This window comes from Lipophrys pholis (assembly GCF_963383615.2).
Source record: "Lipophrys pholis genome assembly, chromosome: 9".
NCBI lineage: Eukaryota > Metazoa > Chordata > Actinopteri > Blenniiformes > Blenniidae > Lipophrys > Lipophrys pholis.
Window position 1 is genome coordinate 3,377,959 of NC_137639.1, and position 55,986 is coordinate 3,433,944.

Here is a 55,986-nt window from a genome sequence, read left to right on the forward strand (position 1 = left end):
ATTAGTTCTCCGACAGAAAATTTCTTCACCAAATGGACCGTCTTCAGCAGCCTCACAGTGCCGCGCTCTGGGAGGTGATGGAGGCCAGGGGTGTAGCTCAGGAAGTTACGGTGCAGGTTGTATTGACTTTCGAAGTAAACCGGCGTACCGGAAGAAAACCGCACACACGGAGAGAGAACATAAAAAACTCCACACAGAAAGGCTGCCGGGATTTGCACTAGGACCCTTTTTTTGTTTTTTAACTGGGACCTTCTGGCTGTGAGGCGAGTGGCAGTGGACTAATTTACACGGACGTCGTGCCTACATCGTGCCTACATCGTGCCTACATCGTCCTCAAATTCTATCAAATTGCTGTAGGGGTCAACCCCACCGCACTCCTATATCTTACCGTGGTACCTCGCTTTATCTGGAATGTTCAATCCTTGATAAATTTGCGAAAAATCTCATGAATCCGATACGAAGATATGTTCTTATGCAGCTGTATACATAAAAGAGGGCGGGCCCAAGCGAATCGGAGAGGATCATGGGAAATCTGACGTCAGTTGCAAACGATCTATAGACGTTGATATTGTTGTATTTTGAAGGCGAGCTTAAGCCAGGGAATAGATAGCATTTTCCAGCTCATCTATGTCCCAAGTTCATGTTATATGAACTAAACACAACAACAAAAAATATGTTTTTCCTACCTGTGGAAGGTAATCCCTTCACGCAGTCGATTGTCCTTATTATGTCTGTTTGTACAACCAAAAGCAGAACAGTGATGCAGAGACACACTGACGTCTGTTCCTGAGGGGTCTAGTGTATATGTCTATGGGCCCGACTCTCTTCATGACGTCACCCTCAGTTCTTCTTCTTCTTCTTCTTCTTCTTCTTCTTCTTCTTCTTCTTCTTCTTTTTGGTTTAACAGCAGTTTGCATCCATGTTTGTTGCATTACCGCTGTGTGCTGGTTCTACCTCTCTATGTCATTCTCTATGTCATCGTGTGATCAGGTATCGACTCGTCACCCTGAACAGAAAGACCCGTCCACAGCCCTTGCTGATTTGCATTGTATTGCTTTTGTCTTTTCCAGATGGCTTGACTCAACGAGTAATTGCAATGACAAAAAGCAAATGGAAAAGACAAAACAGGAGAAGCATTGACAAAATGGAATAAACAAATACAAGATAGAAAAAGAATATGACTACCTTTGTATATTTTTTGTATTATTGATTCTCTTTGTATTTCTACATTTATTTCCGTTTCATTTGGGCACTCCTGTGATTCCATAGAACAACTCATGTTGTAGTACACCCCTGTACCGCAGGAGGGCGGTGTCCGCCTGATTGTAGTTTGGACTCCGCCGATGAGGCGTGAGAAGAAGAAGGAGGAGGTCAGCCTGAGACTGGGGTAGCAACATTAGCTTCAAGTAAGTGTTTTAATCTGCTATGTTCCGACCTAAATAACAATGTTTAAGGGTTCCCTCGATTATTTCGCAATCACATTGAAATAATTTCACTGGGGAGGAATGAAGGCGGCCGTTATATAGATGATAACCACCGTTAGCTAGCTTCAACTACAGCCTGCGCGTGGAGCTCGTATTAAACTGTGATTGGCAAGATGAGATATGTTTTGATAACATCAGCAAGAGGATTTCTTTCCAGTACAGCGCACAAAGCGTGCTCATGCGTCAATTACTGCAACAATTGGGGACCTTCATAGACTGCAGTGTGAACCACCGGTGTTTTCGTCTTATCAACGTCCGTGTTAACTGAAGACTCTTCAGTTCAAATAAACTTTATTTATATAGCGCCGAATACAACAGTCATTTCAGGCCACTGTTACAGAGATAACCCCTCTATCTCTCGCGCTCTCTCTGTACGTGAATTGTTAAAACAGGTCACTGGGTTATTAACAACATTCTGGTCATCTTGGTGATTTCACAACATCATTCTGATTTGAAGCTTTTCTGTTTATTTCAGTAACACTGCACACATGATCCCCTGTCAGGTGTGATAGGTTCATTGAAAGTGAACCGTTACAGATTTACAGTTGCAGTGTTTTATTTTCTGTAAAAACTTGCAGATACATGAAGCTGTTCTCACCGCAAAGACATTTTTGTCTCAGCTTCACTGTAACTTCTTCTATTCACACATCTGATCGCAATTTCAAACCTCATTAAATATGAAGGCAATTCTTTATTCCAAGGAGGAAACAAATCATTGTTCATCTAAAAATGAACAGATCAGGCTTAATCCCATTGTATTTATTCTTCCAAATCTCAAAGATATTATTGCAATTAATACATGTAATAAAATGGAGTGTTCTGAATCAATTAGTTTGACTTCAGCTAAAGGTGTTGTCTGTATCGTCACCTCGAGGTCTTTCTAGTCTTCCTGAGGGTGAGACACATTTTGGTTGCCTGATAACCTTGTTTTTCCTTTGTAACTTCATATGGAAACATTTTGGTTGCCTGTAGTGTTGTCACGATACCAACACTTTGGTATCGATACCGATACCACCATGTAGTTTGATACTTTAGATACTTTCCCAAATATAAAGAGAACACAAATAATGTCATTAGATCCAGCCTGTCTTCAGTAGGACCAATGTCTTTAAATAGTATGTTACTATGGAGTAATCTTTAGAACATTAAATGGCTAAAATAAAATGTTTTCATGTTATAGTCTTTTATATTACTTATTATATCATATTTATAATACTAATATTTATAATAGCTTACATTTTTTCCAAGAGCTATTTTTTTATAGGTATATAAGTTATTAGCTGTGGTTCTTTGAACTCCTTATGCAGGTATGGGTGTTTGTCCTTCAGGTGTTTAGCAGGTTAGCAGGTTAGTAGTGTAGCAGGTTAGTAGTGTAGCAGGTTAGTAGTGTAGCAGGTTAGTAGTGTAGCAGGTTAGTAGTGTTTCCAGCCTTGGCCAGACATGTTCTTAAACACTGTTTACACAGTGGAGCTTCAGTGTTGATGGAGACACTGTGCTCATTTGTTTTGAAGCCAAAGTACTTCATATAGTACTTCATATAGTACTTCTAGTACCTGTTTTTTCTACAAGTGGCAGCCTTGTGAATCTCTCTCTCTCTCTCTCTCTCTCTCTCTCTCTCTCTCTCTCTCTCTCTCTCTCTCTCTGATCAAACTAATTTGTATCCGACTCATTAAATGCATCAGTGTCTTTATTGTGATGTGTAACTCATGAAACTCTTTGTTTTGCTGGATTTAATGAAATGATTTTGTCTCACAGCATGGCGTTAAAGTCAGGAGAGGAGCGTCTCAAAGAGATGGAGGCGGAAATGGCTCTGTAAGTACAACTGGTGATGTATTTTCTGACAAGCTGTGAATTCTTCTCACATTTGAAGACCACTATTTACATTGTCTACTCATGAAAAAGTGTTTTTATTGAAATATACTTCCCATATGTATCTCCTGCCTGATGGATGGAGAGAGAGCACTAAACAGAGCAGTGAAGGAGACCCTGGATTACTGAGATTTTTCGAGCTAACTTGAATTTGTCTGAGGACAACGACACAATGCTATAAAATAATAACGGGAAAAGATTGACCGGAATATTTCCCATAAAATTTACTGCTGTATTTATTATCCACTGGGATTTTAGTTGTTTTAGTAAGAATAGCAGGCGTAACACAACCCTGACACCCAGATACCCTCCTCATGGAGCAGCCAGACTACTTTAGGCTGAAGGCTGCAAAATGCTGCTTCTGCAAGACCTGGTCACTCTCTATTGCGTGACGCAGAATAATCCAAAATTTGATATTATATTGAATAATATTCTTTATTTTCTCTTTAAAATGCATAAAACTTTGTATAAACACGTCATTGATTATAAACTTTTCATAATGTTTTCATGCATCTTTGCACTAAAACAAAGGTAACTATTTAGAGTAATCCCAAAAGGTTATATAAACCTGAAACACTGAAGCAAAACTCTTGTTTAGAGGACAAGAGACCTCCAGAAACATTTACATGCATTTAGCTGAAAATCTCAGCTGTCAAACTAAAGTCTTGGCAGAGCTTGAATTTCATGTTACACTATGTTACACTTCACAACTATCGGTCTTGTAGTGTCCCATTCATGCTGGAGATCAACAGATCACTGACATTTCTCCTTTCTCTCTCAGCTGCATCAGTGGCTCCCTCTTCTCCCCGTGCTCTAGTCTTTCTCATATCATCTTCTTCCATGGTCTAGTCTTTCCCTCTCTTGTCTCCTCCGCTTCACTTCTTTCCAGCTGTGTGTGTGTGTGTGTGTGTGTGTGTGTGTGTGTGTGTGTGTGTGTGTGTGTGTGTGTGTGTGTGTGTGTGTGTGTGTGTGTGTGTGTGTGTGTGTGTGTGTGTGTGTGTGTGTGTGTGTGTGTGTGTGTGTGTTAGGGACGTCCCGATCACACTTTTTGCCCCCGATACCGATCTGATTTTTCAAAATTGAGTATCGGCCGATACTTTCCCGATCCAATACTCACATTGCTATTGCAAATATACTCAATAGTCTATTTTTGGAGCAACTAAGACGTCTGAAGCTAAAAGCACTATTGGCAGAAACTTTGTTTCGCTAGAAATTATTGTAAAACTCATTTATTGAATCAAAATTCTTCTCAGAACGACTTAAGAACTTATTTAAACTTTATTCAGTCAGAACAACAAAACCCCAGTTACACTCTGCAGTCTTGTTTCTCTTTTTTATGTTAACTTAAACTACTTCACCTGGATTTTGTGGCAAATAAAAAACAATTAAAAATGAAAACCAGTGAATCAGTTTGACTAACATATAAAGTATAAAAACTACAACATAAACAGTATTCAGTAAAACCAATCAGAAGAACCCAATTCCACTTCAAAGTGTCTTTGGTTGGTTGGGTTGAAAATAAGTCCTAAAAAAGTGCAAATACAATAATATAAATAAATAAATAAATCTTAAACATAAAAGCTCTCAGGCTCCAATGTAACTTCTTTGTGTATTAAATCGACCGGAGCTTGTACGCCGTGGTGGGGGGGAAGAGGGGTGCGATTACGTCATCTTTTTTCCGCGGATGATCGTCTTTGCCGACTTTGCCGTCCACACCCCGGGGTTTTAGATAACAACTCTTGCTTCTCCAAAATTTCCCCGAAAAGTGATATTTGTCTTCCTGACCTCGTCTTGCTACTGTAGTACGCTACCCTGAGTGATGCGTTCAGGTGCATCACGTAACTTGGACCCACTGCGCTCTCTTTCTCCTCACGCTCGCTCGCCCATCTGACGCACCACCACGAAAGCCGTGTTTAAAACTCGTTTTTTCTTATATAAAAAAAAGGAAATCCGACCACACCCACAGGTGTGGTCAGATCTGCAACTAAATGTGGCGTTATTGACGGTTTTATACAGCGTTTACAGGGTGAACTCATGGGAAGCGCTTTTCTGCCCTGAAAAATGTTATTTTCTGTTTTTGTCGTTTTATTTTTTGCCCTGGTTTTAGTTGTGATTCTATTTGTATTGGTAATTACATATGCTTATGGATTTTTTGACTGATCTATAAGTATCATGTAATAGATGTATTACTTTCTGGACCCTATGAAGAATTGTTTTCACTACTGTGGCAACTAATGGGGTTCCTGAAACAATAAACCAGTTCTGCTTGTGTATACCATTACTCTGAAAGAGACATTTTAGTTTGAACCCGTATCCAGTATGTTTGATTTCAGAATGAAAATGCACACATCAGGAGACCTTTTCAGAGGTTTTTAATTCAGATTTAGTCTCTGATCCATAAGAGAATCAGCTAGTTAAGACAAGTTAATAACCACTTGAAATATCTGACTTTCTGTAGTTTTGAGCAAGAAGTTCTTGGTGGTCCAATATCGGTAGCAGGAAGCCAACCTGTCATGGAGGCGGTGCCTGTGGCTCTGGCAGTCCCGGTGGTGCGCCCCATTATAGGCACCAACACTTACAGACAGGTTTGTATAAAGAATGTGTTGTTTTTCTTGTGTTCTCGGTCTAAGCCATCTTTTGAGTTGTTGTTGTTGTTGTTGTTGTTGTTGTTGTTGTTGCCCCTTTTCCATCCTTTTTCTTCTTTCTTTAGGTTCAGCAGACATTAGAAGCAAGAGCTGCCAGTTTTGTTGGTCCTCCACCACCAGCTTTCGTAGGACCAGGTGAACCTAAACTCTTACCTGTGATCTGGAGATAAATAGTTAAAAACGTTGTTTGTCAAGGCTGTGTGTTGTTGACTTGAGGTAGAGTTGGTCGTTATCCACATTTTGATACCCGTAAACCTTCCCAACGTTTTCCCAGGGTATACAGTATTACCACCACTAATTTAAAATCACTTATGTCAACACCGTTTCCTCATTCAAACACAAGTCTCTCAGTACAACAATATGTCATCACATTATAAAGTGAAGCGTTTGTTATATGTTCCTATATAATAGGTAGGGGGCTGAAATTTATGATTTCTCCCACTTAAAAGGGTAGTTTGCTTCAGAAGACTGGAATTCACTCAATGACTTTGTTTCTTTTCTTTTGATAGTTGAACCGACCAAACAGGTGAAAAACCTCTAAATAAACACAAATAGAGACTTAAATGTAACTCAAGAATCAAATACTTAATTTTTTTTGACTAATAAAAATTAACCTTTAAATTAAAAAAATGGGTAATAAGTACACATTTTCCATACTTCAAATACCCCAAGTAAATGAAATACATTTTAAATCACTGCTCAATATTGATTTTAACTTTTAGCAGATTTTAACTCCTATTAACCACTCCTATGTTAAACTGCTTTTAACTTTCCTCTTTGAAGATCCACATTTTTTAAATGTTCTTCCCACCAACATGTTAACGTATAACATATTAATAAACACTTGACTAAAAACAGCTCATGGCAACCCAAATGCAAGAAACACACATCATGACCAAATCTCACCGACTCCTTCTTGTTTTTAATGCAAGCTGTTTCTGTCACAGTCTCCCTTCCCTCTTGATTTTGGAGTCCAGACTACCCGCTCACTGCCTTCTGAGTGAAAGCCTCCAAACTCTTTTGATTAGCAGATCACCTCCACCTGATGTGATGGAGCTGCTGCCTTCAGCCTGGAAGCCACACCCACCGATACCCTGATACAGTCAGGCAGAGAGGGGGCACTGCAGCTCAGCAATCACACATGCACAGTCACACACACTCATCTTCTGCACAACAATCACTTCTGTTATCACCATTCAGTCACTGCAAAGCTTGAAAAAATAGCCTCTTGCGGTCTTTCTATTCATTGTCCAGGTGAGGTGTGATCGCAGCAGGAGCAGCTGACGCTTTATTGTGCTCTCAGCTTGGTGAAAAACCAGTTGGTAAATGTTCACCAATCGCTGCTGCTCTCGTATAAAATGTGTTTTAAAATGTGTTCTAACTAGTAACTTCTACCAGTTACAAGCTATCAAGTGCTGGCCTCTAATTTGCGCAAACCTATAAAAAATATGAAAACCCTTTATTGATAGCATCATGTGAGTCCTCTTCAGTCCAGTCTGGTCCTAAAAGGATCTTTGTTTTCCCATCTGTGAACGATTGCATTGCTTTCTGTATAATAATGTATAAGTGGGCAACACCTGTTTAGTTTCTGACCCACTGACTGTGACTTATTGTTTCCAGTTCCTCCGGTACGTCCCCCGCCCCCGATGATGAGACCGGCCTTCATCCCTCATATCCTACAAAGACCCGGTGAGTCTCTGGCTCAGTTGGTTGTGGGACTGACTGGTGTGTCCAACCTGTCTCACTCGATGTTACTGAATGTTTTCCAGCTGTGGAGTGTGACGGCAGTATCAAAGCTCCACAGAGATCTAGTAACCATAGAACTTCAGTATTAGCTTTCAGTTTAGTGGAAATTAACCGAACAATAAGATTTATTGAAATCATTATTCCATGAAGCCGCCTGCATCCAGCTCCAAGTGTCTGCTGAGGAGTCCTGTGTGAATGTCCACTCTGCTACTGCAACGCCGCAATTTGTCATGTGTGGCACTAAAAGGTTTATCTAATCTAAATAGCCTTTATTAAACAATGTGTGTGTGTGTGTGTGTGTGAGGCCGTGGTCACAGTGTGGGGACAGTCGGTAACTAAAATCCTACCAGATTTCTCTCTAAGAGAAGTGGATCCAGTGGCCTTCAGCTAACAGCAAGGCAATGTGGGCCCAGTTAGACACCGAAATATTTTTCAACATTTGGACATTCCATAGTGAATTTCTGCTGCTTTCACTTTATTTCTGGACGTGTCTGAATCAAAAGCTTCAACATGGAGGAATGGAGGTGTAGAATGATAGAACGCTGCTCTACAGCCGTTTCCATGGCAACCTACGTAAACATACGCTGATCAACAACAAAAGTTCTCTTTCACATGAAGCCATTAAAAAGCTCATTTTATGGCTGAAAAATCCAAGATTTCATTTACAGTAGTTTGTAGTTTGTTTAGTAGTTACTGATGCAAAAGTCTGGCTTCATTATAAAGAAGTTCTGTGGGTAGAAAATAGTGGGGTGTCTCATAGCGGAGTGAAGTGTTTCCTAAAGGACACTGCTGCTCTGGTGGAAATAGTAGAAACGTCCTTTGGAGTTGTTGGGAGTCACAGCTCATCTCTCCAGCTGCTCTGTTCAGTCACATCAACTGTGTGTGTGCGTGTGTGTGTGTGTGTGTGTGATTTAGGCGGTCAGAGGCTGCCGATGATGCGGGGTCCTCCTATAGCACCTCCTCTGCCCCGACCTCCTCCTCCACCCCCGATGATGCTTCCTCCTTCCCTGCAGGGCCAGATGCCTCAGGGCCCTTCTCAGCCTATCCAACACATGTCTGCAGCTCCTCAGGTCAGAGCTCAGTGAAGCCTCACTCTGCGTTTTCATTCACACGGTGGTCATGTTGGCTGGTCTGGCGCTGCTTCGGCTTCACGTCAGCTCTTGCTGCTCTTGATTCTGCTCGGCCTGCTTGATGTTCCCCGTCTCTGCGTCTCGCTCAGATTGGTGAAATGGCCTCCATGATGCCACCACAGCCTACAAGACAGGGGCCCCTCCCTCCCATGAAATCTACCCCCTCAGTCATCCAGGCAGCACCCACTGTGTATTCTGCTCCTCCTGCTCCGGCTGCACCCAAGAAAAACGATGTTCGAGCTCAGCGACAAGCCAGAATGGTGAGTGACCAACATATGAAAAGGCAGACAGGCAGAATCTGGAGTCCATTTGGACCTCACTTATAAAAAGAAGAGCTTACTGCTTTCAGCAGGCTCAGAGCAAGGAGCTCCACAATAAAGTAATCCCATCACTATATAGTAATTGATCCATCACAATACAGTACATCTACACAGTCTCTCTCTCTCTCTCTCTCTCCTCTCTCCTCTCTCGCTCTCTCTCTCTCTCTCTCTCTCTCTCTCTCTCTCTCTCTCCTCTCTCCTCTCTCTCTCTCTCTCTCTCTCTCACCCCCCCCCCCCCCCCCCCCCCCCCGCTAACTTGAGATCTCTCCTGACCGTCTTCTGTTTCAGGAGGAGCTGGCAGCTCGGGTGGCCCAGCAGCAGGCTACAGTCATGGCTGCAGGTCTTCTTGATAAGAAGGAGAGTGAAGACAACAGCGTGGTCATTGGACCCAATATGCCCGAGTCTGAGCCGGCTCATGCTGAGGTACAACGTGCTCCACGCTTTCTTATTTACTGCCCCGGGTACAAACAGGTTGGACCCATGTTGGTAAAACCAAGAATGGATTTCTTTCTTTAGAAAAGAAACATTATAAAATATTTCAAAGGAAGACTGTTTCCTGTTCCACGACAAGTACCAGCATGTCTTCTAACAAACCTGCAGCGTGGGTCCCTGAGAAAGGAGAGAAACGTAGGGTCGCAGTTAAAGGTAGTGAAATGAAGCTTCATGAACCACCACGAGATGGCGCTGTCTGTTCAACGAACATGTGAAAGCACACTTTATAGCCAGTCTTTTCTTTCTAGTCTTCTAGCCTCTATCTTACAAACTAAGAGTGCCATCTGGTGGAGTCTGAATGAAAAAAGTGCTTCATGAGACTGATTTAGTGGTGAAGCCCATGTAGAAGACAAAGCCCCTCCAAATCTCCATTTCAACTTGTTGAATATCCTGGATCCTTCGCTGTCTGGGGCAGGTAGAAGGAAAGTAGAAACAGTTTCTGTCGAACCTCGATGGTACCAGACGTGTAAAAAGCACAAAGGATACATGAAACAACTATAAGTTCTGGACGACTGTCAGAGGGGGATTTTTGATGGATGGTTCAACAGATTGACCGATGACCCAGAATGCAAAGCTTTTCCATTCATGAAAGACACACAGACTGTCCCCCTCCCATTGGTGGTCCAGCACAGTTAAGGAGACGAAAAGCACATAGAAGGTGAAGCTTTCACTGCTGCTCCAGCCTGGATCTGTGGCGAGAGCTTCAACAGGGTCAGAAATATGGCTCACAGGCCAGACCCGGTCCAGACCGGCCTGCCAGACCCGGTCCAGACTCGCCCACGGTCCAGAAGAAATTAAGATGGGAGGTCTGGCTGATGGTGTCTGTGTCTGTGTCTGTGTCTGTCCCTGTCCCTGTCTCTGTCCCTGTCTCTGTCCCTGTCTCTGTCCCTGTCCCTGTCCCCCCCTAGCCTGTGGAAAGTGTCACGGAGGACAAGAAGAAGTCTAGGATTGAAAAGGTGAAGAAGTGTATCCGCACCGCAGCAGGGACAAGCTGGGAGGACGCCAGTCTGCTGGAATGGGAGTCAGGTAACTACACACAGCGAGATCATGGGATCGGAAGCTTCTCAGTATGAGGAACTGTTTTCTTTATGAAGTTTACAGGGTTTACATGTTCTTTTCCTGCTTCCATGACTTGTTTGCAGATACTCTGGTTTTGTGCCGTTTGCGTCATTTTATTTACCTTGAATTACAATGCAAAGTGCATTATAGTGAATGTATCACTATAATGCACTTTGCTGCCGTTTGACCCAAAATTTGCACTGGTGACTAAAGTAGTTCCAATCTTCTGAAACAATCCGCCATCCACGGTGTAATTTCGCAGCTGCGCTCTTTTTCAGGAGACTCAGACCTTCATTAAAAAAAATGTAGAGGATTCAAGCAAAATGTAAAACTTTTACTTTAGGAACTTCTTGAATGGACGGAAACGTTTGACTCTTTCTCACCGGGTTTTTTCTCCTCGTCACAGATGACTTCCGTATATTCTGTGGGGATCTTGGTAATGAGGTCAATGATGACATACTGGCCCGGGCCTTCAGCAGATACCCATCTTTTCTCAAAGCTAAGGTAGGTTGAGTTCAAAGAGAGAAGCAGCGGTTTTACCGCCGTCAACCTTTCTTTTGTTATTTCAGTTGCTGTTTCAGAAAGTACTCACAGCGCTTCACTTTTTGATATGTTACTTTAGTCTTTTTCCAAAATAGATACATTTTTTCCTCAACATTCTACACATATTTGCCATAATGACAACATGAAGAGTTTTTCTTAAAATGTTCGTAAATTTATTTCAAGTATTAAGTCAGAGGTTCCAGGGACTTAAGTTTTCACGGCTCTAAATTGACCTCAGGTTCTTCCTGTTTCCACTGATCCTCTTTGAGATGTTTCGACAGCTTCACTGGAGTCCACCTCTGGTCCACCTGGACAGACATACGGTGGTGTCAAAAAGTGTTTCCCCCTCATGAGTTCTTACTTTTTTTACATGTTTTACACACTTAAATATTTCAGATCATCAAACATGTAAACATTAGTCAAAGAAAACACAAGTAACCAGAAAATGCAGTTTTTAAATGAAGGGTTCTATTAATGAGGAAGCAGCTTCATGACCCAGTGTGAAGAAGAGTTTGCCCCCTAAAGCTAATAACTGGTTGAGCCACCCTGAGCAGAAACTACTGCAATCAGGTGTTTGGAATAACTTGCAATGAGTCTTTTCCGACGCTGTGGAGGAATTCTAGACACTCAACTTTGCAGAATTGTTGTAATTCAGCCACATTGGAGGTTCTGGAGCGTGAACCTTGTTTTTAAGGTCCTGCCACAGCATCTCAGTAGGATGGAGGGCAGGACCTTCACTCGGCCACTCCAAAGTCTTCATTTAGTTTTTCTTCAGCCATACAGAGGTGGACTGGCTGCTGTGTTCTGGATCATTGTTCTGCTGTAGAACCCAGGTTCTCCTCAGCCGGAGGTCAGGAACAGATGGATCTCCTTCAGGGTGTTTTGGTAGACGGCAGAATTCATGCTTCCATTGATCAGGGCAAGTCTTCCAGGTCCTGAAGCAGCAGAACAGCCCCAGACCACCCCACTGCCACCACCAGGTTTTACTGTTGCTCTGATGTTCTTTCTCTGAAATGTGCCGTTACTTTTACTCCAGATGAGACACAGAACTTCCAAAAAGTTCAACTTTTGTCTCTTCAGTCCACAGAACATTTTCCCTAAAGTCTTGGGGATCGTCAAGATGTTTTCTGGTAAAAATGAGACGAGCCTTAATGTTCATTTTACTGAGCAGTGGTTTTCATCTGGGAGCTCTGCATTCAGGCCACGTTTGCCCCGTCTCTTTCTCATGGTGGAGTCATGAACTCTGACCTTAACTGAGGCAAGTGATGCCTGCAGTTCTTTAGATGTTGTTGTGGCTCTTTTGTCGCCTCTTGGATGAGTCGTCGCTGCGCTCTGAGGGTCATTTTGGTCGGCAAAAAAGTAAGAAATCAGGAAGGCGGCAAACACTTTTTCCCACCAATGTACAGCATCGACACAAGGTCCCATAGTGGACGGTGCAGAGACGAACCAAAGGAAGTGTCTGTCGAGCTCGGAGACAGGATTGTCTTCAGGCACAAAGCTGGAGAAAGTCCAGAAAAGAAGTTCTGAACCGGCAGGACTCTTCTTGAGCTAAACTGACCTTCTCACGTTGTCATTATGTGTGTAGAGGTTTGATGTCAACAAACCAGTTGAATCCATAAAGCCGTAACATGGCAAAATATGAAATGCTGTGAACACCTTCTGGATGAACTGTGTTGCTTTGAATGCTGAATCAGTCTTTGTCGTCAGGTCGTCCGAGATAAACGGACAGGAAAAACTAAAGGCTACGGCTTTGTCAGCTTCAAAGATCCAAACGACTACGTCCGAGCCATGAGGGAGATGAACGGTCAGTCTTCCCCAAATATCTACACTCTTATTTTCTGTCGATGGAACGTTTCGTACTACTTTAGTTTTTACATCTGGGTTGGTCGCTGATACTGAGATGGACGATGTTTAGTTTGATTTGTTGCTTTCATGTGAATCTGAGCTAACGGCAGCTTTTCTTTTTGTTATCCAGGAAAGTATGTTGGCAGCCGTCCCATCAAGCTGAGGAAGAGCATGTGGAAGGACCGAAACATGGAAGTGGTTCGCAAAAAACAGAAAGAGAAGAAGAAGCTGGGCCTCAGATAGTAAATAGTTGTGATTACTTGTACTATTGTGTTTCGCTGGAGACTTTTTCCATCTCCTGTTGACTTTTTTCTTCAATAAAACCTTTTTTTTTTTTTAAGTTGTTGATATTGTCTCAATTTAGCGACTTGTGTTGGCTCCAGAATCAGAACATCGATTCTTTTCCTTTTGAAGATTCACAAAGTACAATTGTTCATTTAGATTGTCTAGTGATGAGAGGAAACAAAATATGAGTTATCAATGTTCAGAAATGTGTTTTTAAGGTTCTTTCCTGACAAAACCCACTGATTCCTACTTTCTGTCCAACTTCAGCTGTTTATCAGTCTGCTCTGTATGGTCGGGATGTCCCGATCCGATCGGTAGATATCGGATCGGGGCCGATATTGATTTGTGACTGATCGGGAATCTGCAAATCCAGCCGATCACTCCGCCGATGTAAAAAAAAAAAAGTTTTCCCGTCAGCTGCCGTAAAGCGAGCCCCGTTTGCGACCTGCTGTAAACTGCCGTTAGCAGCCTAAAGCCACTGAGAGGATCAACCAGCAGTCTGGAGGTATTTTAAGGTCGACAACCAAACCAGTCCAGCGGCCAGTTGTACTATTTGCTTCACCACAGTCCCGAGAGGTGGAGCACCAGAGCTTCACCACAGTCCCGAGAGGTGGAGCACCAGAGCTTCACCACAGTCCCGAGAGGTGGAGCACCAGAGCTTCGTTTAACACAACTAACTTGATAAGACATCTAAAAAGTAAACATGCGGCGGAGTACGCTCAGTTTACAACAACTAAAGAAAAAGCCGCAACGAAGCAGGAAACTCTCCACTTTAAAATAAAGGATTTTAAAATAAAGGATAAGTACCACAGGGGAGCGATATGGTGAAAACAAGAACCCAGAAGGTTACACTAGTTTGAAGGGAGACTGAGATATTCTCAATAAGTTTTTGAGAGAACTATGTTCAGAGTACTTTTGTCAAACAGGTTTTACCACTTTGAAGTGGAATTAAGTTTTTATAATTCACTTTGAAATGTAAATGTTTAGTGATAATTCAGGTCAAACCTCTCATACTGCTTTAAGGTAAACTGACATTTAATACACAAAGAAGTTACTTTGGAGCCTGAGAACATTTATGTTTAAGATTTATTTATTTTTATTATTGTATTTCCACTTTATTAGGACTTATTTTCAACCCAACCAGCCAAAGACACTTTGAAGTGGAATTGGGTTCTTCTGATTGGTTTGACTGAATACTGTTTATGTTGTAGTTTTTTATACTTTATATGTTAGTCAAACTGATTCACTGGGTTTCATTTTTAATTTATTTTTTTTTTGCCACAAAATCCAGGTGAAGTTGTTTAAGTTAACATAAAAAAGAGAAACAAGACTGCAGAGTGTAACTGGGTTTTTGTTGTTCTGACTGAATAAAGTTTAAATAAGTTCTTAAGTCGTTCTGAGAGGAATTTTGATTCAATAAATGAGTTTTACAATAATTTCTAGGTAAACAAAGCTTCTGCCAATAGTGCTTTTAGCTTCAGACATCTTAGTTGCTCCAAAAATACATTGCTATATATACTCAATAGTGTAAGTATCGAATCGGGAAAGTATCGGTATCGGCCGATACTCAATTCTGAAAACTCAGATCGGTATCGGGACCAAAAAGTGCGACCGGGACATCCCTAGTTTTTGGCGAATGACTAAAGTGAGGGTGGAAACAGCCTACGGTCACAATGAAGCTCTACTGTTCGTGGATGGAGAGAAAGGTGTTTTCCTGTAAATATTATAAAGCACTTCACCAGCAACACCATGACGATGCTGGTGAGCCGGCAGTCCTGCTCCTCTTCAGGTGGAAATAAAACCATATTCACTCTTCCAGAGACTTTCAACAACCCGATTCGTCAGATTGCCTTTCACTCGGGTCGTTAGAGCTGGAATGAAAGTTTGTGTTTGAATCTGAAGGTTTCACTGTGTTCAGTCCGCAGTGATTGGTGTGATATGTATATTGTGAGTAAAAGACACTAACCTCCCACAATCAAAGCCAACTCAAGATGTCAAAATCACAATTTTTTTTTTTTACAAATTTATTTCCTGCAGCGACCCAATGCAGCAGGATGTTGACTGCAGACACAAACAGTGCGATGATATGCTTCAGCTGAAGGACTGATCGTATGAGTGACGGCAGGCCAACTGAAACGAGAAAAACTGCAATCAGTCAGTGTAAAAGTGATTTCTTCACAGCACAATGTGGACCCTTCCAAAGCACATACATCAGGTTCATGTGGTTCCAAACTGCTGTGCAGTTCTTCGTGCACTGAAGACCACGTCGTTCACCGACACTCCGTCGTAGGACGAGCCGGTCAGAGAGAGACGGAGGTTATTTGTCCTGATGAACTCACGCATGGCCTCTGGAGAGGGAGACAAACGCCACATGTCAAAGTGCTGCGTTCTCAGGTGGGGGGTGCAGCGACAGGCAGAAAATACTCACCCACTTTCCCAAAGTGTCCCAGATAATACTGCGGTATACAGTCCTGGTGGAAACAACAAAACAACACTTTAGTTCACCGTTTCTGACCACAAAATGTGCTCCTGATGTGGGGCTGTCTGTGCTCTCCATGTGTTTGAGTCATCTGTGTGTTCAGCTAATGAAGTGAGACTTTTAACCAACTTCAAGAGAGAAATGATCCATTAGATTCCCTCCAGAACTTCAACTTTTTCCAACTAAACCTTATTTAAAAAATTACATGATGTACATTCTTTTTTACCTTCGCCAATGAGGGTTGGGGTAAGGTTATGTTTTTGTCTGTGTGTATTTATTGGTTTGTATGTATGTATGTAAGTATTTTACCAACTTTTCACAAAAACGACTGACCCGTTAACTCAATTCATCAGATTTTGTGACGTTAACGACTCACCGTCTCCGAATGAATCCCAGAAAACTGCGAAAAAAAAAGTCCCATACAAAGTGGATGGGAGAGGCACCTCATGGAAGAGATCAAAGGAGGGCAGCGTCTGTTGCCATGGAGACGCTCCAGAACTCACAGATACTATCTTGGTTCGGCAAGTATCCAGAAACACCAGTATGAGGGCACCGACCTGGGTGGTGGTTTGTCTGTGTGCCCCACTGAGTGATGCTGCGGCCTGCCAGGCTAGTTAGCATCGATGTGAGCTAACGGCTGGCATGCTAGCAATGCTAACTTGGTTCCGCAAACAAAATGTGTTGACCTGTGATTGGCTGTCCCCTCCAGTCCCCGGTGTGTTAACAAGTCCACACTATGTGATGAGAAGCACACCAACAGCGTGACGCACCTCCTGCAGAGAAACGTGGCTCCAGCTGGGCTCCGCCGCGACTCCCAGGTGACAACGCACCGCCTCCACGGCTCTGCTCAGAAGATGCTCCTCTGATACGGTTTCTGGGGCCCCGAGCACCTCGTGGAACCAGGCCCCTCCCATCATGACCTGGAGAAGAAAGATGTGGGAGTTGAAGCTTTCACTCTCTGGACCACAGAAGCTGTGGGCTGCTAAATATATTAATATTAATATTAATATTAACAGTTACAACAATTTAATCTCTTGTTAGTTGCTGAGTCAGATCTGCGTCAGCGTGCAGAGGAGAGATGATGTCTTACTGATTTTCATTTACTTCCTGTTTTACGGTTTATAAATTACAACCTGTCTGAGAAGTCCACCAGCAACCGGTGTGTGTGTGTGTGTGTGTGTGTGTGTGTGTGTGTGTGTATTGTACTGTTAGTCTGGTGGTCAGTCCATCGGGTCTGTTGTGTTGAGGAAAGGGAACAGAATCATAGACCACTCCGAGCAGAGCGAGGTCCTCTGATGAAGGGACGAGGTGACCAAAACCCTGAAGGAAGGAAGGAACACACACACACACACACACACACACACACACACACACACACACACACACACACACACACACACACACACACACACACACACACACACACACACACACACACACACACACACACACACACACACACACACACACACACACACACACACACACACACACAGTTAAAACATTAACTGCTCCAATGTTAGAATTAATATCAATAATAATAACGTGTGGTTTCAGGAGGTCCTGTGGACTGAACGTTTATTTAGTGACTAATGTTTTGTACAATTTGATATAGTTTTGTATTAATTATTATTATTATCATTGAAGAATTCAAACTAAAATTTGCTTCTGTCTCAAGGAATGATGTGCAAGTTCACAGTCTGTTTCAAGGATGTGCTGTGTCAGCACTTTTAGAACCCCTGTGCCACTTTTTGTAACCTTCCACGTCTGGAGTGCAGGAAGCACTAGGATAATTTTCAAAACATTTCAGCCTTGAGGCACTCCTCGGACTTCATTGTTTGGCAAATCTAGTGGGCACCGGTACATACAAGCTCAGTGGTACTGTGATATTGTCTCTCCTGGCAAGAATATTATAATAACATTCTCTTAAAATCAATCCTCACAACCTCTAATTGTTAACTGAAAACAAAAACAAGATTCCCATAACATGTAACATCAGAATGACTGAGAGGTTGGGAAGGGGAAGAGGAGGAGGAGGAGGAGGAGGAGGAGGAACAGCAGCTCCAGATCTCCAAATAATCATTCTACTACCATTTCCAGTTTTCTGTAGTAAAGTTACTTTGAATGGAGTAAATAATGTTTTAAAGGAAGTTGAGGTTTGTGGCTCTAAAATAACCAAGAATAGCATTAAATGGGTTTATTGTATTTCCCACCTGTACAGGGAGGATGGATCCATCATACTCCAGGTTCACCACGGCGACTGTGACACTGGTGATGTCCTGGAGCTGCTGGACCAGAGGCTGGCAGGACGAGGGCAGAGCTGAAGCGAGAGCTGGAGAAACAAACATGTGTTACTGCTCTGCTGGAACAGAGGAACAGAGGTGGTGTTCCATAAGTTCAGACCCTGTGATTTAGGATTAATACAGATTTTTAAAAACCTAAGATACATGTCACAACCTAATGTTGGGTTGGACGGCCTGTAGCTTGGATTACAGCGGATATTCGCTGTGGCATTGTTTTAATTAGCTTTTACGACGTCAGTGTCAAATTTATTTCCATCCAAACTAATTTCTCACAACAATCTGGTAGTGATGATGGCAGAGTCGGACCACTGCACCAAGCCTCTCCAGCACATCCCAGAGATTCTCAGTGAGGACACAGTCTGGACTCTGGTGGCCGTCCAGGTGTGGAAATCAAGCCTCCTGCTTCAACCACTCTGGTACAATTTGAACGATTGAGTCCTGGCGTTGTCATCTTGGAATAGTCCATTGAAAATTTAAAAAAAAATCATTGATGGAACTTCTTATCTGTAAATAATGATTAACCTGGTTCTTTCTTTTTAAATCATCACACTGGAACTATAAACCGAGGAGCTCCTGAACCGAACCCTGGACCTGAATCTCGATCCTCTGGAGGGATCATATGACCCTCAACGGTGTCGACTCCCCCCGGAGCAAACATGATGTTCCTGTGTGGATTTAAAGGAACAGTTCAGCATCGTGGTGAACCTCCTCCTGTCTGTTGGTGGAGTTCTTCAGGGAGCCGCTCTGAGTCTCCTGACTTCACAGACATGGAAAGGAACCTTTTGCTGGTTATACTGTATGTTAATCTAGTTTAAGGTCAACAGCTCAACACCACAAACTGACACGTTAAGAGGACTTTTACTAAATTCACTTTAAGTAAATATTGAGTTATGTGGTTTCCGCAAAATGAAATATTGAAGTTAAAATTGTTTGCAAAAACAACGACATTGTTATTCAGAGAAACTCAAAGCAAGTGTCACCAAGTTCTGATATGCTAATGAGCTCATGTTTCTAGTGCAATGGTTTCCATGACGATGGTTTCCATGACGATGGTTTCCACGACGATGGTTTCCATGATGATTGTTTTCATGATGATTGTTTCCATGATGATTGTTTCCATGACAACAGTTTTTTACGATTTCTGTGTTGATGTTTTCTCTGACAGTGGTTTGTATGTTAGTGGACCACAGGGCGAGGATTGGGGCTCATTGTGTTCTTCCAGTGTGGTCTTTGGAGTCACACAAAGTCATGAGGGTTACACAGGAAGTCATTTGCTGAATATTTTTGACAGAAAAAATAAAACAATCTTGTAATTGGATGAGAGATTGTGGTGTAATTTTCTGTAATGCAACTGTTGTAATTTTCTGTGAGATGCACCCAACCTGAACAAACAAGAAAATCCAGAGACGGTGTTAAAAGAATAGATTAGAATAGAATAGAATAGAATCGCAGAGGGAAACTATTTTAAAACGTTGATCCATGCAGAATAGAACACACAGAATAAATAGAAAAGAAAATACAATGGATAATAAATTGAATAAGTCTCCAAAGTTTCATTCATTTTTATGTGTAACAGGGTCAATTATATGTATGTATGTATGTAATGTTTTTACATGAGTTTTTGTTATATTTACACAAAATCTGTGTACCTTAAGTTTATTTTATTTTTGTTTATTTCAGTTAATACCTGAGAAGTTGGGCCTCGGAGTCAGTATGTGGAACTTTACCTTGAGTTTGTACCCCTACGTTCATTATACTGCGACACTGCCCCTCCATGCTCTTAACCCCCCCCCCCCCCCCCCCCTTGTGTTACTGATCTCCGTGTGAGAGGTAATCTGATTTTAGAAAGCAGCACAGCACGGTTACAGCCACTTTAAAAGTTTTAAATTATTTGATTTATGCATTGGATGTCAAGAAATAATGTACTGCACTTAATAATTGACCTTTCAAAGACTTTTGACACTGTGGATCACTCTCTTCTAGTTAAAACTGTAACTAGGATTGGCGTCTCTATGCAAGCTGTCAGCTGGTTTGTCGACTACCTGTCAAATAAATACCAGTCCATTCAAATGGGCGGCTCAAATTCTTTACCAAATGGTGCCACAGGGCTCGGTCCTCAGACCATTTCATTTTCCATTTATGTGAATGACCTGTGCAATATTCTACCAAATGCATCGTACCACTATCATTTACTGTTGTTCTTAATCCCTGGTTCAGGTGTTCGGGTTTTTACAGTCTGCTTTCAATCTCGCCCGATCTCGCCTGCACAGTGTGAAGCTCGTCTTCACTGCAGAGGAAACAGAAGTTACGGTCTTTACTCACTGGAAATGACCAGACAGCCTTCCAGGAATCACCACTCAGGGTAAACAAGTAGAATGTGTCAGCAGCTACAAGTATCTTGGTTTTGTTCTTGTTCCAGAGCTTCCTTTAAAGAGCACATGGTGTATATGCGGATCCGTGTAAATGAAGATTTTTTTTTAAAGGTAGAGGGGGAAAGATCAGTTTTTGTAAAAACCCAGGTCCGTGTAAAACGTGGCCTGAGTGGTGCTGTGAGCAACGCAGGTGTGGTGTCATTGTCATTGTCTGCGTGACTCACGTACAGACCTACTGGAGGTACCACATCTGTCCAGGGTGGGGCTTGGGCCTGCGCCTGAGCTGCCACATCTGTCCGGGGCGGGACTTGGGCCTGCGCCTTCCGATGCCATAGCACATTATGATTGGCTGTGATGACGGTTCGGATTATTACTTGGCTGCAAGTTTCTCCCGTCACAGTGTGAATAAGTTAGGAAGCTAACGTTAGCTTTCCCAGTTAGCATTGTGGAAAGCTAATGTGGCTGTGTGACGTGAACAGGACGTGGTCTTATGTCCGTCAATGTCCCAAAGTGGCAGTCCTCAGTCTGGTGGAACTTCAGGGAAGTTCAACACGCCGGCCGTCACAACCATGGAGCCTGTTTTTGCTCCCAGCAGTGAGCTCTGGTGCTGCCCTCCATGATGTCACTCTCCTCTGACCTACATGATGTCACTCTCCTCTGACCTCCATGATGTCACTCTCCTCTGACCTCCATGATGTCACCCTCCTCTGACCTCCATGATGTCACTCTCCTCTGACCTCCATGATGTCACTCTCCTCTGGTCTCCATGATGTCACCCTCCTCTGGCCTCCATGATGTCACTCTCCTCTGACCTCCATGATGTCACTCTCCTCTGGTCTCCATGATGTCACTCTCCTCTGACTTCCATGATGTCACTCTCCTCTGGTCTCCATGATGTCACTCTCCTCTGGTCTCCATGATGTCACTCTCCTCTGGCCTCCATGTCACTCACTCTCCTCTGGTCTCCATGATGTCACTCACTCTCCTCTGGTCTCCATGATGTCACTCACTCTCCTCTGACCTCCATGATGTCACTCTCCTCTGGCCTCCAGGATGTCACTCTCCTCTGGCCTCCATGATGTCACTCTTCTCTGACCTCCATGATGTCACTCTCCTCTGACCTCCATGATGTCACTCTCCTCTGGCCTCCACCTTCAGCTCAGATTCTTCTTCTCCACCTCTACAGTCACTGATCTCTCTGTGGTTCTCACACTATTTACAGCCGTGACGACGAGCTGCAGATCGCTTGTTGTTTATGTGATCAGTGATTCCACTGCTGTGACAACAAATAATATCATGTCCTGACCTCCACCTCCTCCATCACTATGTCTCTCTCCATAAAAATCCTTTTCTTCATCTTTTCTGTGAGGATTTAGTGTCAAATGCCGTCGATCAACAGGCTGAATGAGAGGCAGAAATGTTGCTGAGCCCCTTTGCATTGACCATTTCTGGTAGGAAGTGGGCGTGTTGAGGGCAGGATTTGAACTGGCAACCTTTAAGGTGGACTGGGATCTATAAAAGGAAAGTGCGTGCAGATGTGCGTACACACGGTTTTACTGATCCCAATTTTTTGGGGGGGACATCATTTTCAACGTTTGGACATGCGTACATTTTTAGTAGGAATCCTACGCAATGTTTGATAAACGAGGCCCCTGGTACCCCCACTGGGTAAACGCTCTGACAGCGTGATTGTGTCCTCAGAGCAGAGCGCACCTCTCGGGAGCGGAGCACAGCACACCCCAAGACCTGGAGCGGAACTGTACTCGGGAGCAGAGCTCACTGTGGGGGTGGAATACACCCCAAGACCTGGAGTGGAACCCACCTGGGGGAGACCGATGAACTGATGAACGGACCCATGTAGTTTGTAGAAGGCTGGGATTTATCTTAACATTTTAATACTTGTTTATTATTAGTAGTAGTATTTTATTGACCATTTAATAAATAAGTTTTTATCACAAACCACTTGTTGCATGTTTTGTCCAACAGAGCTAACCCCCTGTGGACCCCCCCGTTAGTAAAAAGGGGCTTTGTGCCCCATGACACATGTTTATGTGGAGTTGACTGACTGGAGGATATATTCCTTTATTCACACTGCTCATCACATTAAATGGAGTCTGCCTCCAAAGTGATCTGTGTCTGAGTCTCTCCCTCAACACCACGCACAAAACGCAGAGTATGACACACCGGTTACATATGTACCGTCATAATAATAACAATATTAATAATAATAATAATGTTAATAATAAAAATAATCCAAAATGCACCATTATTATGAATAATAATGATAATGAGTGCTTTACCCTGCTGCTTATACAAAGAAAACTTACTTACCTTTAGCAGGTAGTGCAGAGATAACATGGTCAGCTGACACCACTCCGTCCTCCAAGTGGACCTACACACACACACACACACACACACACACACACACACACACACACACACACACACACACACACACACACACACACACACACACACACACACACACACACACACACACACACACACACACACACACACACACACACACACACACACACACACAGTTGTTAGAATCCCTTTGATTCATTCTTACAACCTGTCCTAGTAACAATACAATATAAACAGTCGCATTTCTAGATGTAAATACTTGGTGGGGCAAGATTTTATTTCAGGTCTAGTGACTGAATTCCAAAGTAAAGTGTGGACATCACTGCAGTGCACTCCCACAAATACACAGAAAATTATTTTGTAATTGCCAAGATTTAAAATCTTATTTTTGGACATGATAGATAACTTACCTTACTTTAAAAGTGATTTACTTTTTGTCTTTAATTTTCCAGTATAATCTTAAATCTAGATTTGAAAATCCTATTTCAAGATTTTTTTATCAAGTGAAATTTACTTGTTGCATGGACAGAGGATGTCACTAGTTTTAAGCATCCTGTGGTCCACTCTCATACGACACACTGGTTTGTTGTAATTGTTGCGTCGAATCTTTTGAGCACTAACCTTCCATCCAGAGGCCGAGGGGACAATGTGCTTCACTGCTGCGTCTCTGTGAAGCTGCACTCGTCCACTTGCTTGTAGATACTCAGCGATGGATTCTGGGAGGGACTGGACTCCTCTCTTCAGTGACCACTGGGCCCATGACTCCTGAACAGCCTTCTGAGCCAGAGGCCCTGGGGCGACTTCAGGGGTGGGACCTGCTCATTATCAAACAAATAAATGTATAAATCTTTTAGCATAATGTGTCAAAAATGGACCGTATAATATCCTAAGTAAAGATATGTGAAGTTGACTTAAATATGTTGATCAATTTGTGAGAAATCTTGCAATAATCCATAGTGCACAAGGTAAATTATGGTTAGTTTGGTTGATGCTGAACTGGATTATATATTAAACGTTAGTCTGTATTCACTGTACACTAGATGCACTAATGGCTGATTGATGGTGATCACCAATGCGTCATATGAGGAGTGTCTGACAATCTGACAGTGTAAAATATGACCGTTAATACTTTGTGAAGCTCTGTTCAGACAGATTTGACCGCTGGACACTCCCAGAAGACATGCCAGTGATAGGCTTCCTGATGTCCACACCGTCTCCAGCATGTAGCTTCCCCTCCAAAATAATGTGCTTTTTGTTTTGGTGTAATGAAGAAGCGGACAAATGCTCTACCACCCAAACTCTCACCACACATGAGAGTTAGTGCATTTCCTCTGGGAGTGGCAAATGTCAAGCCGATCCTATTCAGATATAAATAGACAACACTCCCTCTGCCATTTGTCCTGACCAAATCCTGCACTGTGGGACTTTATAGACAATTCATTTAAGTAAGTAAGTAAAGTTTATTTACATAGTACTTTTCACAGATAAAAATCACAGAGTGCTGTACATAAAATGGGAGCAATAAAAACAAAACATAACAATTTCATAATATACATAGTAAAAGTGGAAAATAAATGTAACCAAAAGCTTTTTTAAATAGAAAAGTCATAAAGTGTTTTTTAAAAGAGTCGGTGGATTTGAGTGTGAGGAGGGACAGGGGCAATTCATTCCCTAGTCTGGGGGCTACAGCCTGAAAGGACGGGGGGGCTGTTTTGGGCGAAGCTGTCAAAAGTCTGGCAGCTGAATTTTGTTCAACATGAACTCTGCCCAGGACGGTCTCATTAAAGCAAGTGGAAGTAGAATTGCAGTAGTTAAGACGAGACTAAAAGAAAGAATGGATGATATTTTCAAAGGTCCACTTTTGACAGCATCTTCCTGAAGTATTTCTCAGATGGCTAAAGCAGTTTTTGTTCAGCTGTTGGGAGTGACCCTCTGAAGACATGGCCTGATCAAACCTATCCCCGAGGTTCCTGAGGTTCCCGAGGTTCCTGAGGCTGGTGCCTGGACGAGCCCAGGGCACAAAGGTGGGTTTTGATTAGCAGAATCTTTTGATCAGGAGCAATGATCAGAGTTTCAGTTTGGTTCAGTGTTTATCTGGAGGTGATTTGAAGAAATACAGTTTTTAATGCAGGTCACACCATCTAAAAACATTCATAAGAAATGAAGTTCTGAGTCATTGAAGGAGCAATACAACAGGACATATTTACTTTAGTGAGCATCAATAAAAATGATCATCAGGTCATTAAGGTCCGTTTTCTTTCTGTCAAAGTTTCCTCTTAATCTTTCAGAACTTTAAATTGTCCCTTTTCTGTAAGAGTGTAGAATTTTGTTATTCCTTTCAAAATCTATGATTTAAATCCCTTAAGTTAGGCTTAGATTCAGGATCATTGGCACACCATTGAATTATCTGTAAATTAATATGTAATTCCTACTCAGTTCCCATCATAATCCGGATTTTTTACCTTTAATCCAAGGGTTCTGTACCTTATCTACAAATCTTCCCAGATGTTTGTGAGGTAGAACTACTTGTATTGGGGGTCTAACAGGATGGGTGAAGGGACCCAGCCTCTGTGTAGACCCCCAGAAGTAATGGTGCCGGCGATGGAGCATCGCACTTTAAAAACTTATCTTGTGTAAAGCTGGGCCAGGAAACAGACTCCTAATGACCTCCACAATTCCTTCAGTAGTGACGTGTGCATCTAAAATATGTTGTTGTTCTTCACTTAAGGTGGGGGGGTTCAAATAAGTGAGGAAAGGTCTAATATCATCCGTGCTTGAATCCAGTTCAGAAGCATACAAACCAGAGTAAAAAGGTTTCAGCTCTGCAAGACTGGTCACCGAGCTCTACTTCCTGTTTCTGATGGTTGGTATGTGATCATAGCCTCTCCCTGGTTTACTGGTTTTGCCAGCCTCAGTGAGGATAGAGCTAAACTAATATTTACACGTGTAAGGGAGGTTCAATTAGTGGAGTTCATATTTTGTTTGTGAGCTTTCTCTGCAGAATGTGCTTCTCCAAATAAACTTGTTTGGCATATTTTGTTTATTCTTAAATGAAGTGTGTATAATATATCCTCTAAGAAAGGCTTTCATAGCTTCTCATGCAACTCAAGCTGAAGGAGCTGTTGAAAGGTTAGTTTCTTTAAGAAGGGCAATTTTATTCCTCAGAGACTCTCTGTAGTTGTTGTCCAGAAGAAAGCTTGAGTTCCTTCTCCATGTATTTGTAGTATTACAGGGAAAGATGTTAACCATCATGAGCATGGTCTGAGATGCAAATACTTCCTATGCTGCACAACACTGTGGAAGACTACTTAGTCTATCCTGGAGGGAGTCTATCCTAGAGGGAGTCTATCCTAGAGGGAGTCTGTCCTGGAGGGAGTCCTCCTAAAGGGAGTCTATCCTAAAGGGAGTCTATCCTAGAGGAAGTCTATCCTAGAGGAAGTCTATCCTAGAGGGAGTCTATCCTAGAGGGAGTCTATCCTAAAGGGAGTCTATCCTAGAGGGAGTCTATCCTAAAGGGAGTCTATCCTAGAGGAAGTCTATCCTAAAGGGAGTCTATCCTAGAGGGAGTCTATCCTAGAGGGAGTCTATCCTAAAGGGAGTCTATCCTAGAGGAAGTCTATCCTAAAGGGAGTCTATCCTAGAGGGAGTCTATCCTAGAGGGAGTCTATCCTAGAGGGAGTCTATCCTAGAGGGAGGGCCAAAGTTAGATTGTGAAGACGCCAGATATCCACAAGCCCCAGGCCTCCACATAAACTGACCAAAAATATAAACACTTCAAACACTTTTGTTTTTGCTCCCATTTGTCATGAGCTGAACTCAGATGTAAAACATTTTCTATAAACACCAAAGACCTATGTCTCTCAAATATTGTAGACAAATCTGTCTAAATCTGTGTGAGTGAGCAGAGATAATCCATCCCACCTCACAGGTGTGGCATATCAATGCTGATTAGAGAGCATGAATATTGCACAGGTGTGTCTTAGGGTGGCCACAATAAAGTGCCACTCTGAAATGTGCAGTTCACACAGCAAAATGCCACAGATGTCGCAAGTTTTGAGAGAGTGTGCAATTGGCATGCTGACTGCAGGAATGTCCACCAGAGCTGAATTGAATGTTCATTTCTCTACCATAAGCTATCTCCAAAGGTGTTTCAGAGAATTTGTCAGTACATCCAACCAGCCTCACAACCGCAGACCAGGTGTAACCACACCAGCCTAGGACCTCCACACCAGCCCAGGACCTCCACACCAGCCCAGGACCTCCACATCAGCCCAGGACCTCCACATCCAGCATGTTAACCTCCATGATGGTCTGAGACCAGCCACCCGAGAAGCTGCTGCAACAATCGCTTTGCATAACCAAAGAATTTCTGCACAAACTGTCAGAAACCGTCTCAGGGGAGCTCATCTGCAGCTCATCTGCAGCTCGTCCTCCTTCTACATTCTGATTAGGAGTTGACTGCTCTACCAACCGAGCCATGTCAGCCTGTCAACAAGGGGTGGGAGGCTCTACAAAGTATTGACTCTGGGATGAAAGATGAATACCTTTGCACGCCACACTTTTCACTTTGGAAATTAAAAAAAAAAAAGTTTTCCACTGTCCTTTCACTTTACAACCATGTGGCGTGTTGGTCACATAAAATCCACAAAAATACTTTTATATTTGTGTTTATATTGTGACAAATTGTGAAGGGGGGGAGGGGAATACTTTCACGAGCCCCTCTATCTTTTGACCTTTGAAAAGCAGGTCAGTCTTATTAGAACGACTAAAACCAGCTCAGTTCAAGGATTTCCAGGCTGTTTTACCTTCATGTCAGTTGTTCAAGAGGAGCTGCTGAAGTGGACTTGAATCGTTGGGACTATAAAGTTGTCTCAGTCTTCAGAAGACAGAGAAACACACACAAGCTGAGAGTCTCTGGTTTGTTGGATTCCAGCTGGAAGGAGTTTAAGATGACATGCTGCTGTGCACACATCACCTATATTCTGATCTGGGTGTGTCTTTGTGTAAAAATAATAATGTGTGTGTGGTCCGGAAACCATAGAAAGAGAAAACCTGAAATCAACAAACAAACAAATGATCCAGCAGATAAAGTGAAGAGTACCTGAAGCCCTCAGCATCCCCAGAACCACAGAACCATGCAGCTGCTCAGCGTTGTACAATGAAGGGAAACAAGAGCGGACGCTCAACTTCCTACAGTCTCCTGCAAAGACCCCACGACACAGACTGTCCACAGCTATGTCTGCCAACTGGAGACACACAGACAGACAGGTTAGCGTCCTCTCACAGAATGCTGACTTGACATTAAACAGAGGAGGAGTTCATCTTACCTCTTTTCCTAGCCGCCTTGAAACAAACGAGTGGATAGACTCATCTTCGTTCTTGTTTTTTCTTACCATGATTTCAGAAGCCAAACTTAAGAGCAGAGGGCGAGTGAAAGGAGGGACTGTCCGGAGAAGTCCCCTGGAAGAGCCAAGAACAGGTTAAGAGCTCAGACCTGGAAACAAATGGGCTGTGATATCACAAGTCTCACTGGACCCAGAAACAGGTTTCCATGAATCATCCTGCAATGGAACCACACACACACACACACACACACCCACACACACACACACACACACACACACACACACACACACACACACACACCAGTGGTGGTCCCAGGTATTTGTTTCTGCTGGAGCTATGGTGGAGCTCGATCATTCAGTGACGGTGCTGTTGGGGATCTCTTGTTTATTTTCTACTGTAGCAGCGACAACACGCACGCCGCACGTAACAGTCGCGCACATACAGTAAAAGCTCGGCTATTTAAAACAATATTATGAGACACAATACGCAAGATATTTATCCCAAGTGATAAATATGGAAGGTTTACCAGCCTGACACCACCACCACTCACCACTGAATAGAAACTTTAACACAAGAATGTCACTGATGGAGCCTCAACAGCAGCAGGAAGCAAAACACACAGCAGGTTTTTATTTAGGCCTCAAACACAAAGACACTAACTCCTGCTGCCCGTCACCAAAACCTCCACTGGGAGAAGATTATGGATCTAATGACATCGTAATAAACACTGCATAGAGAGAACCAGGAGTCACAGTTCGCCTCTCAAACACCAAATAGGCAGTAATCATCACTCACCATGAGATTCATAATAAAACAAGAAGTCGGTTGTTGTAGTTTAGAGCGAAGGCATCAGTGATGTTGTCACCGTTTTGTTTGGGTTTTTTTTTGGGGGGGGGGGGGGGGGGGGCTCTATGTTTCATTACTATTAGTAACTTATGCAGTCGCCAGGAAAAATGCACTTGTAATAACAGGAAGTTGTAAGTTCAAAGTTTATTGCTTACGCTGCAGCAATTGGCTGAATCAGATTACACTGCCTTTTAGTTTAAAATAAAATACATAAATACATGTTTTATTGGTGTATTTAGCAACAAATGATACTCTTCACACATAAAAACAAAATCTAAATAAACCACTTAAAAAAAAAAACATTTCTTGGGGGTGCTATGGGGGTCGTGATGTTAAAGGAGTCATATCACACAACTTTTTCAACACTTTCACACGATTCCTATTGGTCATTTGAGCCGCATTCAGAATCTGTTGGGTTTCAGGGAGCTGGACTGGCTCCGCCCCACATGCCCATCTTGGAGGGAGGAGGAGGAAGTACTTCCTCTCCTCATGCCATGCGGTATTGTCCATCCATCCATCCATTTTCTCACGCTTATCCTGTTTCCGGGTGGCGGGGGTGTCAGTCTGAGCACCGTCACCCAGATCACATTGCTCCGATTAAGAACCTTCCTGCAGGTGGTGAGCCCACAGGAAGGTGGCGCCCGGCGTGGGACATGAACCCTCTACCTTGAGATTGAGAGTCTCATGCTCTACCTACTGAGCTGCCGGGGATCCATGCGTTATTATTTACATTCTATCTGTTGCTACTTTAAGGAGAAACGCAGTTCAACCAAACCAATATGAAGCAGAATGTGACCCGGAAGGAGAAGGTCCTGAAGAAGTTCTGACTCTGCTGCTGCAGCAGGACGTTTCAGAAGGTTAGTAAAACATCTTGTGTGTCTGAATATGTTAATCAGCTGCACTGAATATTTTCTTTATAAAGAAATGTGCTGTTTTAACAGCAAATAAATGACTATTGAGCCCAGCCTGAGTGACTATGCACTTATCCAACTATGTGCATGCCACACTGAGATCGGATAATTTAATTTTCCTCTTCTAAGTCATAATTAGTAGCGAACAAGAGAATATCCTGAGCCACCATTGAATCATAGAAATAAACTAGAAAATTCAAGGAGGAAATTTTTTGGGCCTGCCCCCCGCCGCCGACCGACGTCACGGCGCGTTCATACAGCATGAGTTAGCATGTTAGCTCGCCAGCATAACACACGTTATCATTTTTCAGCTGGGGTTGGTCCTGTAACCCTAAACCTAGGGTGGGGTCAAAAGTGGGCAGGACCCAGCTAATTAGCTAGTGATCCGTAAACCTAGCACGTTAAGGCTATTTTAGACAGAACCGTTTATTTAGCAGACAAAAGTAGCCCCTCCTTAAAAACACAAGACCTGTAGCTATGTTTTGATGTATAATTTAATTAATATTTGAGGAAGTTTAGTGGGTCAAAATTGGGCTCAAAGCCGCTTCGAGGAGGCGTGATTCGGCGTTGGGAACTTTGAAGCCAAATAAAAAAGAAACTGCTCTACTAATTAAGAAGTGAACAGAGTTATTGAGCAGTAGCGCCTCCTCTATCATTTAATAGTGTTTTGAAGCCGATACGATATTCGCCCTCAGAGGAGCTAGCGTTTGCAAATCTTATTTTTAAAGGCAAATGGTGGACTTCCTGTCGATCCACTCCCGCCGGCTGCTGCTGCAATATTATTTAATCGGCACCGGTATGCGGGAGTTCTGGGTTTCTAGAACCAGGAGTGTGACCAGTGTAGCTTTCAATGCAATCAATTGTTGCGCAGATCCTGGTTATTGAATGTCAAGAGAATATTTGCCGCCATCTGTGGCAGGGAGGTGAAGAAGTGAAGGACTTTGGTCATTGTCGTTCCTCCACACAGCTCAGCAGGGAGCCTCAGCAGAAGGACCAAAGATCCGCATGCTGCTCTGGAGCCGCTCTAGAGCCGCTCTAGACCAAGACTGATGTTCTCACTACAACTTTCACACAGTTTTGCTCTCAGAATGTCAACATCATTTAAATAAAATGAACTCACATTATTCCTGAAGGCATCTTGTGAATCTGTCTGTTAACATACAGATATCTGTTCTGAGACGCCACATGACTGGAGAGGACTGGAAGAATGTCGTCCCCAAGACCGAGGTCGTCCACCTACACAGAGACAGAGACAGAGACAGACCACCTCGATTACTAAGTCATATTGTACAGTCAGTCCTTTTAAATGTGTGATACTGGTGTCTTAGAAATCACCATATTGAGCATGTTGCGTCCCACTGCACCGGCAGGTCGAATCCCCCTCGGTCCATGTTCGAACACCGCCCCATCGGACCTCCTCGTAGACCAAAGCCAACCGCCAAAACGACTGCTGGACTCCAAAACAATGACCTAGTTTAATGAGACGTATAAATACCAGATCATTACAAGTATTAACAATGAGAGGAGGACAGATTTTACAGGAAGAGTTCTGAGTACTAGAAAACTAATAGTTAGGAGTATCAAAAACATTGTGTGTGTGTGTGTGTGTGTGTGTGTGTGTGTGTGTGTGTGTGTGTGTGTGTGTGTGTGTGTGTACCTTGGTAACCTGTGGAATCTTGCACAGGTAGTAGGATGCTGCTAAACCCCCGATGCCTCCTCCAAGGACTGCAACTGTTGTCATTGGCTGACAATAAACACAAAGTAAACCTGAATGAGTGTGGATCTGATGTGCTGTGGGGGGCTCAGTGTGGCTCAGTGTGGATCTCTGGTGGCTCAGTGGATCTCTGGTGACTCAGTGTGACTCAGTGTGGATCTCTGGTGGCTCAGTGGATCTCTGGTGACTCAGTGTGACTCAGTGTGGATCTCTGGTGGCTCAGTGGATCTCTGGTGACTCAGTGTGGATCTCTGGTGGCTCAGTGTGGATCTCTGGTGGCTCAGTGGATCTCTGGTGACTCAGTGTGGATCTCTGGTGGCTCAGTGTGGATCTCTGGTGACTCAGTGTGGATCTCTGGTGACTCAGTGTGGATCTCTGGTGGGCTCAGTGTGACTCAGTGTGGATCTCTGGTGGTTCAGTGGATCTCTGGTGACTCAGTGTGGAGCCAAAGTGCTGTGTTGGGCTGTTCCTAGTGAAAACAGCCTGTTGCTCCTGATATGAAAGACAGTTGGTTTATCTTGTGCCTCACCCAGCTCCATCAGCTCCATCAGCTCCATCAGCTCCATACCGAATTTCTCAGAAATATATACAGAATTTATCTCCAGAATGAATCTTGTCTAACAATTAAAGAAATAAAAAAAAAAGTAATAAACATAAAGATAATTAAAGAATAGACTAATAAAGGAACATGAGTCGGAGTAGACCTTACATCCATACAGGTGAATGTGTGTTATTTATGCATTTATCCAGAACAATAAGAGATCCCTCAGATTTAATCATAATAACAAAGGGATTCAGTAGGAACTATGGATCCTCCCACAGGTCAAACACACGCTTGATGGAGGATTTGTTGACAGTTTCATTCAGCTGGTTCGGTGTGGACGCAGGTTGGTTCACTGCATGTTTTTGTCTTAGTGCAGTAAATCTTTCATCTGAGAGACACGTACATGCTGAAGGAGCCTGATCACCTCATTAGAGTTCATCTCTGACAGGAAACGTCTTTTATCACCATCTTGATATGCAGATTGCAGAGTTTGTGTTTGAAACAGCTGGAGATACTACATCTGTAAAAAGAGGCCAGATTATGTAACACATATCCCCTCTAAGAGTAACTTATATGTATAGCTCTGAATGTGTGTAGATCTTATTTTGTGTGTACTTCTAGTGTGTAGATCTCAGTGTGTGTAGATCTCAGTGTGTGTAGATGTTAATGTGTATAGATCTCAGTGTGTGTAGATGTTAATGTGTATAGATCTCAGTGTGTGTCGATGTTAATGTGTATAGATCTCAGTGTGTGTCGATGTTAATGTGTATAGATGCCAGTGTGTGTAGATCGCAGTTCAATTCAGTTCAATCCCAACTTTATTTATTTCACACTGAATACAAATTATTTCAGGTCACTTTTCCAAAGAAAACCCAAAATATCCACATGAGCAAGTAAAGGCAACTGTGGAAACAAAAAACTCTTTTATAGGCAGAAACCTGCAGAACCAGGCTCAGAGGGGGCAGCTTCTGCTATTACACAACGTGTGTGTAGATCTCAGTGTGTAGACCTCAGTGTGTAGATCTCAGTGTGTAGATCTCAGTGTGTAGACCTCAGTGTGTGTAGATCTCAGTGTGTAGACCTCAGTGTGTGTAGATCTCAGTGTGTAGACCTCAGTGTGTGTAGATCTCAGTGTGTAGACCTCAGTGTGTAGACCTCAGTGTGTAGACCTCAGTGTGTAGATCTCAGTGTGTAGATCTCAGTGTGTAGACCTCAGTGTGTAGACCTCAGTGTGTAGACCTCAGTGTGTGTAGACCTCAGTGTGTGTAGACCTCAGTGTGTGTACATACAGTTGTGGTCAAAAGTTTACATACACTTGTAAGAACACAATGTCATGACCGTCTTAAGTTTATAATTGTTTCTACAACTCTTATTTTTCTGTGAAAGAGAGATCGGAACACAGACTTCTTAGTCACAGAAAACATTGATGACGTTTGGTTCTTTTGTCAATTTCTTATGGATCAATTCAAAATGTGATTAAATCTGCTGACTCAAGAATATGCTGGAACACAGGTATGTCAGTGTGTAGAGCTCTGTGTGTAGAGCTCAGTGTGTAGAGCTCTGTGTGTAGAGCTCAAAGTGTGATTATGTCAGTGTGTGATTATGTCAGTGTGTAGAGCTCAGTGTGTGTGATTATATCAGTGTGTGTAGAGCTCTGTGTGTAGATGTTAGAGTAGATGTCAGGAGTCACCTTGAATCCAGAAGCTTCCTCGAGCTGCAGGAGTCTCGGTGAAATAATTGCGCGTGCAGGTCGTCAGCCTTCTCCTGGAGCGCTTCACGTCTCTTTACCTGCATGAGTCCATACATCCGCTGATGCTTCAGTTCTAAGTGATCTACATTCACGACTCGGTGACGGCGGATGTTCTTCTTCCTCGTTCCTGCACCTGACATCCCGAGTGCTCATGAGCGCCTCTTCTGGTTTGTACCAGCGACTGTTCTGTGTGTGGCCACCAGAGGGCGGCAGATTGAATCAGGCCCATCGGGGGCCACAGGTTGCTTACGCACAAAACGGCCCCTGGAAGATGCGTACGCCACTTCCCACGCAAAGTCTGTGATCTAAAACTATAACTTAATAAAGAGTAGACGCCGCATAGACCATAGACATATATACACGAGACGCTGCGCAGCCTGTCTCCGCCCACCGCCTCGGTACGTCAGAGCGGCCGCCATCTTGTGAGGGGCAAGACTGACCCGTCAGCCTGAACAAGTCTGGTGACAGTGAAGGAAACCAGGCAAATATACATTTACATGACTGTGAAGAATCATTGCTTTCATTTTTAATCTATTAAATTAAAGCAATTATTTATTTATTTATTTAATGTAGCGTACTTATTGAGAGGAAAAGGAAGAAGTTTGCAGACGGGACATTGGGACGCTGTCCTCTCCTTTTAGAGCAACATGATGGAGTTTATGACAAAAATATGCAAAAGCGTTTATTTACACACAATGTGACATTTATGTACAATGAACATGTACTTTAGGGCACAAGTTATAACTTTTTTGTGGAACAAATGTAGATTTTTTTTTAACATATTTACACACAATAACATATTAACTATTATACTTTCATTTATTTTTACATAGTTACCTTTAATATTACATAGAAAATAATTGTTAGATATTTACCTATTACATATTTATTTATTGTGACACATTTATCTATTACTACATATTATATGACATATTCTCTTCCAGCTCTTCATTTATCAGATGTTTCCCTCTCAGTTCCTCCAGAAGACCCCCCACTGTGCTCTTTGCCCTCCGTTCTCCATCTCTTCATTCCTCTTCTCTCTTCTCAGACTCTCCACCTCGGCCATGGCTTCACTGAGTCTGGCTGTCAAAGCATCAGGACATGTGGGCAGTGCATAGGAGAGGTCCTAGTGAGAAAAAAGAGGATTTACATGTTCAGAGTCCTGTGTTATCACATTAATTCACTGCTTGTGTAACGTGCAATCAATTGATCTGCTGTCCTAATCAATATATATAATATATAATAATATGATACAATAATAATGTTTGTGTACATGTCAGTATGTCTACAAGGAGTGAGGAGTGACATGTTGCTCACAGCTGTTTGAGCACAGCCAGACAGTACTTCCTACTGGGATCAGGTTCTCCTGCTGGAACAGGCGGGGAACAGTACACTGACTGGTTCTGAGACGCTGCAGTGTCTGCCTGTTTGGATGTCCAGCTCGTCCTGGTTCCACCAGCTGGAATGAAAGCATTCACACTTGGAAGGCTATATCTCACAATGTCGTAGAAATACTTCTTTGAGTCGAACATGTAGCTGAACAAAATCATCCTCCAAACTGTGTGGTATTGTTTTAACTTTATCACCGAGTGATGCACCTACTCTTTTAAGAAGAGCTGGGAAGTTGAAGACAGATGCATGATTGTCCAGGAGTTTGTCTCACTCTGAGGACAGACAGTTCCTTCTTAAAGGCTGAAATAGTTTTGAGTCTGTATTGAAGGACACCAAAAGCAGCACAGATGTTTGAACAGTGCTGACACGGGTCATCCTTGAACACAGACTGTACAGTGTGTGTGTGCGTGCGTGTGTGTGAGTGTGCGTGCTTGCGTGCGCATGTGTGTATTTCAGTATTCAGTCCTCAAAGTGGTGGACCTGCACTCTAACAAAACCCAGACTTATGTTAGATGTTTAGTAATTATTTTATTTATGTTTTAATTATTTTTTGAATCTTGGAGAGAAACAGTTTCATGCAAAGCTAAAAGGACGTTATAAAAATAGTCTTGTGGTAGTTTTCCCTAAATAAATATGCATCACAAGCTTCAGTCTTCAAAAGGAAAACAATGTGATTAATCGAAATTAATTACAGAAAATTGTGCAATTAATTAGTAATTTTTTTTAATCGAATGACACCACAATATATTTATATACTGTATATATATCGAAATTATGTATATATATATATATATATGTGTGTGTGTGTGTGTGTGTGTGTGTGTGTGTGAGAGCCATTACTACTGAATCAGCAGCACGATGTTCATATGTCATAGTTTCATATTCATATGATACAGAGCGGTGGACAGAACTGATTGATTATCAATTGTGACAAAGTGTATAAATCTATTTAATTTCAGAGTAAGCACATAAATAGCGTGGTGACAGCCGTGCGAAGCTGCAGTGCGGATCTACTCTCGCCACCTCTATCACAAGTCCCAGTTCAAACATTTAGTTCATACATTTAATAAACAGATAAAAGTGAACGTTATCGGCAGTGGCGGCTGGTGATAAATTTCTTAGATGGGGCTCTTCATTATTACCCCCCCCCCCCCCCCCCTTCATGAAACATTAAAAACAGCCATTGAACAGAGACACTTATTAAAACACTTTTATTAACTAACTTGTAAACAAATAGAAGCAGAAGCTTCATTAATCCCTTTTAGAAAATGAAAGTGTTTTGGGTTTGGTTTACTGGAAATGACAGTTAGTCTGAGTTTAGGCAAAACAAAAGGTACATCAGGTATATTTTCAAATATATACCCCCCCCCCCCCCCCCCCCCCCCCCCCCCCCCACACACACACACACACACACACACACACACACACTATAAGAGAGAGCGAAATCAAGAAACCCTCTCTTTCTCTTTTATTGAAGATTATCTGTAAAAATGAAGCGAACACAGTTCAGGGTCCATTGTTAGTTTGTTGGCATCAACAAATTTTGACAGTATTACAGTTTATTCATATATTTTATAATTAAAAAAAACATTCCTCTTGCTTCCACCGGGGGGGACCAGCGGCCAGCCGCCACTGGTTATCGGTCTACTGTGGTCTCCACCAAAATGTCTCCTTCCCTTTCCAACAGTCTGCCACACGGTGGCCGTCACAACCATGGAGGCTGTTTTGGTGTCCAGCGGGTGCTCCCTAACAGTGGCGGACTTGGCTGGTTTTCCGCCCTGGGCAAAGTCACAAGACAGTATTTGAGACAGTATTTGAGACAGTATCTGAGACAGTATCTGAGACGGTATCTGAGACGGTGCACAGTGCGTCCCTGTTCAGTTTGCGCCCTGGGCTGTTGCCCACTTCGCCCATAGCAAAATCCGCCACTGCTGCCTGGCGACGTGCTGCCGATCGCTTGTTTTTTCTTTTATTAGTGATTCCACTACTGTGGCCACCAAAGTATATCATTTTCCTGACCTCCACCTCCTCCATGACTATTTCTGTCTCTGTAAAATTCCTTTTTGTCGTCTTTTCTGCCAGGATTTCACATCAAATGCCAGCGATCAACAGGCTGATTGAGATGCAAAAATTCTGACGAGAAACTTTGCATTGACCGTTTATGGTAAAAGGTTGGCGTGTTGAGGATGGGATTTGAACTGCGTAACCTTCCAGATGGACTGTGGTCTATTAAAGGAGAGTGCGTGCAGATGTGCGTAGGCACAGTTTTACCGATCCAAACTTTTTTTGGCGCACGCCATTTTCAGCGCACAAACATTTTTAGTAGGAATCCTCCGCAAGGTTTTATTAATTAGGCCCCAGCTGATGCGCTGCAGTGATGCAAGTTTGATGAACTGTTGTGCTGACTGAGCCTTTGTGACAAACTGTGTGTGTGTGTGTGTGTGTGTGTGTGTGTGTGTGTGTGTGTGTGTGTGTGTGTGTGTGTGTGTGTGTGTGTGTGTGTGTGTGTGTGTGTGTGTGTGTGTGTGTGTGTGTGTGTGTGTGTGTGCACTTCTCAATAAGAGGTACGTCTGAGATATGTTCTTGGCCTAAGGTGTGTCGCCCGAGGGCAAGAAGGGGTCCTGGCCGGTATCGGTACCAGATCTGTCGGCTTGCACCCGCGCCTGCTGATGACGTTTCACACTATGATTGGCTGCAAGTTTCTCCCGTCTCAGTATGAAGCTAACGTTAGCTTTCACAGTTAGCTTCGTCGCTCGGTGAAAAGCTAACAAGGCTGTGTGAGGTGAACAGGACGCTACGAGTGGTTTTATGTCTCTGAATGTCCTGAAGCAGCAGTGACCTGTCTGGTTTAACTTCAGGAGAGTTTAGAGGCAGAACGTGTCTGCTGGAGCTTCGTCTGATTTTATGAAGTGTCCTTTTTTTACCCACTTAATGCTGTAAAGACCTGTGATGGGTGACAGAGACATTTAGTCTGTTTCTCATGTCTCAAGCAGGTGAAACAATAAACTGAGTGTTTTCCAAGACTGAAGATAAATATTGTGGCCACATGAATGAGAAGGAACGTACAGAAATAATGTAGAGATATGTGACTGTTTTCATTATATTTCCAAATACATACACAATATTATGATATTGGAGATAGCGACAAAGGTAGAATTCTTGTGAAAAAGTCTATCTATCTATCTATCTATCTATCCATTCATCTATCTGTCCATCCAGCCATCCCGTATAGTAGTTTGTCCATGTTGAGTTGCCGTAGTTCATATAAGCCCCACCCCCGACAGATCTGGTACCCACAGCGGAAGAGCTAGCTTGGTGTGCTATTCATTTGGAGACTTAACATGGTGAAATGGGCACAGTGGTCGCATGAACTGGGGTCTCCATAGCCTGTCGGGCGTGTTGCAGCTCGAGGCAGAACCAGAAGACCTGGTGTGAGTCGATATCCTGTTTCCACAGGTACAGAGCTGGACCCCCGAGTCTGTGTCTCCTTTGGTGTGAGGAGCGTGGACATCCACATTGATTAGCTGGAGACCTAAACAATAGGTGATGTCAATTAGCTGGCGTGCTAAACAGTTTAAGAAGCCTTCCCGTGGTGTGGGCCAATGGGCGACTCTCCGGACTGTGGTGAACGCTGGAGGGTAGGGCTACCAACTCCCTGAAAAATAAATAAAGGACACCTCATTGGCAGGGCGGGCTGACGCGATGGCCTTCACCCTTCCTGGTGTGGTGAAATTTTTTAGCCCTTTGTTTGTGTGTGTAAAATGATATTTTAACTATTTGAGCTCAGAAGGCTTAAGTAACTCATTTGTCCACAAGGGGGAATTCCAAACTTTGAGAAACATGGGCTGGGCCTTAATGACTTCTTCAGGTACCTTCAAGTTAAGAACCGTTTCCACTGCAAAGAATGTGCCAGTACGGTAAGGTACAGTACACTTTGGGTTTTCGTGTGTCCCCTCTTCAAAAGTTGTGGATGGTACTGAAAAAAAACCATACCAAATGGTTACGATTTTTCATCACCCTTCCGATGGGGGTACCAAGCACTACAGAGTGGTTCCCCTTTTGAGGAGCAAAATGAAGCCGTCTGCTGATTGGTCAGTGATTTAGGTCACTCTCGACAAGCAGCAATATTCCAGTCGCTCACAGGCCATATAAACCCTCCCGTTGTTGTTTACATACGCCGCTTTGTGCACACTTGTTTTGTTAACTTGGCTGATTGAATCGTCGGCGCAGCACAGCACCCTGGTGGGCTGACGAGGTGCAGACGCTCCTCTCAGAGGAGGAGGAGATTCGGTGGAGGATGGACGCCGCTGTTCAGAATGAGAAAGTTTTCCAAGCTGTGTCACAGAGAACAGAGAATGAGGCTCACGGCTTTACTCAGACGCCTGAGCAGCAATGCAACAAGTGTGTTTGTTGTGGCTGGTCTCACAATGTTTACTGTCGTCACATACCTGTGTCATTATGCGGCCGTTGACAACCCCACCTACATTGTACACATTCTCTGCGGTGGGACTGCGCAAAAGAATGGGGTTTGGGTATGCCTTGCCGCACCGTACCGGCACATACTGCGCAGTGGAAACAAAGCTTTAGATACTATTTCACTGGGAACATTAAAGTGCCTGAGGTTGCCCAAGGATTAATCCAAACAACATCTCTAATTAACTCTGGGTCAACTAATAAAATCATATCAAAATTATATAACAACATGAAGCGGCGTAAAGCGTAGAGCACAAACTATGAGAAAGAAAAGTGGGAAAGAGAGGGAAGGTTTAGCATTCCAGAAGAGAACAAATGTGTCAGATACAATGGACCACCACTGGATCAAATGTATGGCGTTAATTTTGCAGGAAAAATAAAATGCGTTCCTTCCTTCCACCGGCTCAGAAAAGGTATCGGGGGACTGGTGATGCATGCGGGAGATGTGGAAGGACGGGGCAAATCATTTTTGGGAATGCCATGGTATGATGTCATGACTGGTTTCAAATTCACAAACATGTTCAGAATGTCTTTTCAGCTGTTTCTCCATCATCATTTGAAGTGATCTGTCTGAGTAGTATTGCATTGGACAACTCTGTTGGCAGCAAGCTAAACAGCCATTACAAGGAGACGAACCACGAACAACTGAAGACTGGATAAACACTGTTTTTCCATCAGACGACAAAAGGATAGTTCATCGGCTATAATCCAAATGGTTGAAATATGACAAGCCTGTGTGAAACGTTTTCCCCCGGAAACACATTGTTATTTGAATCAATACACCGACATCTACAGTATTCTTTTTCACCTACTGAAAAATGCAAGAAACAAGAGGCTACCCCCTATCTTTCTTTAGTTTTTTTTTTTTAATCTTGTTTGATATATTGTTGAAAGCAGAAAAAGCAGTTTTAATGTAGGTTTATGGTGTTGATGTAGTCGGATGATGTTGTAGGTGGATGATGTCGATGTAGGTGGATGATGTTGATGTAGTCGGATGATGTTGTAGGTGGATGATGTTGATGTAGTCGGATGATGTTGTAGGTGGGTGTTGCTGTATAGACGGATGATGTTGTAGAGGCTGCACAGTGGTTAGCGTTCTCACAGCGAGAAGGTCATGGGTTCAGATACGGCCTAGGATTTTTCTGTGTGGCGTTTGCATTTCTTCCCACATGAGCACAGACACCTGGAAGTCAACATTTTTAACCATGAACACTATAAAGTACCGACTGACCCAGGCTCATCTTGAATGTCTAACTCTAACCCGACTGCAACAACAAACTACAAATACAAGTCCAGGACATGCATGCCAGCTTCCACTCATCCCAGAAATAAGGTAAATATGGTCTTAATTGAAAATGTATTGGCTGTGTTGTTTATGTGGGATTCCTAATTTATATGTAGAAATGCAAATCTGCTAAGGTGACTTGGTATGTGGTCATAAGAGCGGCTCTCCTCTGGATTTTGCTCTTCCGATGTGGCTCTTTTGAAAAAACAACAGAAAAATAGTAATGTAGGGGGATGATGGTTATATAGGGGGATGATGATTTAATGTAGGGGGATGATGTCATGTAGGGGGATGATGTTTATATAGGGGGATGATGTCATGTAGGAGGATTATTTTTATGTAGAGGGATGAAGTAATGTAGGGGGATGATGTCATGTAGGGGGATGATGTTTATGTAGGGAGATGATGTATGTAGGGGGAGGATGTAATGTAGAAGGATGATGTCATGCAGGGGGATGATGATTTAATGTAAGGGGATGATGTTTATGTAGGGGGATGTGTGTAGGGGGATAATGTAATGTAGGGGGATGATGTCATGTAGGGGGATGATGTTTATGTAGGGAGATGATGTATGTAGGGGGAGGATGTAATGTAGAAGGATGATGTCATGCAGGGGGATGATGTTTATGTAGGGGGATGATGTTTCGTAGGGGGATGTTTGTAGGGGGATAATGTAATGTAGGGGGATGATGTATGTAGGGGGAGGATGGCATGTAGGGGGATGATATTTATGTAGGGGGATAATGTAATGTAGGGGGATGATGTAATGTAGAGGGATTATGTTAATGTAGGGGGATAATGTAATGTAGGGGGATGATGTTTATGTCGTGGAACAAGGTTGTTGTAGGTGGACGATATCCATCATGTGTTCTTGAGTGATCAACCAAAAATAACCAAATCCACTGTAAAAGTTCAGATTTCAGCAACTCAACCTTGATGGATGATATTTCCTCCTTATTCTGGATTATTCTTAAACCATAAACTATATTCCTCCTGTAACCAGACTGTACACATCCTATTATGTTTCCCACAAGAGAAACTGCTGTCGTATCCTGGAAACTGTTCAAGCATTTTATTGAACTCCAGGCTGTGATCCTCAGCGTCATACCCCACATGGAACCCCTCATGCATGCAGAACACCCGCCCGTCATGACATTAAGTTCACTGGCCGGCCGTGTGGTCGAGATAGATTAGACAGAAAAGTGAACATTTACCTTCAAAGTGTAAAAAGGCTGATTCAACAGCAGTGGTTTACTCTGGATTGTCTGGGAAATGGGTACAAACACCATACTTAGGTAGGTAGTAGTCTTCATGTTGGACAGAAGCTGCACAAAAAGATGGATTATCAAAAAAGAAAACATTTTGTTGAGGTGGTTCACAAACACTTTGACCCAATGTAAGGTTGTGGGTTTGATCCCATATCTCATTGTCCTTTAAGCAAGATGCTGAACTCTGAGCAGCTCCCGCCGGCACAGCAGCTGTCACTGTTTAATAGAGAGAATGTGAGCCTTAAGACTGCTGAAGCAATGGTGTGTGTGTGTGTGTGTGTGTGTGTGTGTGTGTGTGTGTGTGTGTGTGTGTGTGTGTGTGAGATAATCCCAGAATACTGTGGAATGAGGTAGTGGAACCTTTTAGCAGCAATAAAAGCGGACATCTGATGTTTGTTTGACTTTGGTGTGCAAAAGTATACTCTTTATTCTTATTATATATCCAACTTTATTTGCCCCAACCCTCCCCCTCCACCCAGCCCCCAGAACTGGCGACATTCCTACATCACCAGTTACTGTCACCGTTACAATAGTCAATCAGAGCTCACCTGCAGAAAGAAGGCAACCAAACAAAGAAGAGCAGAAAAAAGGGTTACTTTCAGTTTTTTTCTTGTTAAATAGTAATAAATACATTGAGATGCAGTGGTTCTTACTTTATCATTTTCTCTTAAGCAGAAGGGTTCAAAAGTTTTTCTTTTGTTTCTGTTTCTATTTCTTTTTATTTCTTTATTGATCTGTGTTGGATCTTTAGCAGCAATCCGGACCAGTTGTCATGGTGATTTAGCAGCACAGAGAGGAGGAGCTGTCTGCAGGAGAAACATGACAGGAGGAGGAGGAGAGGAGGAGGAGGAGGAGCTGTCTAGAGGAGAAACATGACAGGAGGAGGAGGAGGAGCTGTCTAGAGGAGAAACATGACAGGAGGAGGAGGAGGAGGAGGAGGAGGAGGAGGAGGAGAGGAGGAGGAGCTGTCTAGAGGAGAAACATGACAGGAGGAGGAGGAGGAGGAGGAGGAGGAGGAGGAGGAGGAGCTGTCTAGAGGAGAAACATGACAGGAGGAGGAGGAGAAGAGGAGGAGATCCTGATGAAGAGTTAAGCAAAAGCTCACACACACACAGACTGTGTGTGTAGTTGCATATCTGTGCGTGTGTGTGTGTGTGTGTGTGTGTGTGTGTGTGTGTGTGTGTGTGTGTGTGTGTGTGTGTACTAATTGGAGGTGTCACAGATCACACTGACCGCTTCGGTTGTTTATAAACTCGGTGTTTGGATTTTGAAGTTCTGTTTCCAGGTTCTGATGGACTCTCCCTCTCGGGGGGGGGGGGGGGGGGGGTGAGTCTACAGAACGCACATTCTATGAACCCTGTTTGAAGCGCTTTGCCATCATATTAACTTTCTTCAGAGCAGCAGTGGAAGTGTAATTCACAGTAAATATTCCACAGATGGATGAAGAATCACGGCCATCTGTCACACCTCTTAACTTTCTCATATATTACTGCTTTCCTCTTCATCCTCCTCCTCCTCCTCTCCACACTTCTGAAGAGAACAAATACACCACACAACTCCTCAAACCAAGAAAAATCAAATAATATTAATCAACAACATTAATAAAAAGCAAACTCATCTCAATCGTTCCTTTACAGTCATAACAAAGACAACCAACTGAAGCAAGATAAAAGGAGAATGTTCCCAGCGTCCACTTCTGCCCCCCCCCCCCCCTCCTCTCATGCAGTAAACTGTCTCCTGCAGCACAAAGTTTACCTCTGTCTCTGAACTCTGTTGTATGTGTGTAGTTGTAGTAGGTGTAGTTAAAATTGTATGGCTTTAGGGCATGGTTCAGGTTTTATCAAGAGTTGGCAGGCCCCTCATCTGAGTCCGGCCTCCCTCTGCCCCCCGCAGCAGGGTTATTGTTGTTGGAGGCAGGGTAGTAGTCCTCAGGGGGCGGGGCTTGTGGCCCTGGGGCGGTGGGGGCCGTCCGAGTCCGGAAGGCAGACAAGCCGATTGGCAGAGCAAGGGGGAGAGACGCAGAGCCGAACTGAGAGGCCTCCATGGAAGACACGGCCCCCAGGTGGTGCAGCCCGAGGGAAACACCCACATCCATGCTGTCACTCATCTGGGGTGAGGATCCCTGCTGCCCCCCCCCACCGCCAATACCTGTCTGTCCACCCTGCCTCAGGCCACGCCCCCCATTCCCATGATGCGAGTAGGTCGGGTGGGGGTGGTGGGGAGGGTCCAAGAAGTGGCGCTGGTGTTGTTGGGAGGCAGCTGGCTTGTGGAGCAGCAACTGGGTGTATGCTGGGTCCTGACCCCCACCTCCACCATCACTGCCAGGCCACATCCTCATCTGCTGCTGGGAGGGAGCCTGGGGGGGGGGGGGGGACAGGACAGACACGTGATGAGCAAAACACGCACATGGGAGATGGTGAGGCTGTAGTTTTGTATTTATATCAGTTCTGTGAACATCGAGACGGAGCAGGGAAGGATATCAGCTGAAGGTTCTGGGGTTCTGGGGGGGGGGTCATAGCCCCCCTGAAGCTGAAAGGTTTTAAGCAATTTCTACCAATTTTAGCTATACGTTGTACAAGACCAACGTAATAAGAAGACCTGGAATAAATCTGACACATTTAATGAAAACCAACCTACAGTCTTTCTGATATATACAGTTAGTACACACTTCTTCACATCATAAACTTAATACTTCACTTTCAAAATGCAACAGTTTATCTTCAATGATGAGCACATATTTTCATAAGTATTCTGGTGAGTTCAGAGGTTTCTCAGCAGTGTCGGTGATGAGAAGAGTTCTCACACCCTGTCTGAAGAGGAAGTGATGATTGGTTCAAAACTTTACAGTCACATGATTTTCAATTAAGGTAATGAAATCATTAGGGATGCACCGATACCACTTTTTCTGAAAGGTGTAGTGTAAGTACTTGCATTTGAGTACTCACTGATACCAATACCGAGTACTTAGGCCAATACACACATTTATTTTTTCCCACAGATGTTATTTGAACAACATTCCTACATTGTGATGTACTGACATTCAAAAGTAGTTATTTTATGGTACTGCCACATGTACTGCAAGAAAAGGTTTCAATAAAACTTTTCTTATCAGAGTCTAAGTGTGTGTGTGTGTGTGTGTGTGTGTGTGTGTGTGTGTGTGTGTGTGTGTGTGTGTGTGTGTGTGTGTGTGTGTGTGTGTGTGTGTGTGTGTGTGTGTGTGTGTGTGTGTGTGTGTGTGGGTGGAACAGACCAAACACAGACTCTAAAGCCAGTTTAAGTAGCGGAACCTCCATTTCAGTCCGTTGTTAAAAACAGGAGCCTCAAACCGTCATTTCGACGGCCAACAAAGTAGAGTTGTACACTCGAGCGCTCCTCACTGGCCGCCACTGCCTTGTAGCGAAGTGCCGTAAACCGTGCACTGCCGTAAAGCGGTATCTGGTGTCTTGGTATCGGTGGCAGTTTGACAAGTACGAGTACGAATATGAGTACTCATGCCTGGTATCGAACCGATACCCGATATTGGTATCGGTGCATCCCTAAAAATCCTAATGGAAATCAATAAGACGACTATCACAAATAAATGTATGTTTATTTTCTTAAGTTTCCAAATATGCACTAAGAATGAGTTTCTCTGTTCTCCGTCTCACTGTGGTCCAGATCTTCCTACACTGTGGCCTTGTGGTGTCTCAGCTCTCTGCACAGGGTGAGAGGCGCTGGGCGGGTGTAGAGATACTGCTGGTCGCCACCACTCACTTTTTGGACCCTACATACGGCAGCTTCTCAGGAGAAGAGAGCTGTAGTCCAGAAAACACTTTTAAACCCACAGCCCCAAGTCTCATCACTGCACAAAGTCAACTTTCATGAAATATTTATTTAGTTTTACATTTGGCTGAATTAAAAGTGGAGGCGGACAGAACCAGCAGAGAACCTCTGATTTTCTCCTGTCACTGACTCTTTGTTTATTAAAATCACACCTGGAATATGGCAGTAGAAAGATGGTGGGGGCTGTGAGGAGGACCTACCTGAGGGCTGGTCATCTCATAGTCTGAATGTGTAACAGCAGAGTTGTAGTAGCGGTTACTGTAGCGGTAGTTGCGGTTGTCATTGGAAGAACCACTGGAGCCACCTGGAAGGAAACCAGACCAACGGTCACAATGCTGCTGCTGCTGCTGCTGCTGCATGTGCATCACATATTGTACTAATCCAAATATAACACCAGAGTTCAAACATAATCTGATACAGTTCCTATTCCACAAAGAAGTACAAGTCTCCCTAACATCCGGATTACATCCTAAGAAGTGGTGCAGTACAGCAGTAAGAGGAGAGAAGTGAAGGGAAAGTGTCAAACGAATTATCTGGAATGTTACAGCCTGCACGGCCTCGTCTCCTCTGTGTGTTATTAATATGTGTTTCACTGTCAGAGGTTAGGAATGCCCTTCCAGACTTCCTATTCCTTCTGTCAGATCTGGGTCCCTCTGATTGGAGGAAGCTGCCAATTGCCTGAGATCCTCCGGCCAGCTGATTGGACTGAACCATGTCTACCCCCCTGCTCTGGGCGACTGGAGCATGTGCCTTTGGTGTGGTTGTGTTGCCTCTCTGGTGAATTCTGGGGGGGCTCCTCTTTCATACTTTCGGCATTGCGCATCCACAGACTACTTGGACTTGCATGCAGTTTCATTCATACTACATTTGACGTAGTGTTTATGAAGCTTGGTAACACTGCTGTCAGCCCAAGTGAACAACAAACCTTAGTATTGTCATCTTTAGCTGACACAAACTCAAACTAGTGACTATTTCCAGCTAGAACACGTGCATCTCTCTCTTCCCTCCATTGTTGTTTACGTTTGTGTCACTGGCTACTTGACGTTGTCCTCATGCTGAAATCATGACTTGTCCCATATGAGACGTCAGTCCCCGAGACACAAGAAGAAAGCGAATATATCTTTTTATTGAGGAAAATTACAAAGCTAGTGTTAACCCTTCCTGTTACAGTCTCCAGACCGTGGTCGGGAGACACAGGAGACTAACGTCTGCTCCGGGGCGGACGATGTCCTCAGCTTCGGGGGTTTAACTCCCTGGCTTGACAGCGGTCAGGAAGCAGGACACAGGGCTTGTGTTTTATACTCAAGAAAACTCAACGTGGTGTTTCTGATGGCAGTGGTGCTGATTTTAGACCAGGACCTCTGAGGACTACACTGTGTTGTGTGGTTGTCTTCAGTTCCTGTTAGAGTGCAGCGAGCAGACTTTACCAGAGCTAGAAACAGAACTAGTAGTGGAGGTTGAGTGCGAGTGGTCCATGGCAGGAGAGGTGGATGTGGATGAACTGGTGTTGGTTCCTTCATCTGTTGTTTTCTTGAAAAAATTGTGCTGCAGGGCGTAAAATGGTGTGATACGACTTTTTGGGTCGTAGTCCAGCATGCGCAAGATCAGGTCTGAAAAGGACACACATGATCACAGTCTGGAAGTAGGAGTCATCCACCAGTACAACTGCTCCAGCGCACAGGGAGAAGCATCACCTTTAAACTTCAGGTAGTCACAGGGAGCGTGTCCTGGCTCTCCTGCCCTGCGGCCCCCCGGGCCTCCCGTCTCCACTCCCAGAATCTCATGAAGACGCCGTGTGGCTGGAGGTTTGTACTCCTGCAGAGACACACACACGTTACAAAGTAAAGTTCCATTCTGACAATAACACACTGAAATATTTACATCTGCCAGTGATGTTAGCGTTTTAATCTACTTCTACTCTCTTCTATTTTGTTTTTTATTCACAGTGAAATCTTTATTCTAACTTTTTCTTGTTTATCAACTTCAAACTTTTTATTATACCTCTTATGTTTTTATTATAGCAAATGAAAGTTAAGAGATTTAAACCAGACTTATACATACAGAGGTTATTAATCATAATGCACATTACTGCATGACTGTTTGTCAAAAATATGGCAAGAACAAATAAAAAACGTTGATGTATTTCCATAAGAGGGGTTCACCTTTAGAGCAACAGAGAGTCCCTCAGAGGACAGCTTTTGTTTGGTAATTTTGGAATGGCAAAGAAGATGCAAGTTTTTGTTGTTGTTTTTGTGTCTGTCACACCAATTGCAGAAGCTTTACGTTTATTATTTACAGGGTTAGGCAATATAAGTTACCTCTGATACAATGTGTGATCTTTTATAACTATAAGAAGGTGAGCCACTGACTGCAAGATGGTAACAGACGACGCCTGGCTGGTAAAGATGTGACTGTTATGATGCCCAATTTCTTTTTGCAAACCGAGTCCTCCTATTAAGAAACCTCTTATTTCTAACAACTTGGCAAACATTTGAACTTCTTGATTCTACATTCTCCATTACATCTATTCCTTGTCATCTTTCCATTTTTATCCTTTCCAACATGCTGTAACAACACATGAGGACATCCTGAGGCTGCGGGTACCTTCTTCACGTCCTTGTTCTTTTTGACCGTCCACAGACCATCTGACAGTTTGTCAAAATACTTCCTGGCTTTGGGAGCGGCGTCCAACATGTGGCTGGGAGGAACCCCCAGGACCTCCACTATCTTATTCATTTGGTCAACCTGTGGAAGCACACGCACACACACACACACACACACACACACACACACACACACAGTGAAAGTTCATGTTGGTTGAGCTGGCTGAAAAACACTTTCATTCTTCAAACATGTTCTTGTATTTCAAATAGTAAATAATTAAATAAGATAAAACTGCCTGTATAATACATTTCGAATTTCTTCCACTTCTAAAAATACTTTTTCTTTTGCTACTTCTTTCCAAGTGGAGTTGAATACTTTTCTACATACAATCTTTTTTATATTTTTTCCACTGAAATGGTTGATCTTTGAAGACACTGGATAAACTGCAGCAGGAGATCTTTTCGGTGCTGTTCTTGAAGAAACAAGTCAAATTAACAATATCCGAGTCAAAATAAAGGAAGAGGTTTTTACCTCGTTGGAGCCACTGAACAAAGGCTCCCCTGTGTGCATTTCCACCAGGATACATCCCAGCGACCACATGTCAATAGCCAGATCGTAGGGCATCCCCAGCAGAACCTCCGGAGAGCGGTAGAATCTGCTCTGGATGTACTGGTAGATCTGAGAGGGCAAAAGTCATCAGCCCAGTGAAGGAAAGCTCGGCCTAGTTCAATACTGCAATACATTGAAGCACAGGTTCTCAAAGTGCGGCTCGCGGGCCAATGGCGGCCCGCAGTAACATTTCTGGCGGCCCACAATAATTTCCAGTTGTTAGTTTTAATCCAGCTGTTCATTGATTTGAAAGGAGGAATCTTCGTTTCGTGCTCTTTAGTGACATCTACAGGCGAGGGACAAGCAATAATCACAGGTGTGGTTTAGACCTCACTTGACCTCACTCCAAGAAGTCCAAGGTCAATGTTGGTTTTCACCACGGTGGTGCGGACGGCGTTTACCGCCTGGGACCGTGAGCACAGCTGTGAGGATGGAGTCGGAGCGGGAGCAGAAGACGGGCTCCTCGAGAAAACGCGGTTTCAGGACAAGTAGACAAATGCTTACTTTGTCATACCGCAGGTTCATGTAACGCTCCGGTGATGAACACACCAATAAGCTCAAACAACGTAAAAGAAGCTTCACTGCACGGCCGTCACTATTCACTAATCTGGTGAAGCTGTAACACAACCTGGCTACGTGGTCGCTCAACAAATAGCCAGGTGGAGCGAGCTGTTCAGACGGAAAATTTATGTGGGACTGTATTTTAAAATACAGTATGTATGTATGCCCGGAGCAAAAAACTTAAGCTCAGTGACTTAAGTCTGTCAAATGAAACAGTGACGTGAGAAATCAAAGAGCTGGCAACCATCTCAAGGAGCAGCAGGGACGATGTGAGGAGGACCAGGAGACAGGGAGCCTGTCCCATCATACTGGATGAAAGCTGGACATCAGAGGAATCATGGCCAACTGGAAACAGCACCACAAAACCCAGGCCAACAAAAAAAGGTACGTTGACCTAGTAACAAATATTCAGTGTGACTTAATGACAAGCTAATAGACGACAGGCAATGATACATTAATATTAATGATGATGACTTGTTAGGTAAGCTTCTATTTTTAAAGTCTCTCTCTTTCTCCCCCTCCCTCTGTGTGTGTGTGTGTGTGTGTGTGTGTGTGTGTGTGTGTGTGTGTGTGTGTGTGTGTGTGTCTGTGTGTGTGTGTGTCTATGTGTGTGTGTGTGTGTGTCTTTCTCTGTGTACTGTGATGGACTGCTCACCTGCCTTCACACAGTCAGTGGGATCAGATCCATCAAGCCTGAACTGAATAATGTAGTACAGAAGAAATGGCTGAATGTAGCTCACCCTCTGTCCGAGCTGGCAGGAGGAGCCAAAGTCAACTATTTTAATGGCAGATCTCTTGGGGTTACACAGCAGGATGTTCTCCGGTTTGAGGTCGCAATGGATGATTGACAGCTCAGGAGTCGCCAGGAATAATAACGCTGTTAGAACCAAAGATAAGTGCATCAGTCAGACAGGTGAAAAGCATTTAACTATAAGCTTGATCTTCACTGATTGTGCCATTATTATCACACCTGTACACAGCTGCTGTGCAAATTTCCTGGTGAGATTGAGGGACACTCCTCGGAAGTTGGTGTTTCTCAGAAGATCATACAGGTTGTAGCTCAACAACTCAAACACCAAACAGAGATGGTTCCTAAACATAAAGTGACGCTTCAGGTGGACTGCACACAGACAGACAGACAGACAGACAGACAGACAGACAGAGACAATGGGAAATGTTAGAAGATTCACTGGAAGAAGATTGAGATGAACAATCATAAATGACTCAAAGCATCGTGATGAAGCTTATCGTGTAATTTCATTTCTTCAGGGGTCACATACAGACCCATGTTTTATCTGGAGGGCAGTGGCACAAGAGCGTAACAACCTTTAATAAATACTAGTCAACTCAAAGTTTTCCTTTATTTCACAGTGCAAAGAGGTTATGATTTTTCACCATTTCGAGCTGAAAAAGTCTCTAAATCAGATAATATAACATCTGCATGCTATTGACCAACCCTGCTCTACGTCTGATGTATTTAAACACGACTCAGAGGGCTTTTCCATGGAAAGAACCAGTTCCTGTTTTCACAAAGTGTCTCAGAGTCTCAGGGAGCTCCTATCTTAGCCTAAACGTTCCTAGCAAGGAATCTTAGCTTCAAAGTGATTCAGGAAGTGTCTAAGAGCAACTCTTAGCAAGAAGTTGACAGCAACGTTTATCGTAGTGAGGAGGTGTGGTTGACCCTGTTGCTATGTGTGATGCAGTCTGCTGAAAGCTGATTGGTTGTTAGAGAAAGGGAGACAGGAAAAAGCCTCTGTGCTCCTCGTAATGAATGGAGAGTAAAATTAACCCATCAAATATCTTGGGCTGTATTAAAAATGTGTAATCATGAAAATTATTTTATGTCTATTTTATGAAACTCTGAATTTTTTTTTAAATTTTTACACACCTTAAAAATTATTGAACTTTCCTTGTTCACATGCCGATTATTACATTGATTTGATTATTGTTATCTTTGTATCTTCGTACAGAAACGGTGCACCAGACAGAGACAAAAACAAATACCCCTTTAGAATATTAACGTTTTTTACACCTTCAAAATAATTGTACGCACTGATTAAACAAACGGAGAACGTCTTTCCTTCTCTTCGTCTTTCTGTCATCTTGTCTGTTTAAGAAACTCTCAGGATTCTTAAAAGTCCTCCTCACTACTCTTAGTGGTTTTCCACCTTAGGAGCTCTCTTAGGGCTTAGGATGCTTTGTGAATTACTTTTATCTTAGTAAGGAAGAATTCTAATAAAAATCTTACATTTCGAGGAATTATTTTTTTTAGGAGGGACATCACTAAGAGCGACTTTTAGCCTCAGGATGCTTGGTGAATACGGGCACAAGTACTAGTTCAGAACCAGGGCCAGACTTAGCACCAGTTCTTTGTCTTTCCACCACCAAGGCTCTGGCCCATCAGGGGCTAAACGGGTGCTAAGCTGGTCCCACATCGTTGCTGGGCCAGAGCAGAGCCAGACCTGGGTCAGACACGTCATCAGGTGGGGGCGGAGTTATCGCTGGAGTTATCGCTTCCTACAAGGCGGAAGAGAGGCTGAACGGCTTTCTGAAAACTACAGCAAACACGGAGACACGGAGAGAAAAAATTTAAATAACACGTGGGAACGATAAAATAAGTCGGTCCCTCAAGTTAATAATACGAGGGAACGAGATAATTTAATCCGCGATGGCGGAGCCGTGGCTCTCCAGATGCTGCAGAGCTCCTGCGGAGCGGCGTCAGATATATACTTTAGAAGCAGTTTTCCATTATCATTTTTTTCACACTTTTCATCATAACATCATTGTAACTAACTTCCCTTCCAGGTCTTGTTTCACGTTCTGACCGCAGGCTGAGGTCTGCATGAGGCTGCATTGCTCTATGAGACGCTCCATTATTATTTTCTACCCACAGAACTTCTTTATAATTAATACTTTTGGTTCATCAGCAACTTAAAAACAAACTACAAACTACTGTAAATGAAAACTTGGATTTTTTAGCCATAAAATGAGCTTTTTAACGGCTTCATGTGAAAGAGAACTTTAATCAGAGTGTTTCCGTAGGTTGCTATAGGAAACGGCTGTAGAGCAGCGTTCTATCATTCTACACCTCCATTCCTCCATGTTGAAGCTTTTGATTCAGACGCTTCCAGTAATAAAGTGAAAGGAGCAGAAATTCACTATGGACTTCTGAAATGTTGAAAAATAAGCCCCAAGCTCATTCACGTGTTATTTTCTTTCCCTCAATGACCATTCCAAGGCTCCAGACTAAAACAAGATGGACGTGTAAAAACACCAATAGAGATACGAAGAGACTCAATGTTTTCTGGCTCTTTGGTGCATCAGAGGTTCAGGTCAGACTAGATGGAGCGACCCGGACTAAACCGATGAATATAGTCCGTCCCCTGGTTCCTGTATGAGCGCTGTCAGCGCTAAATTGGTGAAATCAGTGACGTATCACGTTTTGGAGTGACGCAATGACGTGGCTCCCACTTGGCTCCGTTAACGGTGGAAAAAGAACCGGTTCTTTGGCGGTGCTCATTTAAGAACTGGCTCTGGCACCGGCCCTGAACTGGATCCTGGTTCTTTCTGGTGGAAAAGCCCTAATAGTAAACTAGGCGTGACTCACAAAAAGCATTTGTTACAAAAGTAGTTTATTATGGCAGTGCTTTGGTCATGGTTGATCTATTTTTAGATTAAAGTATCAATCCAAAGTGCAAACATGTTTTTTTCAGGAGTCGCAATATTTAGCATCACAATTTAATCATAATGAACAATTCAAAAAGAAAGAGGAGTAAATGTTAGGTAATGTGGTCTCTGGCTTGATAGAAGTGACTACCACACATTGTGTCTGTTGATCTTACCAATATAATATTTCATCTCAGTGTCATGCTTGTTCATGAGCTCCAGCAGGCGTAGTTCAATCTGTGCCTGGTTCAGAAAGGCCTTTTTGTTCTTAATGATCTTAATGGCCACCCACTCCTGCTCATGATGGTCGTAGGCCTTCACCACCTGCAGACACACAAACACAAGCTGTGACCAACCCTGACAGTCCCAGACAACCACAACCTCATTTCATGTCATGGTCCCTCAGCTGGGTCCGTTTGGTCCCCGTGGCCACATGATGGACAGCACGCTTTCAAAAATCATCAGTCCTCAGAAGTTTCTTCTTTCTTGTGTCTGAATGTGGAAGAGTGACTCATATTTATAAAAACGTCATTTCACTAAGAGCGGTGAAGACGGTTAATGTGTTCGATTCCCAATCTCAGCGTCTGGTGGATCTGTTGTTGCTGACATTGGACAACAAAAACAGAATCCCTGTAACCTGCCCAATGGAGGTGTGTGCATGTGTCTCTGTTCAGGTTTTATTCAATGACTTTTGAAGGTTCCTGAGCTGAGCTCACCTGTCCGAAAGAGCCCTTTCCGATCAGTGAGTCGATCTCATAGCGGTCCAGCCACTTTTCTCCATTTTTAACAATGTAGTCATAGTTGTCGTCATCGAAGCCATCATTGTAGATTTTACGCTCCTTTTTCGTGCTGCTGTCCTCAGGTGGGACTTGCTGAGCCCGCCTCTTCTTTTTAGTGTAGTACACCTGTGGACGCAGACAAGGCCCCGCTGTATGATGCCTCCAATGAACCACTCACTCTGCGATGTACAGCATGTCTCATACCTCATTGATGTGCTTGTAAGTTTTGATGAGGTCAACAGAGAGTTTCCTCAAAGGGGCACTGGCAGGGTCTCTGAAACTAGGGGGGATCCTCCGCTGGAGTATGGTCATATCAGACAGCACCTGCAGAAAACAGCACAGCTTCTCATCGTTCTCATGTTCCTACAGCCAGATGAGCCTCATGGAGATAGAATTGTGTTCAGTGATTCAGAGCTTAAAATGCACTGCGGTGCAATCATGACAACAAACAACACTTATCATCTGACTCAGTTTAGAACAATGAAACACCTTGCTAGTAGAATGTCAGCATGTCAGTGGGATGAAGAGAAAACCTAACACATCACTTTATGCCAATCACAGCTTCAGATGTGTTTAGGAAGAGAATCATTTGAGAGGTCGGCGGGGTCTTTCTCCTGAGGCTATCTATGAGCCACTGCAATGAAAGATATTTGGACCTCACAGAATGAAAGAAAACAAACGTTGATCCCAGCTGACATGGGGCTGACATAGAGTTAATATGGAACTGGCATGAAGCTGAAATATAGCCGACATGGAGTTGATATGGAGTTAATATGAACTTAACATGGAGTTGATATGGAGTTAATATGAACTTAACATGGAGTTGATATAGAGTTAATATGAACTTAACATGGAGTTGATATGGAGTTAACATGGAGTTGATATAGAGTTAATATGAACTTAACATGGAGTTGATATGGAGTTAACATGGAGTTGATATAGAGTTAATATGAACTTAACATGGAGTTGATATAGAGTTAATATGAACTTAACATGTAGTTGATATAGAGTTAATATGAACTTAACATGGAGTTGATATGGGGTTAATATAGAGTTAATATGAACTTAACATGGAGTTGATATGGAGTTAACATGGAGTTGATATAGAGTTAATATGAACTTAACATGGAGTTGATATAGAGTTAATATGAACTTAACATGGAGTTGATATGGGGTTAATATAGAGTTAATATGAACTTAACATGGAGTTGATATGGAGTTAACATGGAGTTGATATAGAGTTAATATGAACTTAACATGGAGTTGATATGGGGTTAATATGGAGTCAACATGGAGTTGATATAGAGTTAATATGGAGTTGATATGGAGTTAACATGGAGTTGATATGGAGTTGATATGGAGTTAACATGGAGTTGATATAGAGTTAATATGAACTTAACATGGAGTTGATATGGGGTTAATATGGAGTCAACATGGAGTTGATATAGAGTTAATATGGAGTTGATATGGAGTT

General features: G+C 43.2%; 3 protein-coding genes across 9 annotated transcripts in view; 1 reads left to right on the forward strand and 2 right to left on the reverse strand.

Annotated features, from left to right (window-relative positions):
- Positions 1–1,339: 1,339 nt before the first annotated feature.
- rbm42 (RNA binding motif protein 42) lies at positions 1,340–14,806 on the forward strand. The gene is made up of 12 exons (XM_080471201.1): positions 1,340–1,406; positions 3,240–3,296; positions 5,812–5,938; positions 6,064–6,133; positions 7,619–7,687; positions 8,660–8,814; positions 8,964–9,134; positions 9,483–9,617; positions 10,595–10,712; positions 11,152–11,249; positions 12,996–13,092; positions 13,264–14,806. Exons 2-12 carry the CDS (start codon positions 3,241–3,243, stop codon positions 13,374–13,376), a joined length of 1,209 nt encoding a protein of 402 aa, XP_080327327.1. The 5' UTR covers positions 1,340–1,406; position 3,240; the 3' UTR covers positions 13,377–14,806.
- Positions 14,807–15,413: 607 nt separating this feature from the next.
- Positions 15,414–34,200, reverse strand: ppox (protoporphyrinogen oxidase). 6 transcript variants are annotated; one of them, XM_080471511.1, is made up of 15 exons: positions 33,994–34,137; positions 32,728–32,823; positions 31,703–31,789; positions 31,381–31,515; positions 31,166–31,281; positions 28,270–28,402; positions 28,044–28,188; positions 23,564–23,757; positions 22,904–22,964; positions 18,111–18,229; positions 17,104–17,217; positions 16,668–16,817; positions 15,847–15,889; positions 15,629–15,766; positions 15,414–15,548 (listed from the first exon to the last, which is right to left on the reverse strand). In XM_080471511.1, the coding sequence occupies exons 2-14, from the start codon at positions 32,740–32,742 to the stop codon at positions 15,636–15,638; spliced, it is 1,443 nt and encodes a 480-aa protein (XP_080327637.1). In that variant the 5' UTR covers positions 32,743–32,823; positions 33,994–34,137; the 3' UTR covers positions 15,414–15,548; positions 15,629–15,635. The 6 variants fall into 6 exon arrangements, with proteins under 6 accessions (XP_080327637.1, XP_080327639.1, XP_080327635.1 ...); XM_080471512.1 differs by having other exon boundaries at positions 15,437–15,563; positions 33,994–34,188; XM_080471513.1 differs by lacking the exon at positions 32,728–32,823 and having other exon boundaries at positions 33,994–34,196.
- A 9,829-nt stretch (positions 34,201–44,029) lies between these two features.
- Positions 44,030–55,986, reverse strand: part of dyrk1b (dual-specificity tyrosine-(Y)-phosphorylation regulated kinase 1B) — a 69,051-nt gene continuing 57,094 nt past the window's right edge. For both annotated transcript variants that reach the window (XM_080471448.1, XM_080471447.1), the window contains exons 3-13: positions 54,717–54,836; positions 54,450–54,638; positions 53,910–54,057; positions 51,038–51,187; positions 50,808–50,944; positions 49,429–49,575; positions 48,898–49,038; positions 47,988–48,108; positions 47,721–47,903; positions 46,494–46,597; positions 44,030–44,827 (exon numbers count right to left, since the gene is read on the reverse strand). In XM_080471448.1, coding sequence (XP_080327574.1) covers positions 44,312–44,827; positions 46,494–46,597; positions 47,721–47,903; positions 47,988–48,108; positions 48,898–49,038; positions 49,429–49,575; positions 50,808–50,944; positions 51,038–51,187; positions 53,910–54,057; positions 54,450–54,638; positions 54,717–54,836 — 1,956 coding nt within the window. In that variant the 3' untranslated portion in view covers positions 44,030–44,311. The remainder of the gene's footprint in view (positions 44,828–46,493; positions 46,598–47,720; positions 47,904–47,987; positions 48,109–48,897; positions 49,039–49,428; positions 49,576–50,807; positions 50,945–51,037; positions 51,188–53,909; positions 54,058–54,449; positions 54,639–54,716; positions 54,837–55,986) is intronic.

Bases quoted from the DNA above. Each gene is read 5' to 3' on its own strand.
- rbm42 (XM_080471201.1), top strand. From the start codon at position 3,241: ATGGCGTTAAAGTCAGGAGAGGAGCGTCTCAAAGAGATGGAGGCGGAA. The intron at 8,815-8,963 runs GTCAGAGCTCAG...CGTCTCGCTCAG, and splicing joins ACATGTCTGCAGCTCCTCAG to ATTGGTGAAATGGCCTCCAT. The intron at 9,618-10,594 runs GTACAACGTGCT...GTCCCCCCCTAG, and splicing joins CTGAGCCGGCTCATGCTGAG to CCTGTGGAAAGTGTCACGGA.
- ppox (XM_080471509.1), bottom strand. From the start codon at position 32,742: ATGAACTCTAATGAGGTGATCAGGCTCCTTCAGCAT. The intron at 22,965-23,563 runs GTTAGTGCTCAA...GTGTGTGTGTAG, and splicing joins CCTCGGCCTCTGGATGGAAG to GTCCACTTGGAGGACGGAGT. The intron at 16,818-17,103 runs GTACAATACACA...TTTCTTCTCCAG, and splicing joins GACTGACCACCAGACTAACA to GTCATGATGGGAGGGGCCTG.